Source organism: Rutidosis leptorrhynchoides, chromosome 6 (genome assembly GCF_046630445.1).
Source record: "Rutidosis leptorrhynchoides isolate AG116_Rl617_1_P2 chromosome 6, CSIRO_AGI_Rlap_v1, whole genome shotgun sequence".
Taxonomy (NCBI): Eukaryota; Viridiplantae; Streptophyta; class Magnoliopsida; order Asterales; family Asteraceae; genus Rutidosis; species Rutidosis leptorrhynchoides.
This window is the reverse complement of record NC_092338.1, coordinates 417,839,530-417,911,618: the sequence shown is the minus strand read 5'-3', so window position 1 is coordinate 417,911,618 and position 72,089 is coordinate 417,839,530. Positions and strand designations below refer to the sequence as shown.

Genomic DNA, 72,089 nt, shown 5'->3' with positions numbered 1-72,089 from the left:
CGATCGTTTTTACAGCAAGTGGGGCTATGGTTGGTGAATGTCGGCTATAGTGGAATTATGCAACAGCAGATACTCGTTCGATTAGAATTTGAACAAACCACTCTCATCATCATTCTCGTCATTATTATATTTAATAAGCATCATCACCATCTTCATTATTTAAAGAGCATCATCATTATTCTTCATTCCATATCCCATCTTCATCAACATAATACTATCATCATCATCGAATGAAAGAAAAAAATGTGTTTTGGCTTCGATTAATCGGAAAACAAAAACTGTAATAGAAGCAATCGTAGGTGGTCTTATTTCGATGATTGAAGGTGCGATGGTGAGGATGGTTCATATGATGGTGGTGGTTCAATCGATCATACCATAGTAGCGGTAGTAATATATACGATAGTAATAGTAGTGGGTTAAACAAAATAAAATAAAAAGAATACGATGGTGGAGATGATCGTATATCAAAACAGAAGCAGTAGAAACATGAAAATATATATAAGATTTCATGGTGGTTCGATGGTATAGAAACAGAAAGACAGAAAAACACGCAGCAACAGTATTGGTTAGTGATGGTGGTGTTTAATGGTTACCATGATGTTGTAGTAATAATGAGCCATAGGTGGTGGTGTATTTGGTGATAGTAGTAAAAGTTCGAAAATTAAAACTAGTTTGATGATGGTTGTTTTAAGGTGATGGTGGTTTTTGATGGAAACACAAAGAATAGAGGTGATGGTGTCCGATGGATTTTGTTGGGTGTGGTGGCGTAGGGTGGCAGACAATGGAGTTATGGTGGTTTTAAATCGGAGGTGTTGACGATGAAAGTGGTGTTTGATTATGGCTGCAACTATTAGTCGAGTGAGGATTGAACAAAACAAACAGTGATGGTTTACAAAGGTGTTTGGTGTTTTAGAAAAAATAATCGAACATCAGCTAGCGGTTTCATGGTGTTTAAATAGTTGGTGATGATATTTGGGTTTCGATGAACACATAGAAAATAGATAGAAAGATGAACGGTGGTGTTGTGGTTTTTAACTTACAAGTCTAAAGCATAAATATATATATAATCATAATATTAATAATAATTAATAATATTAATATAATAATAACTTTACAATCAGTGGATTGAAATGAAATAGTGACTGAATAGTGACCAAATAGTATAGCAGCCATAAATCTTGGTTGTTTCTACCGACACTTTTCCCTGGATTGCTAAATCGTACTCCGTTGATAAATCAGTGGCGAATAAAAGTTCTCGGAAAAATCCCATATTTTTAAATTAACTATATTTATTTATTTTGGTCATTATGGTATAAAATTCAGTCATTAATTTAATAAATTAAAATTACATCAACTGTCCCTCTCATTTATGGGTAAAATATAAAAAATGCTAAAATTTAATAACTAGATCCTAAATTAATTTTTAGTAAGCCTAAAATTTATAGAACACGTTTTCGGATCACCGTTTATTTTAAAATCATAAGTTTGAATTTAACTTGCTTAATATCATTCGGAACATCAAACGAGTATTACAATCATTTAATATTTATTTTTAGTATACTTTATTTATATATAGAGATATATTTTAAATAATAATTATTATAATATCCTATGTTTATTTTATTAATCTTTAATAACAACAACATATAATACTTCAAATTATATCTCGAATTATTATTTATATATACATACGCACATATTTATTTACAATTAATTGTTCGTGAATCGTCGAGAGCAGTCGAAGGTCAATTGAATATATGAAACAGTTCCAACTTTTTAAGACTCAACATTACAGACTTTGCTTATCGTGTCGGAAACATATAAAGATTAAGTTTAAATTTGGTCAAAAAATTTTCGGGTCGTCACAATTTCCATTCCGGGATTTCAGGTTGTTGAAGTAGACCTGATGGTTTCTGATGTTCAGCTTTGACCTTAGAACACGTCAAACATTCTCCTACGTATTTAGCAATATCGAATTTCATACCCGGTCACCAAAAGTGTTTCTTCAGGTCTTTGTACATCTTCCCCGCTCCGGGATGTATTGAATATCTGGTTTTATGTGCTTCCTTAAGTACCATTTCTCTCACATCTCCAAACTTTGGTACCCAAATTCTTTCAGCCCTATATCGGGTTCCGTCTTCCCGAATATTAAGATGTTTTTTCGATTCTTTAGGTATTTCATTCTTCAAATTTCCTTCTTTTAAAACCCCTGCTGCGCCTCCTTTATTTGAGTAGTAAGATTAGTATGAATAATTATATTCATAGCTTTTACCCGCATAGGTTCTCTGTCCTTTCTACTCAAAGCGTCGGCTACCACATTCGCCTTCCCCGGGTGGTATCGAATCTCAAAATCGTTCTACAGTTCAATCCATCTACGCTGCCTCATGTTCCGCTGTTTCTGATCAAATATATGTTGGAGACTTTTGTGGTCAGTATATATGATACTTTTGACCCCATATAAGTAGTGTCTCCAAGTCTTTAATGCAAAAACAACCGCCTAATTCCAAATCATGTGTCGTATAATTCTGCTAGTGAATCTTCAATTATCTAGAAGCATATCCAATTACCTTCGTTCGTTGCATTAATACACAATCGAGGCCTTGCTTTGAGGCATCACAATATATCACAAAATCATCATTCCCTTCAGGCAATGACAATATAGGTGCCGTAGTTAACTTTTTCTTCAACAATTGAAACGCTTTCTCCTACTCATCCTTCCATTCAAATTTCTTTCCTTTATGCGTTAATGCAGTCAAAGGTTTTGCTATTTTGGAAAAATCTTGAATGAATCTTCTGTAGTAACCAGCCAATCCTAAAAATTGGCGTATATGCTTCGGAGTTTTCAGGGTTTCCTACTTTTCAACGTTTTCAATCTTTACGGATCCACCTGAATACCTTCTTTGTTCACTATGTGACCGAGGAATTTAACTTCTTCCAACCAAAATGCACACTTTGAAAACTTAGCGTACATTTTTTCTTTCCTCAACAACTCTAGCACTTTTATCAAATGTCCTTCGTGCTCTTAATCATTCTTTGAGTAAATAAGTATGTCATCGATGAAAACAATGACAAACTTATCAAGGTATGGTCCACACACTCAGTTCATGATGTCCATGAATACAGCTGATGCGTTAGTCAACCTAAACGGCATAACCATAAACTCGTAATGACCGTAATGCGTTCTGAAAGCAGTCTTCGGAATATCATCCTCCTTCACCCGCATTTGATGATACCCAGAATTTAAATCTATCTTCGAATAAACTGACGAGCCTTGTAGTTGATCAAATAAGTCATCGATTCTTGGTAGTGGATAACGATTCATGATGGTAAGTTTGTTCAACTCTAGGTAGTCTATACACATCCTGAATGTATCATCTTTCTTCTTGACAAACAAAACAGGAGCTCCCCATGATGATGTGCTTGGTCGAATGAAACCACGCTCTAAAAGTTCTTGTAATTGACTCTAGAGTTCCTTCATTTCGTTGGGTGCGAGTCTGTATGGAGCACGAGCTATTGGTGCAGCTCCCGGTACAAGATCTATTTGAAATTCAACGGATCGGTGTGGAGGTAGTCCCGGTAATTCTTTCGGAAATACATCGAGAAATTCTTTTGTAACGGGAACATCATTGATGTTCTTTTCTTCGGTTTGTACTTTCTCGACATGTGCTAGAACAGCATAGCAACCTTTTCTTATTAGTTTTTGCGCCTTCAAATTACTAATAAGATTTAGCTTCGCGTTGCTCTTTTCTCCGTACACCATTAAGGGTTTTCCTTTTTCTCGCATAATGCGAATCGCATTTTTGTAACAAACGATTTCTGCTTCACCTCTTTCAACCAGTCCATGACAATTATCACATCAAAACTCCCTAACTTTACTGGTATCAAATCAATCTTAAACGTTTTGCTAACCAATTTAATTTCTCGATTCTGACATATATTATATGCTGTAATTAATTTACCGTTTGCTAATTTGAGTAAAAATTTATTATCCAAAGGCGTCAATGGACAATTTAATTTAGCACAAAAATCTTTACTCATATAGCTTCTATCCGCACCCGAATCAAATAAAACATAAGCAGATTTATTGTCAATAAGAAACGTACCCGTAACAAGCTCCGGGTCTTCCTGCGCTTCTGCCGTATTAATATTGAAAACTCTTTTGCGGCCCTGTCCATTAGTATTCCCCTGATTTGGGCATTCGTTTCTGATATGACCCGGCTTCCCACATCCATAACAAATAATGGCGGTATTATTTGTTCCTTTATTCTTGTTAGACATTGGTCCGTAAACTTCACACTTCGTCGTACCATGACCCTTTCTATTACACTTAGTACACGATGTCGTACAAAGCCCAGTCGGATGGTATCCTTCACACCTCTGGCATGGTTTCTGCCTCTGGTTATTATTGTTGGAATTGTTGTTGTTGCGGTTGTTGTTATTGTTGGAATGGGATTGTTATTGTTGTTGCGGTTAAAGTTGCGGTTGTGGTGGTAGTTATTGCGTTTATAATTGCGATTATATCGAAATGTCCCGTTCATATCGATTATAAACGTTTCATATTAATTGATTTCGTTGCGAGGTTTTGACCTCTATATGAGACGTTTATCAAAGACAACATTTGTTTTTAAAACAAATCATAACCTTTATTTTATTGATAAAGGTTTAAAAACCATAACGTAGATTATCAAGTAATGATAATCTAAAAGATAACGTTTTACACACGACCATTACATAATGGTTTACAATAATATTACACATCGATTTAAATCTCCGAATGCAGTTTTTAATCACCTGAGAATAAACATGCTTTAAACGTCAACAAAAATGTTGGTGAGTTATAGGTTTAGCCTATATATTTATCAAATCGTAATAATAAACCACAAGATTTCATTTATTCAATAATCTTACACTCGCAAGTGTATAAAAATCAGTCATATGATGAACACCTGGTAATCGACATTAACTTTAATGCATATAGAATATTCCCCGCATACTCGCAAGTATGTCATAAATTGGAAATCACAATCACCATATAAATCGAAGTACTAAAGCCATTCATAACTTGAATGGGGGTTGTTAGGCCCAATAGATCTATCTTTAGGATTCGTGTCAATTAGGGGCCATTTCCCTAATTCTTAGGCTACCAGACTTGAAGGGGCAATATTCGGTTTAATAATCCAACCATAGAATGTAGTTTCGCGTACTTGTGTCTATTTTGTAAAACATTTATAAAGCTGCATGTATTCTCATCCCAGAAATATTAGATTTTAAAAGTAGGACTATAACTCGCTTTCACAGATTTTTACTTTGCCGGAAATAAGACTTGGCCACAGGTCAATTCATGAACCTATAAAAAATATATACATATATATCAAAGTATGATCGAAATATATTCACAACATATTTTATTTACGTTTTTAACAATTTAAGTTGTTAAGTTAGCAGTCCAACGTTAGTAGTTCACAATTAATTGTCTACAGTTAGTAGTACAGAAATAAATCAATATAATTTCTTGAATAAATCCACTACCCAGTGCATACAAGTCTCAAACTCGATCACAACTCAAAGTATATATATTATTTTGGAATCAACCTCAACCCTGTATAACTAACTCGATCATTTTCGCATATAGAGTGTCTATAGTTGTTCCAAATAATATATATAGATGACGTCGATATGATATGTCAAAACATTGTATACGTATCTATGGTCTATCAAGACATGTATAATATAATATAAGTTAGTTAAGTTATGGTTAGTAGGGATTTGTTATAAAATTTACGTAGCTACAACAAGTAAAATTTTTCCAATTTTGTTTTACCCATAACTTCTTCGTTTTAAATCCGTTTTGAGTGAATCAACTTGCTATGGTTTCATATTAAACTGTACTTTATGAAACTAAACAGAAAATATATAGGTTTATAGTCAGAAATATAAGTTACAAGTCATTTTTGTAATAGGTAGTCATTTCAGTCGAAAGAACGACGTCTTGATGACCATTTTGAAAAAACATACTTTCACTTTGAGTTTAACCTTGATTTTTGGATATAGTTTCATGTTCATAAGAAAAATCATTTTCCCAGAAGAACAACTTTTAAATCAAATTTTATCATAGTTTTTAATTATCTAACCCAAAACAGCCCCCGGTTTCACTACGACGGCGTATGTCCGATTTTACGGTGTTCTTCGTGTTTCCAGGTTTTAAATCATTAATTTAACATATCATATAGATATAGAACATGTGTTTAGTTGATTTTAAAGTTAAGTTAGAAGGATTAACTTTGTTTGCGAACAAGTTTAGAATTAACTAAACTATGTTCTAGTGATTACAAGTTTAAATCTTCGAATAAGATAGTTATATATATATGAATTGAATGATGTTATGAATATCATTACTACCTCAAGTATAGTAGGTAAACCTACTGGAAATAACAAAAAATGATCTAGAGCTTCAAAGGATCTTGGATGGCTTGGAAGTTCTTGAAGTAGAATCATGACACAAAAACAAGTTCAAGTAAGATTTTCTACTCGAATTAAGATAGTTATAGTTATAGAAATTGAATCAAAGTTTGAATATGAGTATTATATTGAATTAGAATGATAGCCTACTGTAAGTAATAAAGGTTTCTTGATCTTAGATGATTACTTGGAATGGATTAGAAAGCTTGGAAGTATACTTGCAAACTTGAAAGTATTCTGGATTTTATGAAACTAGAACTTATAGAATTTATGAAGAACACTTAGAACTTGAAGATAGAACTTGAGAGAGTTCAATTAGATGAAGAAAATTAAAGAATGAAGGTATTTGTATGTGTTTTAGGTCGTGATATATGGATTAAATATAAAGGATATGTAAGTTTGTTTTCTTGTAAATAAGTCATGAATGATTAACAATATTTTTGTAATCTTGCTAAATAATTCATACTAGATTACATAGAATGGTTCCCACATGTTTGATGACTCATTAAGGGATGCTAAGAGCTGATCATTGAAGTGTATATACCAATAGTATGTACATCTAGGAGCTGTGTATTGTACGAGTACGAATACGGGTGCATACGAGTAGAATTGTTGATGAAAATGAATGAGAATGTAATTGTAAGCATTTTTGTTAAGTAGAAGTACTTTGATATGTGTCATGAAGTCTTTCAAAAGTATACTAATACATCTTAATACACTATATGTATATGCATTTTAACTGAGTCGTTAAGTCATCGTTAGTTGTTACATGTAAGTGTTGTTTCGAAACCTTTAAGTTAACGATTTCGTTAAATGTAATTAATCACATTGTTATTATATTTAATGAGATGTTAAATTATTACATTATAATGATAACATGATGTACTAATATATCTTAATATGATATATAAATATTAAGACGTTATTACAATGATAATCGTTACGTATAGATATCGTTTTGAATTTCTTAAGTTAGTAGTCTTGTTTTATGTATAAGGTTCATTGTTAATATACATAATGAGATACTTTAATTATCATTTCATCATGTTAAACATATATATATGTTCATATATATAATATCATGTCATATACAAGTTATAACGTTCGTGAATCATCGAACAAACTGGGTGGTCAAACGTTAACACAAAAAACGTTTCAAATAATCAAGTCTTAACAAGTTTGATTGCTTAACATGTTGGAAACATTTATTCATGTAAGTATTAATTTCATATAATATATAATCATGGAAATGTTCGGGTCACTACAAAAATAACTACAGCAGCCTAGATCGTCTACAGCAGTACATAGCATGGCAATAATAACAATATCATACTGAAGTAACATGAAATCAAAAGCAGATAGTAGCATGCAGTAGCGAGAATAAACAGTAGCATATATCAAGTCCATATAGCAGTAAAAGTAAGCAGTAACATGCAGCAAGTTCCGCAGAAACAAGTAAACAAGCAAGTTGTAGATTAGTCCTATTAGCGAATCCTACTCGGCTCGGTCAAGGCTCACTAATGCAACCTAATTCCCTACAACCATTGCTCTGATAACAAATGTGATGCCCCGTACAAAATCAATGTGTACGGATCATCAACAACAGGTCCATTACAAGGTTACAATACTATATGTTGCTTTAAAACAAGTTTGCATTCATGGATAGATAACGTTTTACAAAAGATAGCGTGTTTCTACGAATAGAAAACATTAACATAAGTACGTGACACGAAGGTCATTACAAACCACAGTTCAAATATAAGATAAGTTTTGAATGCAAGATAAAAGTTTCATGCAGAGACATCTCTAAACAAAACAGCGGGAGTCTACACAGCAAGTCTAACAGCGAGACTAATACAGCGAAAGCAACAATGTCTAAGCACCTGAGAAATAACATGCTTAAAAAGTCAACACGAATGTTGGTGAGCTATAGTTTAATTGTAACAGTAATGTAATGTAGGCTACGAGATTTCGTATTCCAAACAATATGAAAAGTATATGCTTAACCGTGGGTACTTGGTAACTAACTTAACGTATATATATCACCCCCTAAAAGTACACTTGGCAAGTGCGTAAGTTTACGAAGTATAAACACCCGTTAAATGCTAGCGCGACTAGCCCGAGTAGGGATGTCAAACCCTATGGATCCATATCTAAGATTCGATTTCACCGGTTCAAAAACCAATGACTAAACGTTATTGAGATAAGGGGAAAGTTTATGCCATTGTATAACCCACACATATGTAAAGTTTAAGTACTCGTGCCTAGTAAGTAAAACATAAAAAGCGCATGTATTCTCAGTCCCAAAAATACAACACAACAATAATAAAACCCAATACCACATGAGTGGTGTATGGGGGAGGTGAGATGTAGACAATCCTTCCCCTATCCCAAAAATAGTTGAAGTAAAAAGGGATGCTATAACTCACAGTGAATGTGTGGTAAAGGTTGATACGAGGTAAGTAAGCAAGTAAGTCGGTCCGAAAGGTCGTCAACCTAAGTCAAAAGTTAGTAAGTTAGTAAATCATCCCAACGGGTTTAAAGATACGTAATTTAAGTCTTAAGTGTCATCATCATCAACATCATATGTAAAAAGTAAAGTAAGTTTTCTATCAAGAATAGAGATCGAAACAAAGGCTGACTTCGTTCAGCTTCTACGACCTCTATACAAACTGAAATGAAGTGAGACCAGTGGACATGGCTCCGTATATGAGTCCTTTAACCACTGACCAATTTTCAGAACCAAACTCGTCTTCGTTTGACCGTGGCGACGGTTTAAGTGCGAGTAGGTCAGAAATTTCAGCACAATGTTACAAGGGTGTAGTGACTTTCGGAATGCTATAAATCCTAAACCGTATATCGGATTTAGGCTAGGCTTAAACGGAAAATCATCTACTCGAACCGAACTAACTGAAAATCAACTTTACCGTAGCTCAGGAAGTCTGATTAGACTCTAAAAACAGAATCAAGTGCTCCGGTAGGATTCTTGGTGCTTGATGCTCATCATGGTTCTCATCCTTGATGCTTCTAGCTTCAAGTGTACAACTCGTTGATGTGTTTGCATCATTTTGATCAAGGTTTAACCATCAACACACATGAGTCAAGACTAAGAATTAAAACACAACTCATGTGAGAGTTTTAGCAAGGTGATGAACCAAAGTTACATCAATCTTCTTAGTTTCAACACAAATACAAGTCTTATTAAAATATAAACTTTGAATCAAACTAACTAATCAAGACCTTAAGCTAGAGAGTTTAGATCTTAACTAGATATTAAAGATCTTAGACTAAAAAGTCTAGATCTCATGTTCTTGGTGAAACCCTAAGTCAAAACACTTAGACTTTCAACTTTACACAACCATAAGTTATGAAACCAAGATTTTGTAAAGTAAAGTGAACATAAATAGATGAATTCTTGTTTTAACAAGTTAGATGACCATAAGTTATATAACTTAGATCAATCTTACATGTGTGAGAGTTATAAGCTAGCAAGCTTAAGACTTTCTTGTTCTTAAACTTTCAAAGTTAGACTTTGATTACAAGATTCATGAGATCAAAGTTAACAAGTAATCTTTGACCAAGTAACTCAAACAAATCGAATTTCATAAACAATAATAATAGATTTAAAGTTAAAAATAACAAGTTCAAGTAAGGATCCTTTGTATAAAAGATATTAAGTTACAAACTTGAATCTTCATGAAATGAACTTAAAAGTTCCAATACTTGAACATAAAAGTGCATCTTAAAGTAATTGATCCTTAAATTTGTTACAAGTTCATGTAGAACCAAAAGCTACAAAGCTTTGATCCTTGTTCTTACCTCTTTATCATAAAAGTGATCAAAGGTTTCAAGATAACATGAGGATTGAAGTTATAAAAACCAAAATCCAAAAATAAAGAATGATGATGATGCTTACGTTTTTGGAAGAAGAAAAAGAAGAGAAAAAGAGTAAAAACCTTCAAATTTCTTCAAGAAAAGTTGAGAGAAAAGTAGAGAGAAAGTTGAGAGAATAAGAGTGTATGTTTTTGAAATAAAATGAGAGAGTTAAAATGAAATGGTGATGGTGGTGGTGACCCTATAGGTCGACGGTTAGCATGGGGGTGGGGGGACCATTTGCTTGCTATTGGATGGTGGTACATGGTGGTGGTTGTACATGTTGGGTGGCATGGAACAAAAGGCTAAAACATGTAAGGAAATGGTACACTAGCATGCTTAATCTTGTCTTAATGTCTAATGGACTTTGTCTTATGTATCATGGGCTAAATTAGTCCATTAAGTGAGTCCATCAAGTAAGTGGGTTGGGCCTTTAATTAACTAGGTCCATTAAGGTGTTAAGTCCATTAAACTAACTAGTAAGCCTTAGTAAACACTAAACGTAATTAAATAAGCCCTTAAGCCAAGTAATTGTTATAACAAATAACAATTAAGTTTACGCAGTCATAATGTCCCAATTATGATAAAAGTTTAACGTGTACCAAGTACGTAGCTCGTTTAAGGTGATAAGTGACACTAATGGTCATAAAAGCAATCAAGGATCATGTTAAGTAACTAAGTACTTAAAAGCACGTTGTAAGGCATTAACGAAAGTAATTAACTCAGTACGCACAAATACGCAGTTTTGTAAAAGTATTAAATATAATTAAAAGTCGAAAAAGTCGGGTCGTTACATTACCCACCTGTTAAAGAAAATTTCGTCCCAAAATTTAAGCTGGGGTAGGTGGTGGAGTCGGGAAAAGGTGAGGATACTTCTGCATCATTTGATCCTCTCGTTCCCAAGTAAACTCAGGTCCTCGTTTTGCATTCCATCGGACTCGGATGATTGGAATCTTGTTGCGTTTCAAAGTTTTGACCTCACGGTCCATAATTTCAACAGGTTCTTCCACGAAGTGAAATTTGTCATTAATCGTAAGCTCATCGAGAGGGATGACAAGTTCTGGCTCAGCAAGACATTTCTTCAGATTCAACACATGAAAAGTAGGATGAACGAAGCTCAATTGTGTCGGGAGATCTAAACGGTAAGCAACGAGTCCAATACGCTCCAAGATTTCAAAAGGACCAATGTATCGCGAATTTAGCTTTCCATGCTTTCCGAAATGGATTACACCTTTCCAAGGTGTGACTTTCAACATTACGCGGTCACCTACTTGGAATTCGCGATCTTTATGTTTAAAGTCGGCATAACTCTTTTGACGGTCACGGGCAGTCTTGAGTCTCGCTTAAATTTGAACAATCTTCTCAGTTGTTTCATGGACGAGTTCGGGTCCGGTGATTTGCTTTTCACCTACTTCGGCCCAACAGATAGGAGGCCATACAACGCTTCGAAAGGTGCGGCATTTATACTCGAATGATAGCTGTTGTTGTAAGAAAATTCGGCTAGCGGTAAATGCTTCTCCCAAGCCTTTCTAAAATCAATATCACAAGCACGCAGCATGTCCTCTAAAGTTTGAATCATGCGTTCGCTTTATCCGTCAGTCTGCGGGTGATATGCGGTACTCATGCCGAGGCGTGTTCCCAAGGCTTCTTGCAAGGAACGCCAAAATCTAGAAGCAAAACGGGCATCTCGGTCTGAAATAATCGATAAGGGCACACCATGACGGGATACAATTTCCTTTATGTATAGTTGAGCGAGCTTGTCCATAGTATCAGTTTCTTTCATGGCTAGGAAGTGTGCAGATTTGGTAAGACGGTCAATGATAACCCAGATGGAATCGTATCCGCCCACCGTCTTTGGTAGTTTCGTGATGAAGTCCATTGTTATCCTTTCCCACTTCCATTGCGGGATTTCTGGTTGCTGAAGTAACCTAGATGGCCTTTGATGTTCGGCCTTAACCTTTGAACAAGTCAAACACTTTCCAACGTAAGTTGCAACGTCCTTCTTAAGATTAGGCCACCAATACTGTTCCTTGAGGTCGTGGTACATCTTACTAGCTCCGAAATGAATCGAATACCTTGACTTGTGGGCTTCGTCTAGAATGAGGCTTTTCAAATCCCCATAACTAGGCACCCAAATTCTTCCGGCGAAGTATCGGAGTTTAGTCTCCTTAACCTCGAATCGAGAGACGAGAATGTTCAAGTGTTCATGAGAAATATTCTCCTCCTTGAGAGCCTCATCTTGGGAGTAGTAACCAAGATGGTTAACATCGGCAAAAATCGAGATATAGCGTTCGAACTCGGCCTCAATCCTTAACGTTAATTCATCTTTCCCCTCATGAATAGGCTCACTCGTTCCGCATCCATCTTCCATCTGCATTCTAAAGAATGCAATCCATTAAGCAGTGAACGAGTACAATCATACATACAATCCCGACCCATCTTGCTCGGCAATCGTCTTACATCACTTGTCAAATACGATTTGCGCCCGTGAAAATGGTAGCTAGTCATTATTACGCGTACACGCCGTATCCACTTGTTAGTACAACGATCGCTTTGCTCGATGATATAAACCAACACAAAATATATTAATAATAACCGCACATTAATATAAACATTAGTCCACCGATAACTAGGACACTAACCAAATTCTCATTCCGACCTGTAATCCTACAAGTCTCGCAATAATTTAGCACGCACAAAAGTCTAAGTCTAGGCACCTATCTCAAGTCACCTAAATCCCTTAGACCATGATCTGATACCACTTGTAACGACCCAACCCGTTAACCAACCGAAAATGCTGCAAGGTTTTTTTTATATATATACAGTTAGGGTGCGCGGCGTGCACGAGGCCAAAACAGTTCTGTCCAAATTTTCCATTTTTGCCTTAAAGATCTACCACTTCCCTACACTTTTAGACTAAACGTTTTTCACATCATTTTATTTTAGGTAAAACTAACACGTTCCAATAATAAAACAAGTTTTACGACACCGGGCCCACATGTGCCCAAAATACCCTTAAGTACAAAAATACAATTCCGACGATGTGATTTAAATACAAAATAAAGATCGAGCATGGTGATTGGGGATACGCTACCCAATCCTAATCAAGTCTAAAGCAAGTCTTCTAAAGCGAACTACGCAAGTCCACTAGTCCCCCATGCTTACCCGAGCCACTGCCTCCACGCAAATCTATAAAAAAGTAAACAACGAGAGGGTAAGCTAAAGCTTAGTGAGTGCAATAGCTACACACATACATATATAATTTACCTACTTGCACTCCTTACCCAAACCACGAGATAAACCTACATGTCAAAGTATAAGTAACAAGCATCATCAATCTTACCACAATAATCTCGTATATCAAGCGTAAAAGCTAGCAACATCAAACGCACCATAATTACCTCGTGTATCATTTCGCACAAACTAGTAACATCAATCGTACAACTAGCATAAACCTTACATATTTTCGCATATCATCTCGTAACAAAAGCTAGTATCATCAAAATCGTCAAACTAGCAACATCAATAGCATAAATAATCATAATAATAATTAAATGCAAAACATCAACGCGTATAAACCATGGTTAACCAATAATCGCAAGGGAATTGAAGCGACCCGTCTTAATCCATCTGGACGAAGTCTTCAACATTTGGTCCCATTGCGAGGTACTGTCCTAAATATGCCATGGACGACTCCAAGTAATATATTTAACATGAGCAAATGTACAGCGAAAGATTTCTTTCATACCTGAGAATAAACATGCTTTAAAGTGTCAATAAACAGGTTGGTGAGTTCATAGGTTTATCGTAATCAATCATTTCCATAATTTTAATAGACCACAAGATTCTCATTTTTCATAAATAACATTACACTCGCAAGTGTAATAAAAATCATTCGTATGATGAACACTCGGTAATCGATATTAACATAATGCATATAGAATATCCCCCGCATACTCGCAAGTATGCTATATAACGGCAATCGCAATCACCTTTTTAAATCGAAGTATTAAAGCATTCCAAATTCCAGAATGGGGTTTTTTAGGCCATAGATCTATCTTTAGGATTCACGTCAATTAGGGGCCATTTCCCTAATTCTTAGGTTACCAGACTTGAAGGGGCGATATTCGGTTTAATAATCCAACTATAGAATGTAGTTTCAAGTACTTGTGTTTATTTCGTCAAACATTTATAAAAGCAGCGCATGTATTCTCAGTCCCAAAAATATATATTGCAAAAGCATTTAAAAGGGGAGCAAATGAAACTCACGATACTATATTTTGTAGAAAAAATACATATGACGGCATTGAACAAGTGTAGGGTTGACCTCGGATTCACGAACCTATATTATTCATATATGTATTAAAACATATTCTTGTAATCGAATAAATTTATATATATTATTATTAATTGTTATTTTAGTAAATTATATGTTTCATTAATAATTTAATTAACTATTTTTTATTTTATATATACTTTAGATAAATAATGTTAAAAATAATGATTTTAATGTTAAAAATAATAATGATGATAATCATAATAATAATAATTATAATATTCATAAAATTAATAATAATTATAATTTTCATAGAAATAATATTAATACTCATAAAAATGATAATTGATAATATTCACCATTGATAGTTATAATATAGATGTAAATATATCCCACATATTACCATGTCATCTCCAAAATATTGATGTAAACCGTTCCATTATTTTCACCATTCCTATACTTTCTTCCTCCATTCATACTTCCAAAATATTGTGGAAATGCTCCATTCAGTTCTGATTATTGATATTTTCCTAACTATCGCATCTGTCATTCTTCTTTTCCATTTACCGCCGGAGGAATCTATTCACTTCTACTATTACCTTGGGGCTATAGTATTTTTCATTCTCCCGTATCTTTATATTGCTATACATATTGATATACACGGTTTGTAATTCCTGTGTTGTTGTTGGGCTTTATATTTTCCCTTACATTTTGAAGCTTCATGCTTTTGTTTTCTTTTCTTGACTTTGAGTAAAGCAAGTAATGATCCAGAATTCGTAGGTATAAAGTTTCGAATGATCATAATGTTCTAAGCAGGAAGGAACGTAATAGCATGATTTGATTTGTTAAATTACCAGAATCACTGAGGATAGAACTATCAAGAATATATTTTCTTGATATGTTCGGTGGTTAAGTAGAATGAAAGAGCTATGTAACATGGCACTTGGTGACGGTATGATCTGTGAACCATCATCATGTTCCATTAAAAATTCAGCATGACTTACTGTAATATAATCACATTGGCTGGACGTCATTATATTATACTAACTCATGCTTCAATTCCCAACACTACTCCAGAAACATTCATAATTTAAACTCAAATTTTATAGAAGGATAGAAACTAAAACAGTTTCTTTTATGGTGTAACATAGATAGCACGAAGAGATAGATAATTTTGGATAAAGATATTTATGAAAATATCCTCAGAAATATCGAAGATATTTATGATGATATTCTGGAATTTCCAAGTTCGAAGGTTGATGAAGAAAAATTTCCCTCAAGATTTTAACATGACTCCGGAGCAGGATATTCTCTAAAGATTTCATCGGATCTAGAATTACCTGGATTCTTTGAATATAGGGTTTGGTCCTTGTATTTATCCTCGGTCTCCTTCATGGTTTGCTCAATCCGTTTTTCAGTTCAAAATTTTCTATCGAGCGTTCCCAACATTCCATTCTTTATTATCAAACTTTTGGCCATTTAGACCATCTATAATTTTGCTGTTTCCTTTGCATTTAATGCTACCATAACTGAGTCATCGGTTATCAATCCGAGGTGGTTTCAAGAGAATTATGTTTTTAGATGATTAAATGCTAGTTGTAATCGTCAAGATACAAAGGATGTTTAAGATGAAATCAAGTGGCAAACTTGAAGAAATGTTTAGTTTCATATGTTATAATCAATATTTTAATTCATTTTAATTGTCCAATGTTGGTAGTCCACAGTTAGTAGTCCACAGTTAGTATTTCAATAATTCATATATAGTTTAATATATAATATTCAAATTAATTAATACGTATCGTGACCCATTGTATACATGTCTCAGACTCGATCACAACTCAAAGTATATATATTATTGTAGAATCAACCTCAACCCTGTATAGCTAACTCGAGCATTACTGCATATAGAGTGTCTATGGTTATTCTAAATAATATATATAGATGCGTCGATATGATACGTCAAAACCTTGTATACGTGTCCCGATATTTAAAGTGCGTAAAATAAATAACAGAAATTAAATGACGATAAATAAAATTGCGAGAATTAAAATTGCGATAAATAAATTGTAATAAATAAATGTAATAAGGAATTAACAGTTAGCTAGGAACAGTTAGCTAGGATTTTGTAAGCGTGGATTCTTAACAGAATTTCTCATAGTTAATTCATTTGTTTCTAACAAATTTTATTTTTTCCAATGTTTTCTTCATTATGCCACTTGTTGGATTCTGATAGATCAAAATCCAAATATGAAATTGAATGAAAATGGTTATTTTGCAGTGAACGGATACGTATATCGGTGGTTGTAAATAGGATAGTAAATGACTGTTGAATTAGATTTGAAAGAATGTACAGTATACTTATTAATGTGAAATCTAAATATTCCTCGGGTATTACCTACCCGTTAAAATATTTTCACCATTAACAGTTTGTATGAAAGAATTTTTAATTACAATCTTTATGAAAATATATATACATATATATTTTCTTCAAATGTAATCATGGATTTAATGAGTCAATATGATATTAGACTCATTTGATTTACTGTTAGAAGAAGGATATATAATCTCTAAAACATTAGAGATTACATAATTGCCATGTCGAACGAAGATAATTGATGTAGAACGATACGTAGTATGATGATTATAATCGAGGTACAGAATGAGATGTTGAGGCATGTGTTGTTGAATGGTACGGGTGCTGTTACTGATGGTACTGTTGGTGCCGGTGATGTTGCTGAAGCTGGTATGTTTTGCACCATATTTTCCAAGGCTACAACTCGGGCGCAAAGCTCGTTGACTTCTTCCATTATTCCGGGATGATTGTCGGTCGGAACGAGCGGATGAATAGGGTTTAGAATTGTAGATAGAATATAATCGTGTAGAGTTACTCTGGAAATGAGGCTGAAAATGGTGTTTCGGATAGGTTCGCCGGTAAGTGCTTCAGGTGCCAAGAGGGCAATATGGTGAATGGAAGGGATCACCTTCTTCTTGTCTCCAATAATTAAGTAGGCTACGAACCCATCTCCAATTCATCCAGAATAGATGATGGTTAATCAGATGGTTCATTCTGGTCACACTGTTTTCGGAGCTCGAGTGAAATTCTATATCGGAATCAGAGGGACTTGAACTAGTGGCGAATTCCATTTCGTACGATTGAATAAAGAATTTTTTGATACGAAATGATTTTCGAATATTGGATGATATTCTAACTACATAGAATATCTATATATATAGTACTAAAGATTTCGTAGACTACGGAGGAATTTACGACATATGTCAGGCAAGTCTACAGTAACATATGCGCTAAGATATGAATTATCAGATACGCTAAGATATGAATTTTGTCTATACACTATTCATGCAGTCAATGCAGTAGAACGTGTCTAGACTAAGAATGATAAGCAGGTAATTTCCTAAGGATGATAAGCATGTAATTTTCGACACGAAATGATAAGCAAAACTTTTGACATGCAGACACGGTCGAAGTTCAGACCCACTAATGCATCTAAACAACTATCAGTTAAACACACTAATGCAAGACCAGGTTCGCTAAGACCACCGCTCTGATACCACATGAAGCGACCCATCCTAATCTACCTAGACGAAGTCTTCAACATTTGTTCCCATTGCGAGGTATTGTCCTAAATATGCCATGGACGAATCCAAGTAATATCTTTAATATGAGTAAATGCACAGCGGAAGATTTCTTTCATACCTGAGAATAAACATACTTTAAAGTGTCAACCAAAAGGTTGGTGAGTTCATCGGTTTATCGTAATCAATCATTTTCATAATTTTAATAGACCACAAGATTCTCATTTTTCATAAATAACATTACACTTGCAAGTGTAATAAAAATCATTCGTATGATGAACACCTGGTAACCGACATTAACATAATGCATATAGAATATCCCCCGCATACTCGCAAGTATGCTAGATAACGGCAATCACAATCACCTTTTTAAATCGAAGTACTAAAGCATTCCAAATTCTAGAATGGGGTTTGTTAGGCCCATAGATCTATCTTTAGGATTCGCGTCAATTAGGGGCCATTTCCCTAATTCTTAGGTTACCAGACTTGAAGGGGCGATATTCGGTTTAATAATCCAACCATAGAATGTATTTTCAAGTACTTGTGTCTATTTCGTCAAACATTTATAAAAGCAGCGCACGTATTCTCAGTCCTAAAAATATATATTGCAAAAGCATTTAAAAAGGGAGCAAATGAAACTCACGATACTGTATTTTGTAATAAAAATAAATATGACGGCATTAAACAAGTGTAGGGTTGACCTCGGATTCACGAACTTATATTATTCATATATGTATTAAAACATATTCTTGTAATCGAATAAATTTATATATTATTATTATTAATTGTTATTTTAGTAAATTATATGTTTCATTAATAATTTAATTAACTATTTTTATTTTATATATACTTTAGATAAATAATATTTAAAAATAATGATTTTAATGTTAAAAATAATAATGATGATAATCATAATAATAATAATTATAATATTCATAAAATTAATAATAATAGTAATTTTCATAGAAATAATATTAATACTGATAAAAATGATAATAATGATAATAATAATAATAATAATGATAATAAAATAGTTTTTAATAAAGGTGAAAAATTTAATAATAATGATAATGAAAATAATAATTTTGATAATAGTACTTAATACTTAATACTAATAATAATAATAATAATAATAATAATAATAATAATAATAATAATAATAATAATAATAATAATAACAATAATAATAATAATAATAATAATAATAATAACAATCTTATTACTAATGATAATATTAATAATAATACTGCTTAATGATATTACTAGTAATGATAATAATATTAGTAATAACTATAATAATATTGATATTCATAATTGTAATGATAATAATAATAAATGATATTTAATATTTATATTAGTAATAATTAATAATAATTATAATACAAATAATAATAGCAATAATAATAATAATAATAATAATAATAATAATAATAATAATAATAATAATAATAATAATAATAATAATAATAATAATAATTTTAGAATACAACCTTTGAAGAAAACAAGCTCCTAAAAATAAAATGTCATTGCCTAGGCTCGAACCCGAGACCTCTCGCTTAAGACACCCACACCCTTAACCATCTTCTATGTCTTGTTTTTCTGAAATATAATCATACTTAATTCTATTTATCTTCCTTTCGGTTTTCATCTTATTCTTCATCATCATCTAATATCGATCACATTTATTTTCTCCTGACATCATTATTATTCATCACTCACTCATGAATCATCTAGCTTATCATGATTTCCACGTTGTTTAACAGAAACAGAAACATTGCTCAAACTTCGGTTTAACAGAAAATAATTATCGAGTATCACAACAACAAAAATCACTATTCATCGTCTTCATAACACGTCCATCATCATCTTAACCCTTCTATCGTATTTATCATCATCTTATACGTATACTATCATATATCTTAATCATCTTCGTACGTCTCTCTTTTATTATTATTTTTTTTAAACAGCATCGTAAGTAGCAGAAGTAGGGAAACAACTAACCCAAGTGGGTTTTTGGCCCGATTAATTTAATTGGCCCAAGAAACAATGTACGAAGCCCAACATATAACAATCCATTAAATAGATTAAGCCCAATTAGAGAGAAACAATCTAGCTCATTCAACTATTTTTAATAAGGACTTGTCGGTGGTTATTTTCGTTAGCAGGCACAAACACAAATAAGTTGCAGTAGCCTATATTAACTACTACAGCAACAGTAGTTTTCTTGTGTTTTAATGGTGGTGTTGCAACAGTTTAAAACAGAAATCGAAGTCAGAAGTTGCAATTGGTTTTCGATGTGAACAGGCGGTTAGAATAACATCATAACAACAACAAAGATTGAAGGGATAGTGGGTTTGTTTGGGTCAGGTTGTAACAGAGAAATGTAACAGCAAACTCTATTGAAAATCTGTGATAGAAAACGGAAATTAAGAAGCAGGAATAAGTGGTGGTGTCGACTTTTGTAGATTGATTGTTGATGGTCTTGTTGGCGGCTGAGACAGAAACAGTTAATCAGAAGTTTAGGGGGTCGATTGTGTTGGGTTTCGAGTTGTACCATCAACAGAAGAAGAAAGTGGCAGTTGGGGTTTAATGGTGGTCGTATTACATGGGTTTCATTGGTCTAGTAAATGTGGTTTTCGAGTGTTTACAACTAACCAGGAGGTAGGAAAAATAAGAGGTGGTGATCTCGTTCATGGTGGTGTGTTTTTGGTGGTGATGTAGGTGGTAATGGAGGTGTGGTGGTTTGTGATCGTAGGTTATACCTTCGAATGAAGGAAAGAAAGACGTGATGATTATGGGTGTTTGGGTTTCATTGTGTAGTAGTTAACAATGGGTGTTGGTGTCGTCTTGAACCGAAATAGAAACGTTTGAGTAGGAGCAAGTTCGAGCAAATTGGGTAATCGATGGTTGTTTGTGTGATGGTTATCAGTTTGATCATGCAAACCGAAGAGGAACAGATTGTGGTGTCTTGTGATCGAATAAAAAAAAATAGAAACCGTAAGTTTGGTGATGGGTTTTTCTAATGACCCGTCCTAATCCATCGGGACGAATACATTACATTTGGGCACATCGCGAGGTACTTGACCTCTATATGATATAATTTTACAAACATTGCATTCATTTTTAAAAGACAAACTTTCATTACATCGAAAGTTGACGGCATGCATACCATTTCATAATATATCCAACTATAATTGACTTAATAATAATCTTGATGAACTCAACGACTCGAATGCAACGTCTTTTGAAATATATCATGAATGACTCCAAGTAATATCTCTAATATGAGCAAATGCACAGCGGAATATTTCTTTAATACCTGAGAATAAACATGCTTTCAAGTGTTAACCAAAAAGGTTGGTGAGTTCATTAGTTTATCATAAATAATCATTTCATAATTTTAATAGACCACAAGATTTCATATTTCCAATTCTCATAAACATACGTCCCATGCATAGAGACAAAAATCATTCATATGGATTGAACACCTGGTAACCGTCATTAACAAGATGCATATAAGAATATCCCCTATCATTCCGGGACATCCATCGGATATGATAAAACAACATCGAAGTACTAAAGCATCCGCAACCATGGATGGGGTTTGTTAGGCCCAATAGATCTATCTTTAGGATTCGCGTCAACTAGTAGATCGGTTTACTAATTCTTAGGCTACCAAGCAAAAGGGGCATATTCAGCTTCGATCATTCAACCATATAATGTAGTTTCGATTACTTGTGTCTATTCCGTAAAACATTTATAAAAGCGCATGTATTCTCAGCCCAAAAATATAAAGGGTAAAATGGCAAATGAAACTCACAATACTATATTTTGTAGTAAAAATACATATGACGTCATTGAACAAGTGTAGGGTTGGCCTCGGATTCACGAACCTATATCATTTATATATATATCTATATTAACACATATAATTGAAATCGAATAAATTTGTGAATCATTCTTAGTGACATAGTTATTATATTTAATAATTTATAGGTTTCCTTAATAATTTAGTTAGATGTATTTACTTTATTTATTTTAGATAGATAATTTTTATTTATTATAAAATATAAATATAGTTATGTTATATGTATTACATATATTTTTATATATCTAATATTTATTTTTTATAATATTAATAATAGAAATAATATTAATAATAATGATACTTATAATAATAATGATAATTCTAATAATAATGTTAGTATTGATAATAAAAATAAAATATATAAAAATTTTAATAACGATAGTAATAAAAAAAATGAAATGAAAAGGTTGTATTATTTTTACAATAAAAAAAATACAAATTTTGATAAAATTCTTAATGTTATTAATACTTAATAATAATACTCGTTAATGAATATATTAATGTTAATAATAGTAGTAATAATAATAATAACTACATTATCTATAATAATACTTTTTATTAATAATAATGATAATAATAATAATGATATTAATAATAATAATACTTATATTATTTATCTTTAATCATATTCGCAAAAACATATTTTTCATAGTCATAACATAAGTGATAAAGTTCGTAACTTTTACTAAACTCATATCCATGTCAAACCATATTTATAGTCTTTATAAGTATTAAAGTTTATAACTTTTATCAACATATATTAATGTTCATAATAATAATTGAATCATATCTTAAATCATAAATTTACTCATATCTTCACATTTTAATCATAATCTTAACATTTTACTAACTTTTAATCATAATAATGATATTAAAAATAATAATAATACTACTAATAATTATATTTATGATAATGAAATAATAAATATAAAAAAAAATATACCGCTGGTAAAAAAAATGCAGTCCGCACAGTAGACCGTAACCCACTTCAGCCTTTAACTTAGCCCACTTCAAAATTTTAGTCCAAGTATAAAAGCCCAAGCCCAAACAGATCCTATAACTAACCTAATTTATTTCACAATCAGTGTTCTTATTCGCTTGGGAGAAAATTGCAGAAGTTCAAATGATTGCTCCGGTTCTTAAGATGATTCGATCAAGCGGTTTACAGCAGTATTTCAAACGGTTCGTGAGGTTCGAGGTAATGATTTATGGTAGTTATCAGTTCGAATTAGTTAATCTGTTTGAGGTGTTGTGGTTAATCAATCAACAGATTGTTCGGTTTGGGTTTATATCAAGTAACAGATGATGATTATATGGGGAAGAATTCCATGGAGCATCGCCTAATTGTTTTGCTGAAGTGGAGTTGATTGAATAGAAATCAAAGAGTTTAATCGACAAAAAATAGAAGCAGGTAGTTCTTCCTGGGCTTTTAAAAAAAATCGGAAAATTGATGTGTTACATATGTTGGAATCAACATAAACTCTTCTGTATTTCATGTATCAAATACTCGTACAGCAGTTTCATCAATTGAAAATTTGTAACTAGATCCAGTTTGATCGATTCAATTTCTGTTGACTTTTTCTTCCTATGCTTTGACTTTAATATTCGTAATCCAATTAAGAAATTAGAAGCTGATATATTGAAGATAGTCTAAGCAGGTAATTCCTAACTCGTTTGCATTTTTAAATTTTGATTATTGATTTGATATTGAGCTATTGACTAAGGTTTGTGTGAGCAGAGGAACACGAGTTGTTTTCTCTCAATTTTGTTTTTCTACATCGATTAATTAATGGCAGCTATTTGTAAAGTGTTATATCGATGCTAATAGCAATCGAATAACTGTTTCAGTAACATGTTGTGATAAATTTTTGTTTGTTTTTGATAATGAGGTCGACTTTTAGAGGATATACAGACAGGTAGGACAATGAAGAAAATAAAATAAACAATTTGATGTTGATGGAAAACCAATTTCAATTACATCTGATTTATATATAACAACTTTTTATACAGAATCGGATAAAGCTCGATAATGATCTTAAACAGATTTGTTTTTATAGCTGATAGGAATCGGTATTGAACAAATGAAGTACAAATCATGAGCAGGAATATAAAATAAATTGATTATGATAGATAAAGGAAAAAAATTACACATTTTATCAGTATTATACATATATGTATCTGTATTTTATATATATATATATATATATATATATATATATATATATATATATATATATATATATATATATAAGCTGTATTTATTTATTTATCTATTATATATATCCGTATATATTTATATATTCATATGTATATATCAAATTAAATTTTGTAATATTACTTAATAATATAAATCCATTAATAAATTTGAGGATGTTATTAATTTTTAATAAGAATACTAATAATAATAATAATAATAATAATAATAATAATAATAATAATAATAATAATAATAATAATAATAATAATATTAATCAAAATCATACTAATAAAAATAAGAGTAACTATAAAATGATAATAGTATTATTAATGATACTAACAACAACATTAGTTATAATAATATTAATATTATTAATGATAATAATAATATTAATAATAATAATACGACAACTTATACATATCAAAGTATATAATTTTATATCTCATATTAGAATCAATAATATTAATAGCACAAATATTAATATTAATATTAACATTAATAATAATAATGAAAGTAATGATAATAATATATCATTTATATTTTAACTTATAATTAGATATGTAATATTTGATAATTATATAACACACACACACACACACACACACACACACACACACACACACATATATATATATATATATATATATATATATATATATATATATATATATATATATATATATATATATTGAATATTTACTATTCATACTTTACAATATAATAATTATTTATAGAATTCATATATATATATATATATAGATTCACAATAATATATATTTTTAATTATTCTATTTATTATTTTTCATTTTAATTCCAATTGATTTATTTAAATTGTTATATATACACTTATATTTATATATATATATATATATATATATATATATATATATATATATATACATATACATATTATTAACATACAATTGTTCGTGAATCGTCGGTCATGGTCGAAGGGTAATTGAATTCATGAAATAGTTTCAAAATTTTTGAGACTCAACATTATAGACTTTGCTTATCGTGTCGGAATAATAAGAAGATAAAGTTTAAATTTGGTCGGAAATTTCTGGGTTGTCACAGTACCTACCCGTTAAAGAAATTTCGTCCCCGAAATCTGATCGAGGTCGTCATGGGTAATAATAAGAATGTTTTCATGACGAATATGAGTTGATAAATAGAGTTTTATTACCATAGAGTAATGTGGATAAAAAAATTCATTTATGTGAAAAGTACGAGTGAAGCTATTACAAAAGAGTGAAATGATTAAATGCAGGTTCGTCATAATCGATGACGTAGTCACTGTGGATTTCCAGAAATCAGGGAATTTTAGAGGAAATCTTTGTAATAAGGTTTGGTTCTTCGATAATTAAGGAAATTAGAATCTTCTTTGATTAATGTGATGATCTATCTCGATTGTTCTGTCTGATAATTTACTATAGATCCTCCCCCTTTGTTTCTTTTATATTTTGGAGTTCCATCTTTTTTTTTCCCCTTTCCTACTTTAAGTCAAGCGAATAATGGTCCAGAATTCGTAGGTATGAAGTTTCGAATGAACATGACAAATGTTCTAAGAGAGAAATTATAATAGCATGATCTTGATTGGTTAAATTACCAGAAGTTACGAGAAAAGATAGAATATCAAGAAAATATGCTCTTGATTTATTTAGAGATTAGGTAGAATGTAAGAGTCATGTAACATTGCACATGATGACGTTATAATCTGTGAATCATCACGTTCCATTAGAAACTCAGCATGACTTACTGTAATATAATCATGTTGATCAAGTGTCATTATATTATACTAACTCATGCATCAATTTCCAGCACTACTTCAAAACATTCATAATTTAAACTCGAAGATTTACAGAATATAGAAACTAAACAGTTTTCTTTATGATGTAATATAGATATCGCGAAGAGATAAATAATATCGGACAAGAATATTTATGAGGATATCTTCAGAAATATTTAGGATATTAATAATGAAAGATACAATAATATCTTAGAATCTTAGAATCAAATTGTGATGAAGAAATTCATTCACGATGATTTAGAGCGATTAAGGAGCAAGGTATTCGCTAAAGATTTCATCAGAAACAGAATCATCTGAATCCTTTATGTATAAGTTTAGTACTTGTAATTTGTTCAGAGTCTCCTTCATGATTTGCTCAATTCATTTTTCAGTATCAAAATCTTTGAGCTTTTTCAACATTCCGAGTATTGTCTCGTAGACTGGTTGCTTTTCAGAATTTCAGAATGAAAGATCATAATTCTAAGAGGTAAATGGTATATGTATACATATAACTGTTGATGTAGAAACGCTGCGAGATTCGAAATACTGATTACTGATTCTCAGTAATTGGTATGGCAAATTCTCATTACCAGATGCGGATGAGAATATGATGAGACTTCAATAGATAAATATAGTGATTTATCGGAGGGATTTAAGCCAAAGAGCAACGAGGTTGCTGGTACGTCTGCTGGTAATAAGATGGAATATAAAAGGTTCCCCGGTAGCAATAAAAGAGTACGCATATATATATATATATATATATATATATATATATATATATATATATATATATATATATATATATATATATATATATATATATATATATATATATATATCAAGGTTATAATATTGTTGTTTCAAATGAAAAGTCGAACTTGACTTGCTGAAGCTGTGACAAAATTGGCTACTTTGGAAAGGGATTGCAAAGTTATTTTCGATAATAACAATGCCAAAGGAGCTAGCACAGATACGTGTTAAACGTTTACTCAGGTTCCGAGTGTTTTCAGGTGCATAACTATATGCATCAATCTTTTCTTCCGTAGATGGAGTGCGGTTGGTTCATCCTCTCGATTGAGGTGTTTTCAAGAATCATAAAGGGTTTGAACGCAGATTGTAATCGTCAAAATACAAACGAGGTTTAAAATGAAATCAAGTGGCAAACTTGAAGAATTGTTTAGTTTCATATGTTATAATCAATATTTTAATTCATTTTAATTGTCCAATCTTGGTAGTCCCCAGTTAGCAGTCCACAGTTACTAACTCAATAATTCATATATAGTTTATAATATTCGAATTAATTAATACGTATCGTGACCCGTGTACATGCCTCAGACTCGATCACAACTCAAAGTATATATATTATTATAGAATCAACCTCAACCCTGTATAGAGAACTCGATCATTACTGCATATAGAGTGTCTATGGTTATTCCAAATAATATATATAGATGACGTTGATATGATATGTCAAAACATTGTATACGTGTCCCGATATTTAATGTGCGTAAAATAAATAACAGAAATTAAATGACGATAAATAAAATTGGGAGAATTAAAATTCCGATAATTAAATTGCGATAAATAAAATGTAATACGGAATTAACAGTTAGCTAGGAACATTTAGCTAGGATTTCGTTAGCGTGGTTTCTTAACAAATTTTCTCATAGTTAATTTGTTTGTTTCTAACAAATTTTATTTTGTCAAATGTTTTCTTCATTATGCCACTCGTTGGATTCTGATAGGTCAAAATCCAAATATGAAAATGAAGGAAAACGGTTATTCTGCGATAAACGGATACGTATATCTGTGGATGTAAGTAGGATAGTAAATGACTGTTGAATCAGATTCGGAGAATGTACAGTATAACATATTAATATGAAAGTTAAATATTTCCTCGTGTATTACCTACCCGTTAAAATATTTTCACCATTAACAGTTTGTACAAAAGAATTTTTAATTACAATCTTTATGAAAACATATATACATATATATTTTCTTCAGATGTAATCATGGATTTAATGAGTTAATATGATATTAAACTCATTTGCTTTTTCGGTTTGAGCTAGAATAAGTAATCTCTAAACCTATTAGGAACTACAAATTCTTCGCAGAATATTAATGAAGTTATGGATCAATACTTCATCGTTCATTGTTATTGGTACTCCTTGGTATCTATGGTGCGTACGACATTGATGCTCGAGGTACAAATTGTGATGTCGAGGTGTGAGATGCGGATGTTGCTGTTGGTGGTACTACCGATGCTGGTGATGTTGCTGAAGCTGGTAAATTTTGCACCATATTCTCCCAATTGTTTACTTGAGCGCGAAGTTTGCTAACTTCTTTTATTATTCCTGGATGATTGTCGGTCGGAACGAGCAGATGAATAAGGTTTAGAATTATGGATAGAATATAATCGTGTCGAACTACTCTGGAAATGAGGCTGAAAATGGTGTTTCGGATAGATTCGCAGGTAAGTGCTCCAGGTTGTTCGCCAAGAGGGCAATTTGGTTGTTGGAAAGGATCGCCTTCTTCACTTCTCCATTGATTAAATCGACTACGAACCCATCAGATGAATTGGGGATGACTGATTGATTGATTCATTCTGGTGACACCGCTTTCGGAGCTTAGGTGAATATCCATGTCGGAATAGCTGTCGGAATAACTATCGGAATAGCTATCGAAATCTGAGGGACTCGAACTGGTTGAGGGATTCATCTTGTACGATCAGATGAAGGATTTTCGATAAGAATTAGATTATAGGATATAGATTAGTACCCTGCAATACATAATTTACATATGCATATATAATACTAAAATCCCATAAGTTACGGAGGAATCTACGGAATATGTCAAGCAAAGTTTACAGTAACATATACGCTAAGGTATGAATTAGCAAATACACTAGGATATGAATTTTGTCTATACACTATTCATGTAATCAATGCAGTAAGATGTGTCTAGACTAAGAATGATAAGTAGGTAATTTTCTAAGGATGATAAGCAGATGATTTTCGACTAGAAATGACAAACAAAACTTTTGACATGCAGACACGGTCGAAGTCCAGACTCACTAATGCATCTAAACAACTATCAGTTAGACACACTAATGCAAGACCTGGTTCGCTAAGACCACCGCTCTGATACCAACTCTAACGACCTGTCCTAATCCATCAGGATGAATACATTACATTTGGTTACATCGCGAGGTACTTGACCTCTATATGATATAATTTTAAAAACATTGCATTCATTTTTAAAAGACAAACTTTCATTATATCGAAAGTTGACGGCATGCATACCATTTCATAATATATCCAACTATAATTGACTTAATAATAATCTTGATGAAATCAACGACTCGAATGCAACGTCTTTTGAAATATGTCATGAATGACTCCAAGTAATATCTCTATCTCTAATATGAGCAAATGCACAGCGAAAGATTTCTTTAATACCTGAGAATAAACATGCTTTCAAGTGTCAAACAAAAAGGTTGGTGAGTTCATTAGTTTATCATAAATAATCATTTCATAATTTTAATAGACCACAAGATTTCATATTTCCAATTCTCATAAACATACGTCCCATGCATAGAGACAAAAATCATTCATATGGATTGAATACCTGGTAACCGTCATTAACAAGATGCATATAAGAATATCCCCTATCATTCCGGGACATCCATCGAACATGATAAAACAACATCGAAGTACTAAAGCATCCGCAACCATGGATGGAGTTTGTTAGGCCCAATAAATCTATCTTTAGGATTCGCGTGAATTAGTAGATCGATTTACTAATTCTTAGGCTACCAAGCAAAAGGGGCATATTTAGCTTCGATCATTCAACCATATAATGTAGTTTCGATTACTTGTGTCTATTTCGTAAAACATTTATAAAAGCGCATGTATTCTCAGCCCAAAAATATAAAGGGTAAAAAGGCAAATGAAACTCTCAATACTATATTTTGTAGTAAAAATACATATGACATCATTGAACAAGTGTAGGGTTGGCCTCGGATTCACGAACCTACATCATTTATATATATATATATATATATATATATATATATATATATATATATATATATATATATATATATATATATATATATATATATATATATTAACACATATAATTGAAATCGAACAAATTTGTGTATCATTCTTAGTGACATAGTTATTATATTTAATAATTTATAGGTTTCCTTAATAATTTAGTTAGATATATTTACTTTATTTATTTTAGATAGATAATTTTTATTTATTATAAAATACTAATATAGTTATGTTATATGTATTACATATATTTTTATATATCTAATATTTATTTTTTATAATATTAACAATAGAAATAATATTAATAATATTGATACTTATAATAATAATAATGATAATTCTAATAATAATGTTAGTATTGATAATAAAAATAAAATATATAAAAATTTTAATAACGATAGTAATAAAAAAATGAAATAAAAAGGTTGTATTATTTTTACAATTAAAAAATACAAATTTTGATAAAATTCTTAATGCTATTAATACTTAATAATAATACTCGTTAATGAATATATTAATGTTAATAATAGTAATAATAATAATAATAACTATATTATCTATAATAATAATACTTTTTATTAATAATAATGATAATAATAATGATATTAATAATAATAATAATAATACTTATATTATTTATCTTTAATCATATTCGCAAAAACATATTTTTCATAGTCATAACATAAGTGATAAAGTTCGTATCTTTTACTAAACTCATATCCATGTCAAAACATATTTATAGTCTTTATAAGTATTAAAGTTTATAACTTTTATCAACATATATTAATGTTCATAATACTAATTGAATCATATCTTAAATCATAAATTTATTCCTATCTTCACATTTTAATCATAATCTTAACATTTTACTAACTTTTAATCATAATAATGATATTAAAAATAATAATAATACTAATAATAATTATATTTATGATAATGAAATAATAAATATAAAATATATATATATATACCGCTGGTAAAAAAAGAATGCAGTCCGTACAGTAGACCGTAACCCACTTCAGCCTTTAACTTATCCCAATTCAAAATTTTAGTCCAAGTATAAAAGCCCAAGCCCAAACAGATCCTATAACTAACCTAATTTATTTCACAATCAGTGTTATTATTCGCTCGGGAGAAAATTGCAGAAGTTCAAATGGTTGCTCCGGTTCTTAAGATGATTCGACCAAGCGGTTTACAGCAGTATTTCAAACGGTTCGTGAGGTTCGAGGTAATGATTTATGGTAGTTATCAGTTCGAATTAGTTAATCTGTTTGAGGTGTTGTGGTTAATCAATCAACAGATTGTTCGGTTTGGGTTTATATCAAGTAACAGATGATGATTATATGGGGAAGAATTCCATGGAGCATCGCCTAATTGTTTTGCTGAAGTGGAGTTGATTGAATAGAAATCAAAGAGTTTAATCGACAAAAAATAGAAGCAGGTAGTTCTTCCTGGGCTTTTTAAAAAAAAATTTAAATTCGAAAAATGGATGTGTTGCATATGTTGGAATCAACATAAACTCTTCTGTATTTCATGTATCAAATACTCGTACAGCAGTTTGATCAATTGAAAATTTGTAACTAGATCCAATTTGATCGATTCAATTTCTGTTGACTTTTTCTTCCTATGCTTTGACTTTAATATTCGTAATCCAATTGAGAAATTAGAAGCTGATATATTGAAGATAGTCTAAGCAGGTAATTCCTAACTCGTTTGCATTTTTAGATTTTGATTATTGATTTGATATTGAGCTATTGACTAAGGTTTGCTGTGAGCAGAGGAACACGAGTTATTTTCTCTCAATTTTGTTTTTCTACATCGATTAATTAATGGCAGCTATTTGTAAAGTGTTATATCGATGCTAATAGCAATCGAATAATTGTTGCAGTAACATGATGTGATAAATTTTTGTTTGTTTTTGATAATGAGGTCGACTTTTACAGGATATACAGACCGGAAGGACAATGAAGAAAATAAAATAAACAATTTGATGTTGATGGAAAACTAATTTCAATTACGTCTGATTTATATATAACAACTTTTTAGACAGAATCAGATAAAGCTCGATAATGATCTTAAACAGATTTGTTTTTATAGCTGATACGAATCGGTATTGAACAAATGAAGTACAAATCATGAGCAGGAATATAAAATAAATTGATTGTGATAGATAAAGAAAAAAAATTACGCATTTTATCAGTATTATACATATCTGTATCTGTATTTTATATATATATATATATATATATATATATATATATATATATATATATATATATATATATATATATATATATATATATATATATATATATATATATATATATATATATATATATATATATATATATAAGCTGTATTTATTTATTTATCTATTATATATATATATCCGTATATATTTATATATTCATATGTGTATATCAAATTAAATTTTGTAATATTACTTAATAATATAAATCCATTAATAAATTTGAGGATGTTATTAATTTTTAATAAGAATACTAATACTAATAATAATAATAATAATAATAATAATAATAATAATAATAATAATAATAATAATAATAATAATAATCATATTAATAATAATATTAATAATAATAAAATATTAATATTAATATTAATCAAAATCATACTAATAAAAATAAGAGTAATTATAAAATGATAATAGTATTATTAATGATACTAACAACAACATTAGTTATAATAATATTAATATTATTAATGATAATAATAATACTAATAATAATAATACGACAACTTATACTGTGATGACCCGTCCAAATCTATTTGGACGAATACATCATTCATTGATTTCATAGTGAGGTTTTGACCTCTATATGATACGTTTTGTAAACATTGCATTCTTTTAAAAAGGCACACCATAAATGAATATATAAATCCAAGGTTTTCGACATCTGATGATTTCTACGTATAGACAATCATCGTATATAATAGTTTTTAATAATACATCCGTTGACAATACAGTCAAATAAGATACATGGTGATGATTTTGTGAATGCAAAGTTTTCTCGAATAAATCATGTATGACTCCATGCACATAACTTGTATAACGTATAAGCAAACAGCGGAAGACTTCTAGGAACCTGAGAATAAACACGCTTAAAAGTGTCAACATAAAGGTTGGTGAGTTCATAGTTTTAATGTTGCGCATAATCTGTATATAAAGGTGGATCACAAGATTTCAGTTGTTTCATCCAGAAACATTTATCAAAATATTCTACAAAATTGAGCACCCTGGTAACTAAACTTAACGTATATATAATAAGTACCCCTGTTTTAACATACATGCAACCAACATGTACAATACACGCAAACCAACGTGTACTAAACTCAAATAGCATACGTCCGCTTTATAGTTCAGGCTAGGGTCTCTATACCTGAAATGGACGGGGATGTCAAGCCCTATGGATCCATATATAACTACTCGCGCCCACTAGTTCTTATAATCGGCAGTTACTACTTACCAAAGCTAAGGGATTTTCGGTTCAAACTCGGTGTAGAATTTAGTATGTACTTGTATCCTTTGCGTTTAAAATAAAGTGCATGTATTCTCAGCTCAAAAATATAGATTGCAAAAGCAATTAAAAAGGGAGCAAATGAAACTCACCTTAGCAGCACATAAGGTCATTCACCGAAATGTGACCGAAACTCGAAATGCAAAATAACCGTAGATCTCAACCTAGAGAACATATGTTGGTCAATACATGTCTAACAAACTAGGCCGGGTCATAGTGTATCACAATCCTAATGCTCGAGACCGACATGTAAAAGTTAACAAAAGTCATCTCAAAAGTCAACCTGACCTAATATGATCTTTAAATCTATACATGTTTATTATCATAGTATAAGTCTTGATAATTGAACGAATTTATAGTTTATCAAATTCAAAATATTATTTATTTCAGGAGCTATATTATATTTGAATTATCATGGCAATCGAAAATATTTTATTATTTCACATAGTTTTTCCAATACTTGTAAAATTGAATTATAGTGTTTATAAAGCTTTAAAACCTGATAAGACATTCAATTTTGATAATTGTTTACCAAAACGAGACATGCCTTATATAGAAATTCATTTACTCGATTAGTAATATCTAAAAATCCAATTTATCAATCTCATAGACAAGTTGTTTAAATATTAATTTACAATTTCAAACACAATTTCAATTAACGTCAAACATAATTCAGTTGACCATATCTTTTAATCCGTTCAAAGAAATCGCGCAATTTCTAAATGAAAAGTTAATAATTTTTCGCCAGCTTTCTAAAAATATGCATATCATATACTTTATATCAGTAGCATATGTATCAAATTCGTGATTCATCATAAACCAGCTAACTACAAAATTAAAGTATACAAGCATGCATAAATATATATACTCGAGCACTAGACATGGATACACTATTAATATTTTAAAAGACAAGATATATATGCTCACGTATCAATATTGTGATTCAATATTGCAGAAAAGTATGTAGACGCAACGGAGATGATAAACGCTAGGTTGACCTTTGACTCATGATCATAACCCCCAAGCAATACTCATAATTTCCTTAGTTTAAAATGGTTTGAAACCCGAATTAAAAACACCCGTACATAACTTATTGTAGTATATAACTTCTAATATTTTGAAATTGATAAAAACTGATACGGAGTAATATTTATGTGTCAAGAGTCGTTCATATATATATGTACATATATGTAATATAATAATAAATATAATAACATAAATATAATAATATAATAATTATGATAAGATAATATAATAATATAAAAATAATAAACGTGTTAAATTAAAAGCCGCCATTACTTTTTATATCGACAAACATTACGCGTCTCGCGTAGATAGGTACGCGATCCGCTTATGGTGTCTTCATGAAAGTTGTAGAGTTTTGAGTTACGGACGTCTGGACACCAGAATCACCCTTTTTCGAGTCAGTATGATTTAGTTATGATTTTTTTCGTGCAAGTGCGCAGGTTTAGTGATTTCCATTATTTTAACTTGAAATCTTGATATGAAATGTTGTAGTCTTTTGGTGTTAATTAGAAATCTTTAATTTATCTTTATTTTTATTTTCATATCATTGAAAATCCATAAAAACATTTTATAATCAAATTCTATTACATCGAAAAACGTGTTCGTACTAAATCGAATAAATATAATTTAGTTTTCCAGAATTACTTATATTCAAAATCATTTTATTAAAAGATTTTATAAAAAGTGTTAAAATTTAACAATTAACTCCTAAATATATTTTTAATAAGCCTATAATTTATATAACTCATTTTCGGATCACTGTTTATTTTAAAATCATATAAGTTTAAATTTAACTTGCTTAATATCAATCGGAACATCAAACGAGTATTACAATCATTTATTATATATATATATATATATATATATATATATATATATATATATATATATATATATATATATACACACACACACATAGCTATTTACAATTAATTGTTCGTGAATCGTTGAGAATAGTCGAAGGGTAATTGAAACAGTTCAAAAATTTTGAGACTCAACCTAACAGACTTTACTTATCATGTCAGAATTATGAAACCGTATTGTGAGTTTGGTTTAAAATTAGTCGAAATTTTCCGGGTCATGACAGGAATGACCTTGCGAACAAGTCATCGGTGTTCATAACAACCGTTAGCTCCCAAAAACGTCTATGGTATGCTAACCCCCGAGGTGTTCCAAAAACGGCTATGGCATCACCCCCAAGTGTTCCCAAAACGGGTATGGCATTACTTGATCATCGTATGAGTAAGAACCGGCTATTCGATTAGCGCCCAAAACGGATATGGTATGCTAACCCCGAGGTATCCCAAAAACGGCTATGGTATTCCCCCAAAGTGTTCCAAAAACGGCTATGGCATCACTTAATAGCGACTATCACTCACACCATGTACACAAAACGGCTATGTGCACAATTAACAAATAATAATATGTATATATATATATATATATATATATATATATATATATATATATATATATATATATATATATATATATATATATATATATATATATATATATATATATATCGGGTTACACAAACCTCAAGTCGCATGTTATCGCACAAAATCCGGCTATTGTGACACTATTCCCAAAGGTATCCAAACGGCTGTCGTCACATCGATGTATACCAAAACCTGGCTATTGTGCACATCGCGCACAAGCAAATAAATTATATACATACATGTATAACTATTCCACTCACCTTGAAGTCTTGATGAAAGCAAGCCAAATCCGTTGCTCTGCCAATGAAACGTACCTAATCCATTATCATAATACAAGTAACACACTTAGAGTGCATTTACAAACCAACTCAATTCGACACTTAGTGTAATTTCGACCAATTGCACTTCCAAGCACAAACAACGCCCAAACTAACCAATAATCACTAATCACAAGTGAAAATGGCCTTATAACGCCAATTTAACCATAACATAAGTATTTATACTTGTCTTCCCCAATTTGACTCATAAACCCTAATTTTGACTCATTTCAAAATTAGTCAACCAAATACACCCAAATCGGTTCCAACACTTCCATAACCACTAAACCTAGTGATTAAACCCCAATTACAAGTCTTAAATCATGGTCAAGTCAGTTTCCAACCCAAAACCCACCAACAATAGCAATAAACCCGATTACTAGCATCTATGAACTCACTTCAAGAGTTTAAATGGGTTTCTCTACAAACCAAGTTCAAACCCTAACTTTGAATATCAAATCAAACAACGAAATTCGGAGTTAGAACTTACCACAACAACCAAAATGTAGCTAGGAACGAGGTGAACAACTTTAACACTCGAGCTTTTGATCAATTTGAGCTTCTTCTTCTCCAAAACCCCAATTCTCTCTCTAGAACTCTCTCTCTCTAGATAGTTGAGAGTGTTTGTGGGTGTGAAATATGATCCAAAATTGGATCCAAACCAGCTGATAAGCTCTCAGATCCGTCCTCAAGTGAAAAGACCAAAAAGCCCCTCATTAAACTCTAATTAAAACGAAACAGGAATCTGTCTCCAGATAGAGTGCGCGGCGCGCACCCTTTACCATGCGCGGCGTGCACAAGGGTCCGAACAGCCTGCCAGTTTACAAATTGCTCCACGCTTCACACACTTAATGTACACCATAATCATTCTAAGTACAATAATTATTTGGGTCTTACAATTCCAGAGGTGAGCAAAGTTGTCCGATACTAGGAATCAATCTAACTTGCTAAATTTCATCCCATTTTCACAAATCCGCGTAAATTTCTTGCCTACTAATGGAATTTCCAGCAAGCTATTTCTCTCAATGAAGTCGTTAAACAATGACGCTCTTCTTTCTATATATACACAATTATGCCTTTCATCAACGTGTCTTACCTCATTAAAGTCTCCGAAAATACCCACGCCACGTTATCAAGCCTTAGCAACCTATCTAGACTATCCCAAAACTTCTTTTTATCACCTTTATGTGGACTGTACACGTTAACAACAACAATATCTGAATCATAACCAGTCAGTCAACCCTTAATTGCAATGAACAAATCGTCCTCTACAGCTTGTTCTACTACGAACATACTCGAGTCCCATAACAGTAATAGACCCCCCGACCTACATGTAGCATGTTTTTCCACATAACCAACATTATCAGAACCCCACAAGTTTTCAATCCACCTACCGTTAACCCCATGGCATTTTGTTTCTTGTATAACCGCGATAATAGTATTTGATTTGGAAACTAATTCTCTAAACCAGCCCACCTTGCCCTCAACTTTGAACCCACGAATATTGATATAGAGTATCTTCATAAAAATAAAATTCTTACCGAATAAATACAGGAGATTAGAATGATTAGAGCTCCTTTTCGCCCTGGAACCCCAGAAGCTGAGCATAATCACTCAAGTTGACACTCTCATCAGATTCACCCCTAAAATAGCATCCTTTCACAAAGTTCACCTGGATTTGCTGCTAGTGAGGTCCACCAACGAAGGAACTAGAGACCTCTTTGACCCTTTCGAGCAAGCAGAATTAAAGAACGATTTTCTTCTGGCCATCTTCTTAGCATTAATAATACGAAAAGAGTACCTCCAATTGCGAATCTTTTCCCAGGTGTTCATAGATTTGGAGCAATTGGAAGAGTTTTTACCTTTAGCCAGAACCCTAGGTCTTCTTTTGACTTCTAACAGTAGCGAGTTTTTAAAAGTGGAAACAGCTTCGTCAATATGCTTGATACCCAAAAGTCCTCCAATAATGCAAGTGTGTTGATCAAGTCCAATAACTTTAGTAGCCTCTTCTATAATGGATTCAACAGTAGCTGTATCGTCTAGATTGGCTTTCTGGCCCATCTCACCTAAATGAACATCAGGCCCAATCATCCCATTAAGATTGTTCTCCTGACCCAACTCTCTTTGCAGCCCAATACCTTCATTCTCTATCCCCAAGTCTAAATTATACCGAAGCCCATTAGTGTCATTTTCCCCAATCACTTCGCCATTTTTATCAATACCATCTACAAGCCCATCAGGCCCATAACATCCATCAGTAATCCCATTGGACACGTTACAATCCCTCATAACCCTAGGAATAACATCAGATGCCTCTTCTTGTACACAAGCACGATTATAATCATTATTTCTCGAAACCCTACCTTCATCATTAATGATGTTGTCAGATTTTTTGGAACTAGCATCTCCCTTAGGCATGTGAGAGAAAGACGCTTCGGTTTCAATCTTTTTGGAACTCTGTCTGCTTCCCGAAGTTTCCATTGGTGCCGAAAACTGCACATCTTCTTCATCGGAGGAGCTGCCAGAGTCACTAGAATTTTCATCTTCATCGAGTTGGTCTTCAACATAATTCTATTCAGCATCATCATCCTCTAGATCAATTTGAACTATGTATTTAACATCTTCAAATATTTTGACATAGAATCCACTATTGTTATATTTGATCATCACCATCTCGTTAATGGGTTCAATTGCTAACACTTTTACTTGCACTCGAGCATAGATAAGATTTTGATCTCCTTCTAACTTGCAATTTTCCATGTCAAGCACGTTACCCCACCAGCTTCCAATTTTTTTGAAGGTTTTTTCGTTCCAACACTTAACCGGCATCCCAAGAATATTTAACCAGGTAATTCGACCTGAGGTCACATGCGTGTTGTCCCATTTCTTCAAGTTTTTTAACCAGCGTTTGATGCCATGATGCTCGTTTTCTATTATGTTTTGAGTAGTTTGAGCATTCTTTGGGATGATTAGCACGTCAAGACCACCTATGTATTTCAGGTCAACATCGCATAACCCTTCTGCTTCACATAGTTTCTTGAGTTGATCCAATAAGTCGATGTTAACCACCTCTCCAATGATAGCATTTTCCAGTGACTTTCGTTCCCATTATCATTGTCAATATGAACTATTATAGCCTTCTGAGGAGAACCATGTTCTTTTTCCACTTGTTTAACCACATCCAAAAAATTCTTGTCATCCTTACTTGCATCCTTTGAAATGTTCATCCTCCACACCACCTCAGTATTACTCGCCTTCTCTCCACTGGAATTCCCCACATTCATCTTAAATTCATTGATTTCATGTTGTCCTTCCTTTCATATGCTTTGAAGGCTTTTAAACCCCAACCAAGGAATTGAACTCTGTTAAGCTGTGCAAGAAGCTCATCTACATTCTTGATACCTTCAAATCTCACAAAACCAAATCGATGGCAGTTTTTAGCCTTTTCCTGGCCAAATACACACCCCTCACCACCCAAAACTTCTTGAACGCCATCCAAAGATCAGTCACACCCTAAGTTTTCGGAAAATTAAAAACCTGATAGATGTAAATCGGTTCTTGTTAATCCCCCAAAATCGGTCCTTATAGTTGTTTCTGCCATATTCCCGACGCTGCTCAGACCACTCCCTCCTAGTGCCACCGTAGCTTCCTTTTGAAAAGGCAGCCGCAGTAGATTTTCCTCTCACCTCTCTCTCTCTCCTCTCATGTTTGGTGATTAGTCGTGAACTCACTCTTTCATATTAAGCGCGTGAGCTGCACTCTTTTTTATATATTGATACAAAATATCATTTCTCCTATTATTGTGTTTGTCTTTTACTTTCGCATTCACTTAGATTTTATGGTGGTTTATATAATATAGTTAGTGATTGAAATATTGTACATATGCTTTAGCTAAGTCAAAACTGGCACCATGTAGAGAAGCAAAGAAAGATAATTTGCAAGAAGGTAATGTAACATCAGGTGCTATTTGATTGTTTTGTTGTTTGTGCTATTTGATTGTTTTGTTGTTTGTAAAAAAAAAATCGGTATTTAAAATCTGTTTTCCTGTACCGAATCGAGACCGATTCCGATCCCAATTGTACCGAAACCGAATTTACCCAAAATCAAGATCCGAAACGGAATCACGTACCGGTTCGGTTTCCCTACAGGGAATACACGCCTATTTGTGGCGAGTTTGACCAGATCTCAAATAGAAAGAAATAATATACGTTAGTTTTTTGTAAGGACATACTCAAAAAGTATCGCCATAATTGGTTGGTGGACTCAGTGCTGGTTAAAAAGGTGAAAATTTTGTCATGTAGCATGTATTTTTGCAGTGAGATTTCATCGTCGCAAATGTGTTCGTCGCTCATCCTCTTTTTTCTTTTTTCTTGTAGTGTTATATTTGGATATAAGAGTATGATTGTTGTTTTACCTCATCAAACCTCTCACTCGGCGGAATTTAATTGTTTTAGTTGTTTTATCATCGTTGTCAATAACCTATTAATATGGAGATAATCCTTATAAAAGTTAATTTTCCAAGGTCGAAACTTACCTAATTTATTCACTCCGTTTCGCTACGATTGGACACACACAATGTTATAAATCTCACCATGTACAATACAAGTTGAGTTTTATTCGTGCCTACATAAGTTTTTTATGATATAATCACAATATCGGAATAGTATTATATATTATATAAACAATTATGGTAACAGGAATATTAGGCCATTCTCAACGAGCATATCACTCTCGTCGCCCAATAACCCGCCCTCAAGGGATTTGATGGCATTGCTATTAACCTGGTCGCCCTCACGAAATTACTGCTTCATTTCGTCTTGTTTAAACAAAATTGAGGGTGAGTTTTTAGAATGTAATTTGAAAAAAAAAAAAAGCCAACGAATACTTCATTAATTTTAATTTTTCATATACTACATATATATTTAACCACATTTCATACTAAACACACAAACTCAGTTCATTTTAACTCCGATTTTCTCCTTTCCAACAAACAAAATGGTACAAAAAACAAACAAAAATCAAAACTAATCGACAACCCGACTTCTCAAGCTACGTATATGTTCCCCATTTGCTCGAAACAGACAATTATTCGCCGCTAACCGGGTCATCTTCCTACCCACTCACACCTCTCGATTTTGCGGCGTATCAAACTCCTTATATTCCAACCCATTCACAACAACAACTTTCATTCATCCCGAATCGCAACTATCAAACTCCTTATATTCCAACTCTAACCAAAGACAAAGACGATGACAATGATGATGTTGAAGCAGTTAATGAAAATATTTTTAGCTTAAATAATTTTGTTATTATTTGTTTTATAAAAATTAAATAAAAATAATTAAAAGGGGTGAGGAAGTATGTAATGGTTGAGATTGTTTAGTTCTGGCTCTGAGTTAGTTATGGTGAGAAATTGCTGATGTGGCGCTAATGTGATAATTAGTCCCGGTGAGGAGGTATATTATGGTTAGGGTTGACAATGGATTGGATATGAATCGGGTACCCCTATATCCATATCCATATCAATTTAATTTTTAAAATTCATATCCATATCCATTTAAATATAATTCATCCATCCATATCCATATCCATTTTGAATTAAGGGGTTATCGAGTATCCGTTAGATGTTAAGTTTTTCTAAAAATATTCATATTATGAAATGAAATCAATAAAATATTTTTAACAAAGATGTGTAATATATGTAAAATATATGAATTTAATAGTATTTACATAGTTGTATCTTCACTATCTATATTTTTGACAACATTTTAATAGTTTATAGTGTAAACACATAAAGATATTTAATTATATATGTATATATATTTAAGTAAATATGTATATATTTATATGTATGGGGTCATGTTCAAACGAGAACCACAAAAAGAGCGAAAACTGTGAGAACCTTTTAATTTATAGTTTTTATGCATTTAAATGTAACAAATTACATGCAATGTTAATTAATGCTCATATTATTAACAAACATATGTTTATTATCACAAATTACATGTTAAATCGTTAATTATGTGAAATGTTCACATGTTACATAGAGAAATATGCACTTGTGAACGGAAAACTATATACTTGATTACATAGCTAACATTTAAGTTTTTTCAAACTATTTTGTGATCATTCTTACTCTCCGTCAACAATGATGGGTGATTCAATCTACTCACATGTGAAAATCTTTGTAAATTAATAGTTCTCGCAGTTCTCGTCTTTTTTGTGGTTCTCGTTTGAACTTTTGATTATATATATATATATATATATATATATATATATATATATATATATATATATATATATATATATATATATATATATATATATATATATATATATATATTGCGTGGTAAATTAATATATCAATGGATGATAAATTATTATCCATACTCGATCCACTCATTTTTCACATTATCCATATTCATATTCATTTATCAACCGTTTAAATTATTCATATGCGTTTAAATGGATCGAAACGAATGAATATCCAATGAATTGGACATCCATTGTCATCACTAAATTCATGTTGGAAGTGGCTTTAAGTAAATTTTAAAAATTGAATCATATAGGTGATAAATGACTTCTTGTAAAAATACATTAAGAATAAGAATATATAAAAATAAATAATAAATAATGGAAAGGGAAAGAATGAGTAAGTGATGTTTGAGAAGAAGAAAAGAAACAAAAGATTGGATCTAAAAATAGACAAGATTTAGTAAAAGACTAGCGGCCAATCAGATGAAACCTTTGGTTACCATCAATGGGTGATGTGTCTTTTAAGATCATCATCTCTTCAACTCAGAATTACCCGCAGTATACAACCATGCATGTTATACGTTATATACATATACATATAGGAGTACATACATATCAACAACCTTAGAGCACCTAAAGCCCAAATTTTATAAAGCTGCATACGTTGTTCCCTATTACAGTAATATAATCAATTAATACACCCGACTATGAATATATAGCAATATATCAATACCAAGATATAAATTTTTGACATGTAAAAGCTAATCTTTCACCTTTTTGACTAATAGTGCTTATCTTTTAGTGATCATAATTCATAATTAAAATTAATTATTTGAAATTAGTTTAGTTTTAACTTTTAAGCAAGTCTAAGGCATGTATGATGTACCTGAAATGCTCATTTTTCAAACAATTACAAAGATATCTAACTTAATTTTTAGATTTGTACTTGGATCAATTTTTGTGAAGTCAATGGCTCAAACCCAACTCACCTGTCAGTCACAATCGGCCAATCTCATTTTACACGTGTCAAACCTTGATTGATAGTAACATGACTCACAACTTTATTATTTACGGAGTATTTTTTTATTTTATTATACCAAGTATATAAAATTAAAATATGTAAAATAATAATTATATTTAATTAAACCCAGGGTAAATGATAATGATATCTAGTAAAATGATAATTATATTTAATTTGAACCATCACAAAATAGTCCAGTGATCTTGGTCCTGAGTTCCTTGCAAAAACGAATATTTTGTGGTGGTTAGAGAAAGGTTAGAAATAATCCTACTAGACAGGGAAAACTTTGTACCTTTTCAGGGTAAAATACTATTGTACCCGCTCTTGTGGCCTAGTGGTACACACAACGCCTTGTGTGCTGGATGAGGTGAGAGGTCTCAAGTTCGAGTCTCCTCCCTTAAAACATTCCATGGAACTTACCAGATTTATAGAGTGACTACGGGGAGGTTTTACTAACCCGTATTCCATAATTTTGGCCTGTTCTGTCTGCCTCTCGGAATGGTTTAGAGATCGAATCCCAGTAATGTGATTCGTGTTTACGCCCAAAAACGCGTATGTGCGTGGTAAATGATCGAGTAGTGGGTTATTTCCCCGTTAGTGATTTAAAATACTTGCTTTTAAAAAAATAAGAAAATACTAATATTAATCACTTACGTTTAGTTGTTGACTTTTTAGCGGCGGTAGTTGAATTTACAATACTTTAATGCATGTTAACGATAGCCCTAAAGACTGCTATTCTATTCGTAAATTCCTAAAAATTAATTAATATTCTAAAATTAATTAATAAATATTCCTTACAAATTAACACGTTTTTTTTTAATAAAAAGAGACTATTTGCATATATATATCAAAATATATGGGCTACAATGTTTAAATAAGTCACGGTAGTTGTACCTTCTGCCAAACTAATCAAAATACAGGCCTTTATCAAGGCCCAAAATAAATGGGCACTATATGAAATCGGTATCTTTGTATTTTAAATATTAATATAGGTGATGTTTGGTTTTTAAAAGATTTTTATCTCATGATCTATAAATCACATTTGTAGAGAAGATGTCGTTTGAAATAAGCTGGACATTAAAGATGTTTTTTTTTCTGCATCAGCGAGAAACATATTTTTAAAAGTGTTTTTGGTAAAACTTAATGATTTAACGCTGAATGGTTCAAAATTTGAATGATTCAAAAACAATTTTTTTGAATAAACTTGATTCTGAATGACAATAAATTATTTGATAATCATTTTCAATTGACGATATTAATTAGTAAAATTACTCTATTAACATGTAACATGAATGAAAAATTCAATATACTCGTTTGTTAAGTGTTCTTGATATGTTTTGAGGAGGATATTAAAAAAAAAAAAAAATGAAGTGCTTAGTGGTTAAAAAGTGTTTTTTCTCTGAATGGTTCAACACTGAATGCTGAAATCCATATAGCAAGATATATCATTCAGATGTCAAAAAGAAACACACCGAATGCTGAATGGTTCAACATTCAGCTCGAACCATTCAGTTAAGAGCAAGGTTGTAAAAGTCGCGAGTCGGGGACGCATCGGTCGAGACCTAAAAAGGACGCGTCGGCCGAGTCGGGGACGCATCGGGGACGCATCGGTCGTTGACCAACGTTGACTTTATTAATAATTTCTTAAATATATATTTATATATGTATAAAATAGTTGATTATGTACCATAAATTTCTTAAATAAGAACTTGAATTTAAATACAATCAAACTTCAAACTCAATTAATGTTACCGAGTACATAATCAGTAAGAACACGGAGAAAATAGCGGCCCAAAAAATAAAAACAAACACTAATTTTAAAACATATCACATCTTGACGAAAATTTGACAGATTTTGACCGTTTTTTGACCAACTTTGACCGTTTTTGACAGACTTTGACCGAACTTTTAGCTTTGACCGTCTTTTGAGTCGTTTTCAGAAAAACGGGACGGAGAACTCAAAAAAACGACGCATCGGCCGACGCGTCGGCCAAGTCGGCCGACTTTTACAACACTGGTTAAGAGGTAAACAAATGCACCCTAAGTCTACATATGCACAGACAAAAGAAGACAATATTTTATTCATGTATTCAGAAAAACAAACACTATACAGTAAAAACATTTGCGAACGTGCAACCAAAAACCCCAATAATGTCTGCAAAATGAAAAACAAACAACGCCATTATCTTCCAAAAAAGAGACAATCATACTCGTACTGAGCCAGGATCAAAATATTCTTATTCTTTTGCCTATGATTTGGCCCGTGGCGACGCTTTTCTTCTTAAGTTGATCAGTGGTTGTTGATATTTTATATTTAATTAGTTTAAAACCATCGTGTACAAATACAAACATGGTACTAGTTTTATAAGATTTGAACTATCTATCTTGTATTACAATGCATACAATTGGCAGGTATTTAATAAAATTTTCAAAGTAAAAGAAACAATTGTGACAATGTGAATGAACACAATATTATGTTCATCCCCGGCATTTACAAAATCAGGAGAAGTATGCCGCTCTCAGTTACATATTGTGCTGTCAAGTTCCTGTATCTACTTAACTACTTTTTAACCATGAGGAACCTGAAAACAAAAAAATAATAGCAGTTCATTATCAAGTTTATCGATCTATTAGAACGATTTCGAAGTGAACCTATGCATTATTATCTTTTTGAATTCTTTTCAGGTTTATACAATTTCCTGGGATTTGAATGTGGTGCCACATGAGAATACAGGACAAAATAATCGGATAAAGGCTGAATAATAGGTGGGGTTCAGATGTGTTGCACATTTAATAGAAGTAAATCCGTACCTGAACAAGTAGTATATGATGCCGAAAGACAGGACAAAATATGCCACAAGCTTACATGTTCTCCGACTATATTTCTTCTCAAATACCTAAATGATCGAAATTCACTTTCAGTAGGTGTAGAAGTAGCATATACAGAAACGAAAGATGGCCTAAATATAGTGTAAAATACATACCAACATGCTATGACAATTGAAAAGCAAGAGAAACATGTAAAGGGAATATGGCCTTTATATAATTTCATTCATTCTATTCTCTATAATTACTGTTTATGTGCTCTAGGTATTTTGAACAAATGGCCGAAAGGCAATTTTTTGAGTTAACACGAGAAACTGGCCAACACTCGTTATCTATTCTATGGTGATGGTGATTATTTAAACTGTTGACTGTTATATAATATTAGAAGACATTAACGAATATTTTGACCCTACAGAAAAATTACTGGAAAGGATCTAAACTTTACCATCTTGAACCGATCCATAGTTCCTGACATAATCCCCCTTGTGGAATCCATCCCGTTGCCCTGTTACATAATGACCGTAAGAGTACAATCAAATGCACAAAACTGGTATATAACGTAAACAACAGTTTATATAGAAATGAAATATGTATGGTAGCTTACCATTTTGTCCAGCATTCGATTATGACTCTGCACCTCCTCATGTATGTCACCAGTCAACTGTCAATGTCAATTATCAATTAATTTTCCTTAAATTATCAGAGTAGATTGGCATCCAACATTTGTTTGTGTTTTACATTCCTGTTGTATTATTGGTCTTACATGTTTAATCCTGTATCCATAAGTTCAGTGTTTCTCTACATGAGGATCGATAGACAACCAGAAGAAATTGTTGCAAACATAATATACTAGACCTAACTGATTACATTGTAACTGGGTAAATTTACTTTTTATCACTTAAAATCATGGTACTAAGTAACTAAGCTACTGATACAGATTCACTTACTTGCAGAACTAGCAAGTCACCTTTTCCCTAGAAAATAATAATTAAATTGAAAAACTTACTCTCTTTAGAAAAACAACTCTGTCTTGCAAGCTATTTATAGATTTTTCATTTTCGAGCTCATCAATATCACGAGAATATGAAGAAGAAGCCCTGAGACCACCCTCCTCAATGCCATCAAGGTTATCAAATAGAGAGTTTCTTGATGCACGATTGTCCCTGGATTATACATACATATATACATTAAACCATGAAGAAGAGCTAAAAATGGCGTGAAGTAACTTAAACCTTCAGTCAACATATAACTTAAATCACCACTACTGCACACTCATCAGAAATAGTAAAAGAAGCTTAATATCACCCATGAACCGAAGGCTCACAGTTATTACATAATCATCAATTCGTCTTCGTTTTTTTTTTTTTTTTTTTGTAAAGCAGTTCAGCACCACACTCATAGCCTTCTCCAATAATATCAGTTACTCGGTTGTTTTCCTTAAAATTAGGCAACATAAATGATCTTAAAGGTGCAATTAACATTCAACAACCAAGTTCTCCGATTCCATTACTCAAACAACACACAAAAAAACGCAAATACATAACTTTTGCGAAGCGATTACGTATATCGATTTAACAACTTCGTTTTATTACAACTACATCAGCATTGTTGAAGTCATTTATTTCAAAATTAATTCTCCACAAACAAAAAATCAAATTCAGATAAAAGTTACATACATTGCAAATAACTAACAGACTACGATTAATTGATAAGCGAATTACGAATTATAGAGATTAAATTAGAGTTAGGACCTTCGATAGCTCATTTGTATCTGATTCACCGAGAACTTTGCATAAAATGTACGGAGTAATAATAATAAATGAAATCCTGTGACTGAATGTTAGAGTTTATTTGATTAGATCCAGCAACTTTCAGTTTGACGTGTGAACATCAAACGGAATAGTTACAGGAAAATTTTGAGGGTTTTTGCTCCCCTTCACGTTCAGGTTATTTAATTTAATTTATTTTATTTTATAGTTCTAAAAAAAAATACATTAATTGATTAATCATAAATAAATATAAATAATAAATAAATTATATTTATATACGGAGTAAAAAAACTTACAATAAAATAAATAAAAAATTACGCCCTTGGTCACTCATTTTGTCAAATATTTCACATTAGCCACTAATTTTTATTTTGAACGCGGTTGATCACTCAACTATGTCTATGATTTCGTGGTTGGTCACTTGGTCCGATAAATGTTAAACTATTTCTTTAAAGTTGATCACGTGCATTGCACATGAGGGTATTATGATCATTTCAGTATTCTTTTTCAATTTAACTAATCTTCTTCTCACTATTCTTTACAAATTTGTATGAGGTTGTATATATACTATACATCCAACATTTACAAATACATATGTTAATTTGGTTCTTCACCAAACCCAAATTTAAAAGAAAAAACGCCTAATAAATTCTTTAACAAACCCATATCTCATAATTAAGTCATTTTGTGTTTAGAGAGGGACTCGCTATTTAAACCCACGGCCAAAACGCACGGATCTGCAAACGCCTTTGATCTCGCCGGATATAAGTGGATTGACGAACGGGTTTCTTAGATCTGGTAGAGAAAATGAACGAGTTTTACAAACGGAAAGTGTTTGTGTTTGGATTGACGAACGGTTTAGCACATAAAGGCAATGTTGCAAAAAACCCGATTACTCGCCGATTAATCTCCGATTAATCATTTTTAAGAGCAATCTGTTTCGATTTTCAAAAATCCGTTTAATTAAAAGGTCAACGTCAATTAATGGGTCAAAATCGAATTTTGTAATCAAAGTTGGTCAAAGTAAAAAATGATTAACATTTTAACATGAATTTACACTTGAACTTTATAGTTTTTGAGGAAAATGAATAATTTTAGACAATTATGTTGAAGTTTATTTTTATATTAATGCTTTTTTCTATATTTACACATATAATTTTTGAAATTTAATATTTAAATGTATACGGTATAATCCGATTAATCCCAGTTTAATCCCCGAATTACCGATTAATCCTTCTAAAGTCCCGACCGATTAATCCCCGAATAGCGAATTTTGCAACCTTGCATAAAGGGTTTGCTTCCTGTTAAAGAAAAATAAAATGGTGTGGGATACAACGGCTACGGAGGCGGTGGTTTGCAATTAGGTTTTATCTTTAGCTTTGTTAAAATTTTTTACATAGATGTTTCAAATCGTGAGTTTGTATATGTGTTTAGATCTATATGTATTATGTGACGATCCGGGAATTTCCGACTAAATTTAAACTTGATCTTTATACGTTTTCCGACACGATAAGCAAAGTCTATAATGTTGAGTCTCGAAAACTTTGAAACTATGTTCATGTGTTCAATTACCTTTTGACTATCCCCGACGATTCACGAACAACTGTTTATAATTAAATGTGTGTGTGTGTGTATATATATATAAATATTAAATATTCAGTCAATTATATGATTGATGGATATGAGATAATAAAGGGTAATATATTATATGTAACTACAAATTAAAGTAAAAATTTCAATGTTAATATGATTACCATTATTTCAGTATTATTATTAATATTAGTATCATTATTGTTATTATAAAGTATATATAGATATACATACGAAATTTGATAAATATAAATTAATATACTATTATTATTATTATTAACATTATTATTATCAATGATATTAATACTATTATAACTAAAAATAGTATTAGTATCACTAATAAATTTACTATTACCATTTATATTATTATTATCATTATTAGTAAATAAAATCATTATTATTGTTAGTATTAATAACATCATATTGTTATTCTTCATTCATCATCACTAGTCTTTATTAGTAATATTATTAGTAATATTATTATTAGTATTATTAATATTAGTAATATTAATATATTAGTTAATAATTAAAAGCAAGAATTATATATATATATATATATATATATATATATATATATATAATTGGTAAATATAAATACAGTTTTAACTAAGTACATAAACATTCACTGAATATAGATAATCTATATAAATAAATACAAATATAGATACAAAGATATACAAATTACAGATATAGTTATATTAAAGACATATATATGGTACAGATACATAAATATGTACGCATATATAAATACAGATATTATATATGATTCTGTTTTCAGTCCTTTTCAAGGCTGCAGAGGATTGGTACTCTTTGTCTTCAAAAAGTTTCCTATCATTAACTATAGTACAAATCAGTTACACATCAATTTGTCTTTTATTTTCTTTCCTGACTTTTGAGCCTGCTTGTCGACACCATTGCCATAAATCCAACAAATTATTCTATGCTATGAAGAACTTATTCCATTCCTCATTATCATATTTAAATATCGATCACACCTGCTGCTAAACTGTCTGCCTGGTTCGAGAAAAATAAAACAACCACATCGAACTGTACCTGCTGCTATTCTCTTGAGTCAAAGCAAGAACCAAATAATATAAATAAACACCATCCTACAACCACATCGAACTGCACCTGCTGCTTCTATTCGTTATTGAGATTCGACAACACTGCAGATTGGTTCTTGACTGTTAAGAATACAAAACCAAAATCAAACCACAATCACCATCATATTTAACTGCTGCTAAAACTCAAAGTCTACTACTGTAAGTACTACCGATTTACAGCTACAACTAAATTTGTTTATCATATTCCTGACAAGAGAACTCATTTTCACATTCGTTTTATAATCACAACCACAATTTTACTACCTCTATTGAACACAACTATATGTATTATTATTTTCTAATTTATTCGATCAAAACACACAAATAGATTACATCATAATAAATCTGAATGAACTGATTTAAAAACTCTCGATGAACGCTGATAACAAATATATATATATATATATATATATATATATATATATATATATATATATATATATATATATATATATATATATATATATATATATATATATATATATATATATAAAAATAAAACAAATTACTATTTCGGTTCTCTGCTATTACTCAATAAATGATGCAATACCTGTAATTAACCGCTACTGTGGTTAATGAAGTCTTCTTATTTGAACCAACACCAGCTATTGCTTCGATTTTCGGTTTCTGATCTCTATAATGGATCGATGATGATAATCACCGACAACAATTAAATCGATAACGATGATGAAGACTGATAGAGATATTGAATGATAATGATGATGATGAATTGGTAGCCTGTTATACCTGATGATTATGGTTGATCGATTGGAAGAACCAAAACTCCATAAACGTTCCTGTATTTTAACCCTAGCACTCTCGATATATTTTTTTTTTTTTTGAACCGACAACAGATACGGAGTACCATTTAACCTATTAACTCGAAGTTGGGTACTGGACTTTTGATTAATGGGTCAGTTGGGCCGATTAATTGCAGTTGGGCCGGGATAATAAGAAACACGGGTTAAAAGTATTTTGGGGCTGTATAAAAACCGAAAGAAGGTGTAGCTTGGATGGTTGGGGGTTAGTGTCGGGGAGCGGGAGGTCTCGGGTTTGAGTCCCGGCAGGGACAATCTTTTTGCTGTTTTCTTAAAGGTAGTCTTTTTATTTGCTTTTATTATTATTATTATTATTATTATTATTATTATTATTATTATTATTATTATTATTATTATTATTATTATTATTATTATTAGTAAATCATTATTATCAAAACTATCACTTTGTTACACATAGTTATTTTGTACCAAAAATATACTTTATACATATATTATAGTTATATTAATAGTTGATATACCTACATATTAAACATAATAACAATATTTATATAAGTGTTTTTACGTAACAAACTAATGATATTTTTTTAATACTAACCATATATATACAGATATGTTAATATAACTAAAAATATAAATATTAAACATTTTGAATATATATACACAAACTAAATAAGCATAATATATAATTCAAAATAATATATATATATATATATATATATATATATATATATATATATATATATATATATATATATATATATATATATATATATATATATATATATATATATATATATATGTTCGATTACAATTACGTGTGTTAATATATATACAAATGATATAGGTTCGTGAATCCGAGGCCAACCTTGCATTGTTTAGTTGTTCAATGTCGTTATATGTATTTTTACTACAGAATACAATACGGTGAGTTTCATTAATCCCTTTTTAAATGCTTTTGCAATATATATTTCTGGGACTGAGAATACATGCGCTGTTTTTATAACTGTTTTACGCAATAGACACAAGTAATTGAAACTACATTATATGGCTGAATGATCGAAATCGAATATGCCCCTTTTTATTAAGTCTGGTAATCTAAGAATTAGGGAACAGACACCCTAATTGACGCGAACTCTAAAGATAGATCTATCGGGCCCAACAAGCCCCATCCAAAGTACCGGATGCTTTAGTACTTCGAAATTTATATCATGTCCAAAGGAGGATCCCGGAATGATGGGGATATTCTTATATGTATATTGTGAATGTCGGTTACCAGGTGTTCAATTCATATGAATGATATTTTTATCTCTATGTATGGGACGCATGTTTATGAGAATTGGAAATATGAAGTCTTGTGGTCTATTAAAATTATGAAATGATTATTTATGCTAAACTAATGAACTCACCAACTTTTTTGGTTGACACTTGAAAGCATGTTTATTCTCAGGTACGAAAGAAATCTTCCGCTGTGCATTTGATCATTTTAAAGTTATTACTTGGAGTCATTCATGACATATTTCAAAAGACGTTGCATTCGAGTCATTGAGTTGATCAAGATCATTATTAAGTCAATTATAGTTGTATATATTATGAAATGGTATGCATGTCTGTCAACTTCAGATGTAATGAAAGATTGTCTTTTCAAAATGAATGCAATGTTTGTAAAATGTATCATATAGAGGTCAAGTACCTCGCGATGTAATCAACTGTTGTGAATCGTTTATAATCGATATGGATTTCATCCAGATGGATTAGGACAGGTCCTTTCAGGTGGTATCAGAGAGGTGGTCTTAGCGAACCAGGTCTGCATTAGTGTGTCTAACTGATAAGTCGTTAGGATGCATTAGTGAGTCTGGACTCCGACCGTGTCTGCATGTCAAAAGTGTTGCTTATCATTTTGTGTCAAAAATTACCTGCTTATCATTCTTAGAGAATCACTTACTTATCATTCTTAGTCTAGACACGTTTTACTGCATTGACTGCATGAATAGTGTATAGACAAAATTCATATCTTAGCGTATCTGCTACTTCATATCTTAGTGTATCTATTACTGTAACTTTGCCTGACAACTTCCGTAGATTCCTCCGTAACTTATGGGATTTTAGAATTATATATGCATATGTAAATTATGTATTGCAGAGTACTAATCTACATCCCATAATCTATTTCTTATCGAAAATCCTTCATCTGATCGTACAAGATAAATCCCTCAACCAGTTCGAGTCCCTCAGATTCCAATAACTATTTCGATAGTTATTCCGACAGCTATTCCGACATAGATGTTCACCTAAGCTCCGAAAACAGCGTCATCGGCATGAATCAACCAATCAGCCATTATCAATTCATCTGATGGTTTCGTAGTTGACTTAATTAATGGAAACGCACAGAAGGCAATCCCTTCCACCAACCGAATTCACCTCTTGATAATGAACCTGAAGCGTTTACCGGCGAACCTGTTCGAGACACCATTTTCAGTCTCATTTCCAGGGTAACTCGACAAGATTATATTCTATCCACAATTCTGAACCTTATTCATCCGCTCGTTCCGACTGACTATCATCCTGAAGTAATAAGTCAACGAACTTCGCGCTCGAAAAATCTATTCGGAAAATGTGGTGCAAAATGTACCAGCTTCAGCAACATCACCGGCACCAACAGTACAATCAATAAGCACCAGTACCATCAACAATCCATGCTTCAATATCATCATATGTACTTTGAATATGATCTTCGTTCTACGTATCGTTCTACCTCATTTATCTTCGTTCGACATGGCGAATATGTAATCTCTAAAGTTTTAGAGATTATTTATTCTAGTTCCAACCGAAAACTAAATGAGTTTAATATTAAGTTAACTCATTAAATCCATGATTACATCTGAAGAAAATTTATATGTATATATGTTTTCATAAAGATTGTAATTAAAAATTCTTTTGTACAAACTGTTAATGGTGAAAATATTTTAACGGGTAGGTAATACCCGAGGAATATTTAAATTTCACATTAATAAGTTACATTGTACGTTCTTCGAATCTGTTTCAACAGTCATATACTATCCTACTTACATCCACCGATATACGTATCCGTTCACCAAAGAATAACTATTTTCATTCAAATTCAAATTTCATATTAGGATTTTGACATATCAGAATCCAATAAGTGGCATAATGAAGAAGAAAAAAATGGACACAATAAAAATTGATTAGAAACACACTAATTAACAATATGAAATTTTGTTAAGAATCCACGCTAACAAAATCATAGCTAACTGTTCCTAGCTAACTGTTAATTCCGTATTACATTTTATTTATCGCAATTTATTTTATCGCAATTTAATTCTCGCAATTTTATTTATCGTTATTTAATTTATGTTATTTATTTTACGCACTTTAAATATCGGGACACGTATTTAAGGTTTTGACATATCATATCGACGCATCTATATATATTATTTGGAATCACCATAGACACTCTATATGCAGTAATGATCGAGTTCTCTATACAGGGTTGAGGTTGATTCTACAATAATATATATAGTTTGAGTTGTGATCGAGTCTGAGACGTATACGGGTCACGACACGTATTAATTAATTCGAATATTATATATTAAACTATATATATGAATTATTGGATTGTCAACTATGGACTATCGACTGTGGACTAATAACATTAAACAATTAAAATAAATTAAAATATTGATTATAACATATGAAACTAAACAAGTCTTCACGTTTGCCACTTGATTTCATCTTAAACCTCATTTGTATCTTAACAATTATAATCTACATTCAAACCTTTCATGATTCTTAAAAACACCTCAATCGAGAAGATAAACCAACCGCACTTCATCTACGGGAAGAAAATATTGATGCATATAATTATGCACATGAAAACTCTCGGAGACTGAGTAAACGTTTAACACATAGCTGTGCTAATTCCTTTAGTGTTATTATTACCCAAAATAACTTTGCAGTTCTTTTTCAAAATAGCCAATTTTGTCACAGCTCCAGCAAGACAGCTTCGACTTTTCACTCAAAACAACCTTATTATAACCTTGATATATATACGTGCTCTTTTATTGTTACCGGGGAACCTTTCATATTCCACCATATTACCATCAGCGTTTAATCATCTAAAAACACAATTCTCCTGAAATCACCTCAGATTGATAACCGATGATTCAAATATCGTAGCATTAAATGCAGAGGAAACGGGAAAATGGTAGATGGTCTAAACGGCCAAAAGTTTGATGATACAGAAAGAAGTGTTAGGAACGCTCGATAGAAAATTTGGTATTGAAAAACAGATTGAGCGAACTATGAAGGAGACCAAGGACAAATACAAGGACCAAACCCTACATTCAAAGAATCCGGGTAATTCTGGATCCAATGAAATCTTTAGAGAATATCTTGCTCCGAAGTCATGTTAAAATCTTGCGGAAAAATCTTTCTCCATCAACCATCGAACTTAGAAATTCCAAAATATCATCATCAATATCTTCGATATTTCTGAGGATATTTTCATAAATATTCTCGTCCGAAATTATATACCTCTTCGTGTTTCCTGTGTATCATTATATCGGAAACATTCAATAGAAAATTTAGTATCGAAAAGCAGATTATGCGAAACTATGAAGAAAGCCGTGGACAAATCACAAAGAATAAGTTTGACTTCAAAGAATCCAAATGATTCAATGCCTGCTGAAGTCTTTAGCAAATATCTTGCTCCTTACCCTAAACCCTTACGGACAATAGTCTCCATCATCCTCTGATATTAAATATTCAAAGATATTATCGTATATTTCATTATAAATATCCTCCATATTTCTGAAGATATTTTTATAACTATTCTTATCTGAAATCATTAATCTCTTCGTGCTATCAGTGTTACATCATATAGAAATTGTTAGTTTCTATATTCTGTAAACTTTTGAGATTAAAATATGAATGTTATTGAAGTAATGTTGGGAACTGATGCATGAGTTAGTATAATATAATGACACTTGATCAACGTGATTATATTACAGTAATTCATGCTGAGTTTCTAATGGAACGTGATGATTCACAGAACATACCGTCATCATGTGCCATTTACACGACTCTTGCATTCTACTCAATCTCCAAACCTATTAAGAATATGTATTCTTGATAGTTCTATCTTTCCGGATATTCTAGTAATTTACCAAATCAAGATCGTGCCATTACGATTTCTTTCTTAGAACATTAACTATGAATTCCGGACCATTATTCGCTTGACTAAAAGTCGGGAAGAGGAAACAAAAGTATGGAACTCTTGAATATAAAAGAAAATATAAAGTTCGACAACAACACACAAATTACAAACCGTGCATATCAATACGTATTGCCACGTAAAGGCATGGGAAAATTAATAACACTATAACCCCAAGATAATAGTAGAAGTAAATAAAATCCTCCGGTGGTAGATGAAATAGAAGAATGACGGATATGAAGGTTAGAAGTATATCAAGGATTAGAATTGGATTAAGCATTTTCACAATCTTTTGGATGTATGAACTACGAAAGAAAGTATAAGAATGGTGAAAATAATAGAACGGATAAAGTTTAATTTATAATGGAAATATCAGACAAAGTAATCGAGGCAGATCACCGTATTTAATTATGGAGATCATAATTTTCTTATTCACCGAAGAATCAAATCTTTTAGAATTCGAAGATCTTCTTTAAATCCCTTGAATTCCGAAATTCAAACAAGACAACGTCAAAAGTTAAAACAAAACTTCATTTATTCATTTCACTCTTTTATGATAACTTCATTCGTGCTCTTCGATTAATCGAATCATTTTATCCATATTACTCAATGATGATAAAACTCTAGTTATCGACTCATATTCATCATGAAAACATTTTTATTGTTAACCATGACCACCACACTCAAATTTCGGGACGAAATTTCTTTAACGGGTAGGTACTGTGACGATCCGGGAATTTCCGACTAAATTTAAACTTGATCTTTATACGTTTTCCGACACGATAAGCAAAGTCTATAATGTTGAGTCTCGAAAACTTTGAAACTATGTTCATGTGTTCAATTACCCTTTGACTATCCCCGACGATTCACGAACAACTGTTTATAATTAAATGTGTGTGTGTGTATATATATATATATAAATATTAAATATTCAGTAAATTATATGATTGATGGATATGAGATAATAAAGGGTAATATATTATATGTAACTACAAATTAAAGTAAAAATTTCAATGTTAATATGATTACCATTATTTCAGTATTATTATTAATATTAGTATCATTATTGTTATTATAAAGTATATATAGATATACATACGAAATTTGATAAATATAAATTGATATACTATTATTATTATTATTAACATTATTATTATCAATGATATTAATACTATTATAACTAAAAATAGTATTAGTATCACTAATAAATTTACTATTACCATTTATATTATTATTATCATTATTAGTAAATAAAATCATTATTATTGTTAGTATTAATAACATCATATTGTTATTCTTCATTCATCATCACTAGTCTTTATTAGTAATATTATTAGTAATATTATTATTAGTATTATTAATATTAGTAATATTAATATTAATATATTAGTTAATAATTAAAAGCAAGAATTATATATATATATATATATATATATATATATATATATATATATATATATATATATATATATATATATATATATAAATATAATTGGTAAATATAAATACAGTTTTAACTAAGTACATAAACATTCACTGAATATAGATAATCTATATAAATAAATACAAATATAGATACAAAGATATACAAATTACAGATATAGTTATATTAAAGACATATATATGGTACAGATACATAAATATGTACGCATATATAAATACAGATATTATATATGATTCTGTTTTCAGTCCTTTTCAAGGCTGTAGAGGATTGGTACTCTTTGTCTTCAAAAAGTTTCCTATCATTAACTATAGTACAAATCAGTTACACATCAATTTGTCTTTTATTTTCTTTCCTGACTTTTGAGCCTGCTTGTCGACACCATTGCCATAAATCCAACAAATTATTCTATGCTATGAAGAACTTATTCCATTCCTCATTATCATATTTAAATATCGATCACACCTGCTGCTAAACTGTCTGCCTGGTTCGAGAAAAATAAAACAACCACATCGAACTGTACCTGCTGCTATTCTCTTGAGTCAAAGCAAGAACCAAATAATATAAATAAACACCATCCTACAACCACATCGAACTGCACCTGCTGCTTCTATTCGTTATTGAGATTCGACAACACTGCAGATTGGTTGTTGACTGTTAAGAATACAAAACTAAAATCAAACCACAATCACCATCATATTTAACTGCTGCTAAAACTCAAAGTCTACTACTGTAAGTACTACCGATTTACAGCTACAACTAAATTTGTTTATCATATTCCTGACAAGAGAACTCATTTTCACATTCGTTTTATAATCACAATCACAAATTTACTACCTCTATTGAACACAACTATATGTATTATTATTTTCTAATTTATTCGATCAAAACACACAAATAGATTACATCATAATAAATCTGAATGAACTGATTTAAAAACTCTCGATGAACGCTGATAACAAATAAATATATATATATATATATATATATATATATATATATATATATATATATATATATATATATATATATATATATATATATATTATATATATATATATATATATATATATATATATATATATATATATATAAATAAAACAAATTACTATTTCGGTTCTCTGCTATTACTCAATAAATGTATCAATCGACGATAAATGATGCAATACCTGTAATTAACCGCTACTGTGGTTAATGAAGTCTTCTTAATTGAACCAACACCAGCTATTGCTTCGATTTTCGGTTTCTGATCTCTGTAATGGATCGATGATGATAATCACCGACAACAATTAGATCGATAACGATGATGAAGACTGATAGAGATATTGAATGATAATGATGATGATGAATTGGTAGCCTGTTATACCTGATGATTATGGTTGATCGATTGGAAGAACCAAAACTCCATAAACGTTCCTGTATTTTAACCCTAGCACTCTCGATATTTTTTTTTTTTTTGAACCGACAACAGATACGGAGTACCATTTAACCTATTAACTCGAAGTTGGGTACTGGACTTTTGATTAATGGGTCGGTTGGGCCGATTAATTGCAGTTGGGCCGGGATAATAAGAAACACGGGTTAAAAGTATTTTGGGGCTGTATAAAAACCGAAAGAAGGTGTAGCTTGGATGGTTGGGGGTTAGTGTCGGGGAGCGGGAGGTCTCGGGTTTGAGTCCCGGCAGGGACAATCTTTTTGCTGTTTTCTTAAAGGTAGTCTTTTTATTTGCTTTTATTATTGTTATTATTATTATTATTATTATTATTATTATTATTATTATTATTATTATTATTATTATTATTAGTAAATCATTATTATCAAAACTATCACTTTGTTACACATAGCTATTTTGTACCAAAAATATACTTTATACATATATTATAGTTATATTAATAGTTGATATACCTACATATTAAGCATAATAACAATATTTATATAAGTGTTTTTACGTAACAAACTAATGATATTTTTTTAATACTAACCATATATATACACATATGTTAATATAACTAAAAATATAAATATTAAACATTTTGAATATATATACACAAACTAAATAAGCATAATATATAATTCAAAATAATATATATATATATATATATATATATATATATATATATATATATATATATATATATATATATATATATATATATATATATATATATATATATATATATATATATATATATATATATATGTTCGATTACAATTACGTGTGTTAATATATATACAAATGATATAGGTTCGTGAATCCGAGGCCAACCTTGCATTGTTTAGTTGTTCAATGTCGTTATATGTATTTTTACTACAGAATACAATACGGTGAGTTTCATTAATCCCTTTTTAAATGCTTTTGCAATATATATTTCTGGGACTGAGAATACATGCGCTGTTTTTATAACTGTTTTACGCAATAGACACAAGTAATTGAAACTACATTATATGGTTGAATGATCGAAATCGAATATGCCCCTTTTTATTAAGTCTGGTGATCTAAGAATTAGGGAACAGACACCCTAATTGACGCGAACTCTAAAGATAGATCTATCGGGCCCAACAAGCCCCATCCAAAGTACCGGATGCTTTAGTACTTCGAAATTTATATCATGTCCGAAGGAGGATCCCGGAATGATGGGGATATTCTTATATGTATATTGTGAATGTCGGTTACCAGGTGTTCTGATATTGCTCAATTACATCATATATATCTATCGCAATATCACTTAAAACGCTCTATAATCGAAGATAATGAAGGTGATCTACAAGTAATAAGACAAGATGCGCGAATTTGTATCGGAAGAATGATTTGCAAAGAATTTAGATGATTTATGACATTGGTTGATCCCGATACGAGTTAGGGTCAAGATAGCACTCTAAAATGATATAACAATGCTTCCGATATGTTAGGCTTCGTCCAAATGAGCTAATATTAAAAAGAAAACGAAACAGTGCCTTAAATCCAACCAGGACGCCGTCCTGGCCTTTTAACTGGGACGCCGTCTTGCAGATTTGGGACGCCGTCTTGCTCTGTAAAGTGGGACGCCGTCCTGCCTTTTAGGACGACGTCCCAAAGTAGGTGTACCCGACTTTTCTGCTTTTTACCTAATTTCTCCACCTTAAAACCTCATTTTTGGGACTGTTTCAAAGGGGGAGTTACGCACCAGAGAGTTTTAGAGGCGATTTTCAGGAGCTATTTGGAGAATTCCAACCTCTTTGAAGAGGCTCAACATCAAGGCATCATCCATCAACATCTTCTTCATCCAAGAACTCTTGTTCTTGTAGGTTATTCACTTGTTTTCAGAAATGATTTCAGTTTATAATTTGATTGTATTGTTGTCTGTTACCATGATTGTTGGCTAGTTTCTATAATGTTTGTCTAGATTAATAACCAAGGTATTGGATGTAATCTTATTGATTGAATGTATTATGCGTGATAGATTGAAGCTTGAATTGAGAACCATGCTTATTGTTGTTAAAACCATTTGTATCTAGTTAATTGATATGTTGTTGATAAAGAGAACTCTTGTTGATGTATCATATTGATTTACAATCAACTTGTCTTAGATTGATTGTATGCTAAACCGGACCAAGGGGGTAAACTAGATTAAAACGGTTAAACAAAATAGGAATGAATTGTGTAGAGCGAACGCAAAGACAATTGTTATTCAAGTCTTTGATCTTGTTGATCAACTAGTCACAAACGAAAAGGTCTAAGTTATAGGGAACCCTCGCTTAGTAATTCTAGTTTGAGTACTTGCTAAAGAGAACTCTTGGCGAGTCGGTTTAGGTGATTAGCATGCTTATAGTTATTTGATTACAAATACAAGAACCATAGTGAAAAGGGAACCCTTTATCTTGTTATTGTATTTGCGTGTTTATCCGAGAGAACTCTTAGTGAACCTATTAGATAACTACACACATAATTATTCAATCAGGGCTTAATATCTAATTTACATCCAATACCGAGGGTAAAATATCTAGATAAACATTTCATCTCTTTGATTTAATTCAAAACTATCTTACTTGCTTTATTTGCATTTATTTGTATCTTATAAACCAAAAGACTAAAAATATTGTTTTTACATTTAACCTTCTTTGATTTGGCTAAATCGTTAAAACAGCCACAAAACATAAAACTTGTACTTTTACTTTAATTCACTTAGTTAATCATAATATAGTTTCTAATTCTAGTTTGACTGATATAACTGTCCTTGGAACGATACACGGAACTAAACCAGTTTCTATACTACTACACGATCGGGTACACTGCCCGTTAGTGTGTAGCAATCTTAAATCGGTATTTTTCCATATTATTTACAAGACAATTTTATACGACACTTTTCACACATCAAGTTTTTGGCGCCGCTGCCGGGGACAGTTTTGTGTCAAAATAGGATTATTAACTAATTTGTGATTAAGTAGTTTCTTAATTATTTTAAATTATTAATAGTCTTTGATTTTTAATTTTGTAGAATCAGTATGTGTGATAGTTTTTGTTAGTTGTGTGATTGGCAGATTATAGGTTGCATATGCCACATACCCGAAGTTCAGAATCTCCATTATTTACACCATTGACAGAACCGGATAGAAAGCTTGGTAGAATTCCAAAAGAAGTGCTTGATATTTTTGAATCTTCATCAAAGCAGGAAACTTTTGATTCAGAATCAAGTACCACCAAGCCTAGATATTCAGACTTTGGTAAACCAGTTCAACCACCAAATTTTAAAATGGAAGGAGAAAGACCGTTGGTACCAAGACAATCAATGGCAGAAAGGATGAAAGCGACTCGAACCGGACAAGGTAGTGCTATTACTCCGCTCACGGGCGAGGTAAATTTTGAAATTAAAGGACCTATTCTTCAAATGATTAATAATAGGTGTCAATTTAGTGGCGGTCCTAATGAAGACGCAAACGAACATATTCGTCTCTTTGAAGAGATATGTCTTCTTTTCAAATTAAAACCAGAAACTGACCAGGCTATATTTCTAAGACTTTTCCCGTGGACACTCCACGGGGAAGCAAGAAGTTGGTTAGATTCATTAGCCGAGGCTACGATAAGAACGTGGGATAGTATGATGGAAAAATTTCTTAAGAAATATTTTCCAGCATCTAAATCCGCGAGACTCCAACAGGAGATTACCCAGTTCTGTCAAAAGCCTATGGAAACCTTGTACGAAGCATGGAATAGATTTTCCAAAATGCTTAGAGGTTGTCCAAACCATGGTTTGGATACCTTTCAACAGGTTCAAATCTTCTATAAGGGTTGCGAAGTTGCAACCCGAATTTCCATTGATCAAGCATCCGGAGGTTCAATTATGGACAAAACCGAGCAAGAGGCTTATGAGATAATCGAGAAATTAGCCGATTATTCTCATGAGTGGCATCAAGAACGCCCAATTACTCGAAATGCTCAAGTCCAAAGCGCCGGTGCTTATGATGACTTCAGCTCCCTAGGTGTAAAAATAGACGGTGTTGTCCGAAACATGGACAAAATCACAAAAGAAATCCATAGTATGAAAGTAGGTTGTGAATACTGTGGTGGTCTACACTTAGGTAAAGATTGTGATGCCGGGTTAACCATGGCTCAAAAAGAAGAAGTGGCTTTTATAAGCCAAAGAAATAATAACCAGTTTCAGGGTAGAGCCCAATTTAACCGTAACTTTAACAACCCCTACAACCCTCAAGGTCAAAATTCTAATTTTCAACAAGGGTCAAGTAGTGGGTTCCAACAACAAACTCCGGGTTATTATCAAAAACCCCAACAGGAGGAGAAAAAGTCAAATTTAGAGAATATGTTGGAAAAGTTAATTGCATCACAAACTCAGCTTGTCACAAACATAAATCAAACCAACGAGAAAAACGAACATCAGTTTCGTAACCAACAAGCATCAATCCAAAATTTGGAAAAACAAATGAGTGGTTTAGCTAATTTACTGAGTGAGAGAAAACCCGGTAGTTTACCGGGAGATACCAACAAGAACCCCAGAAATGAGCACGCAAATGTTATTACCACACGGAGTGGTTTAGCATACGATGCTCCACAAATGCCCGAAAATTCTGATTTCAGAGTTCCATTGAACCAAAACGATGAACCGGTTAAGGAGCCGGAAAAAGTGGTTGAAAAGGAAGAACGGGAAAAACCCGTAGTGAAACCATATCAACCACCGCTCCCATTCCCAAGAAAACAACAACAAGAAAGGCTGGAAGCCGAAAGGCTAAAATTTCTAGATATGTTTAAACAGATAAACATAAACATGCCTTTTATTGATGTTATCTCAGGAATGCCAAAGTATGCTAAGTTCCTAAAAGACTTACTTACTAACCGAAAGAAGATGGAAAGCGTTTCATCAGTCACTTTAAATGCTAGATGTTCCGCGCTGGTGTCTAACACACTTCCTGAAAAGCTTCAAGATCCGGGTAGTTTTACTATTCCATGTCTAATGGGTGACCTTGATTGCATGAGGGCATTAGCCGATTTGGGGGCTAGTATCAATTTAATGCCCTATTCAATTTACCTTAAATTAGCCCCTGGGGAACTCAAAACCACACGAATGGCTATTCAACTAGCTGATCGCTCTATAAAATTCCCTCGAGGAATAATAGAGAATTTGTTAGTTAAGACAGGGAATCTGATTTTTCCGGCTGACTTTGTGGTTTTAGACATGGAAGTCGATGAAAGAATACCAATTATTTTGGGTAGGCCATTTTTAAATACTGCTCGATGTGTCATTGATGTTTATGACCAGCAGTTGACCCTTAGAATTGGTGAAGCTAGTGCGACTTTTGCAATTGACAAGTCATTGAAATATCCCGAATCTTCGGATGATACTTGTTATTTTATGCAAAGCATAGATTCGCATTACGAGTTCTTGCAAGAATATCCCGAATCGGATGAAACAGGTGTTTACGATTTGGCAAATGGAGATGATGAATTCACTGAAGAAGAAATGGATGTGATGGCCACATTTTTGATGGCCAATGAGTGTGAACCAACTGAAGAGGAAATAGAAACCCTGAGTAAAGATAGCGAGTACCGGAGTCGATCCTCAATTGAGGAACCTCCCATTTTGGAGCTTAAACCGCTCCCTGATCATCTTGAGTACGCTTTCCTTCAGGAAGATTCAAAGCTTCCGGTAATTATTTCCTCACTTCTCTCTGAGCATGAGAAAGAACGTCTTGTTTCCTTGTTACAGGCCCACAAACCGGCCATTGCATGGAAAATCCATGATATAAAAGGAATTAGTCCTTCTTATTGCACGCACAAGATCTTAATGGAAGAAAATTCCAAACCAGTGGTGCAACGTCAAAGGAGACTAAATCCTCATATGCAAGACGTTGTCAAAAAGGAAATCATTAAATTGCTAGATGCAGGTCTAATCTACCCGATTTCAGACAGTCCGTGGATAAGCCCGATTCATTGTGTTCCTAAAAAGGGTGGTATAACTGTTACCACCAATGATAAGGACGAACTTATCACGACACGAACTGTTACGGGGTGGCGGGTTTGTATAGATTATCGAAAGTTAAACGAAGCCACAAGAAAAGACCATTTTCCTCTACCATTTATTGATCAAATGTTAGAGAGACTTGCAGGAAATAGCTTTTATTGTTTCCTAGATGGTTTTTCGGGGTACTTTCAAATTCCCATCTCCCCCGAAGATCAAGAAAAGACTACCTTCACGTGTCCCTATGGCACCTTCTCATATCGCCGAATGCCCTTTGGTCTATGTAATGCTCCTGCGACATTCCAAAGGTGTATGATGGCCATTTTCCACGATATGATTGAGGATTGCATGGAAGTGTTCATGGACGACTTTTCAGTCTTCGGTGACACTTTTGATTCATGCCTTCTAAATTTGGAGAAAATGCTAATCAGGTGTGAGAAGTCGAACTTGGTGCTGAATTGGGAGAAATGCCACTTTATGGTTAAAGAGGGCATCGTCTTAGGGCACAAAATCTCAAGTGTTGGTATTCAGGTGGATCCAGCAAAGGTTGACGTCATTGCCAACCTTCCACCTCCTTCAAACGTAAAGGGTGTGAGAAGTTTTCTTGGGCATGCCGGGTTCTACCGGCGATTTGTTAAGGATTTTTTAAAAATTGCAACGCCATTAAATAAACTTCTTGAAAAAGATGCACCCTTTGTTTTCACAAGCGAATGCACTAAGGCATTCAAAATTTTAAAAGAAAAACTTGTCAACGCACCAATAATCATAGCTCCAAATTGGTCATTACCATTCGAGCTAATGTGCGATGCATCGGATTTTGCGGTTGGTTCAGTTTTGGGCCAACGGGTTGAGAAACATTTTCAACCCATTTATTATGCGAGCAAGACTTTACAAGGAGCCCAATTAAATTACACAACAACAGAAAAAGAGCTCCTTGCGATCGTCTTTTCCTTTGACAAATTCCGATCTTATCTTGTCCTATCAAAGACAGTTGTCTTCACTGATCATTCAGCATTAAAATACCTTTTCTCTAAGCCGGATGCAAAACCTCGATTGCTAAGGTGGGTCTTGCTTTTGCAAGAATTTGATATCGAGATTAAGGACAAGAAAGGTGCAGAAAATCTCGCAGCGGACCATCTTTCTAGACTCGAAAATCCCAATCTTGAAATACTCCATGATTCGAGTATTAAAGATGATTTTCCCGGTGAATACCTAATGAGAGTAGAAAAGGTGGAAGATCCGTGGTATGTTGATTTCGCCAATTACATTGTTGGGGGGTATCTAGAAACAGGTTGGTCACATCAGAAAAGGAAGAAATTCTTTAGTGATTTAAAATACTATTTTTGGGAAGACCCTTATTTATTCAGGCGATGTGCGGATGGAATTATTCGCAGGTGTGTTGCGGGGAAGGAATGCACCGAAATTCTGCTTGACTGTCACCGTGGTCCAACAGGTGGGCACTTTGGTCCCCAAATCACGGGGAAGAAAGTTTATGAGGCCGGTTTCTATTGGCCTACAATATTCAAAGATGCCTACGCTGTTTGCAAGGCTTGTGACGCGTGCCAACGGGCCGGTCAAATAACTAAACGAGATGAAATGCCTCAACAAAGCATCCAAGTATGCGAGGTGTTCGGTGTTTGGGGAATTGACTTTATGGGCCCCTTTCCAAAATCTCACTCTTACCTCTACATACTTGTCGCCATAGATTATGTGTCTAAATGGGCGGAGGCAAAGCCTCTACCAACAAATGATGGCCGAGTAGTGGTAAACTTTTTAATGGAGCTTTTCTCTAGATTTGGCACGCCTAAAGCTCTTATAAGTGACCGGGGCACCCACTTTTGCAATAAGCAAATGGAAAAGGTGTTGAAAAGATATGGAGTAATCCATAAAATTTCGACATCCTATCATCCCCAGACGAGTGGGCAAGTAGAAAATACCAACCGGTCATTAAAACGCATACTAGAAAAGACCGTTGGTGCTAATCTAAAAGAGTGGTCAAACAAGTTATATGATGCATTGTGGGCATTTCGCACGGCCTACAAAACACCAATAGGAACTACTCCTTTCCGTATGGTATACGGAAAAGCATGCCATCTCCCGTTGGAGATTGAACATAAAGCACACTGGGCGTTAAGGGCATGCAATTTGGATTACCAAGAAGCGGGTCGGTTACGTTTGACCCAAATAAACGAATTAGACGAGTTGAGGCTTGAAGCCTATGACAACTCTCTAATTTACAAGGAAAAAACTAAACAATGGCATGACAAGAGATTGAAACATCCAAAAGAATTCATGGAAGGAGATCGTGTCCTTGTTTATAACTCTCGTTTCAAGTTATCGACAGGAAAGCTAAAGTCCCGATGGACGGGACCATTTGTGGTTAGAAGGGTGTACCCTTATGGTACAATTGAAATGGTAAACTGGAAAGGCGATACTTTTAAAGTGAATGGCCACCGGGTCAAACACTACGTTGATGGTCCCCTGGAAATTGAGGATGAGGTTAGCCTCAACTTCAAGAAAAACGCCTAAATCCAAACGGGGACGAGTTTGGTGAACGACTCGTAAAAAATGGTTCACATTTGTAATTAGGTTTGTATTGTGTGTGCTATAAATTTTTGTTTGGTACAAAATGATTACCGTATGACCCCGAAACGCAAACGACTCAAAATTTCAGATCAGTGGGTTTTAGTGTTACGGGACGCCGTCCCAACGTTCCTAGACGCCGTCCTACATTTCAGATCAAGACGCCGTCCCAAAAGGGAAGACGCCGTCCCACATTAAAGATCGAGACGCCGTCCTGTATTTTGGGACGACGTCCCGAACCCCTGATACAGAAAAAAATTACGCGTTTTAAACCCTTACCCTCTCATTTCTTATCCACAAAACACACTCTTCTCTATTTTTCTCTCCCAAAAACCGAACCACTCTCAAAAACCCTAACTTCTACTTCAAATTCGCGATTTAATCTTCAAATTCAAGCTTCCAATCATGAACTTTTGGGTATGGATTCTACATTTCTTCACTTTTCTTTATCAATTACTTGAATTATATGTCTATATCTATAAATTGGTTAAAGATTAGTGTGGGGTGTTTGATTTGCATGATTATTGTTAAGATTAACATACCTTAGATGTTTAAATTGCCCTAATGTGTTTATTTTGCAAAGATTACATGTTCTTTAGGGTTTGTTCATGATGCTAGGGTTTGTAGAGTGTAAATCCGAATTTTGAGTGCTTAATTTATGATGTTGGGTTTATGTTTGATGTTTATGATTCTTGTGAAGTATTTGATTGTGTTGGTGATGTTGATGTCAACTTGGCCGGGTCGTTTTTGAAAGTTAGTGAATTTCTAAGCATATTGTGAATTGTAATGAATTTATGAAATGTGTATGCTTGTTTTTCATTTGTTAGGTCATGTTGAATCAAATAAGGGAATGGAATGCCATAATGTATGATGTTATAAGGTCATTTGAGCTAAAAGTTGTGAAAATTGTATTATGATTTGTGATGAATATGATTAGAATGCAAAGTTAAATGTTATGACCTATGACACAACATACTTGAATCCTTTAAGTCCTAAGTTTGTGCTACTTTGTGATGTTATGATTTTCATTTTTTGAAAGTGTGTTAATGAATTCAAGTTGACTTTGGTTGACTCTGGTATAAACTTGTGAACATGCACTTTGGTGTAAATGAATCATAATACTTTTGAACTAGGAATTGAATGATTAAGTTCTCCTGCTACTCGGTTATGTTTTAGCTAACATTAACACAACGGTTTCTATGTTCTTTTGGTTTTGTGTATAATGTTTTGCAGGGACAACCAAGCAGAGGAGGACCGGCTAAAAGAGGAAGGCCATCAGGTTTGGCTCCACCAAGACAACCACCACCACCACAACATCATTCATCGTCTTCTTCCGGAGAAGAAGAGGAGGAGGATCTAAATGATCCTCGGGTTTGGTTAACACAGGTACAGAATGACGAAGACTACACCGAAACTTTTGAGAGAATAAACCGCAGGCCCATTAATGCTACTTGGTATTTTATTTGGGGGCCATTGGAGGAGGCGGGCATGCGCCGACATGTTACTAATTTACTCGCCATTCCTTACGGTAGAGTAGTAGCCCACACCTGGGAACATGTTTTTAGCATCAATGAACCAATCTACCCGGTGCTTCTTAAAGAATTCTACTCTACTATGCGGTTTAGCAATGTAAGTGATTATTTGTCAACTGAGTTTCTACGGTTTCGTCTAGGAGGCCAAGACAGGGGTTTGAGCAGTTTTCAGCTTTGTCGAATTCTGGGTATTTTTGAGGAACTCACCGACACACAGTTAGGTGAATACTTGAGGGCTTCTGATTATGTTGGCCGACATCAGTTTGATGACACTTCTTATTGGCGCAGAATTTGTAAGCCAAATAATGCGCCTGCACATTTTCGATCAAGCAAACACCGGTACAACGAAATCGCAGCCCGGGATGATAGGCTGCTTCATCGACTCATCGCATGCACGTTTAATGCGAGGATTGAGGGTAATGAGAAGGTGAAAACATTAGATTTGTGGATTATGGATCAAATCAAGCGGGGTGCCTATACCGACATTCCTGGGTTGATCGGTAACTATTTTCTTTCCATTGCTACAGAGACACGGCTACAGAAGCCACTTCTGGGGGGGCACTACATAACCCGATTTGCCCGACACTTTAACATTGATTTCGACAAATTACAGGAATTTACGAGTGTGATGAAACCATTGAAAAAGGTTTTTTATATTAATGCCGAAATCATTATGAAAGACAGAAATGGGCATTTGGTACCCTTTGTGGCAGCAGGTGCAGGTGGCGCGAGTAGCAGTGGTGTTCAACAGGAACAGCAGCAGGAAGAGGAGGCAGAAATGGAGGCACAGACCAATGTTGGTGAACAGGTTCCGTGGCATCCGTCCCAATCAAGTTGGGACAGTTTGGTTGGTAGTGTTAATAACATGAGGTTGAGCCCGAACGAACAAAGGATGCACAACGATCGAATGTGGGATAGTCAGCAGCGAATGGAGCAACGACAGATTGCTCAAGTGCACGATCAGGGATGGATGAGTTATGGTATTGATTGGAATAACCATAACTCAGAGTTGTTTTATTCCAACCCCGAGCAGTACTATGGGACGACACGTCTGACACCCCAATATTACACGGATCCTCAAAACCCACCTCCGCCTCACCCGATTTATGATAATACCGCTGCGTTGCAGGATGCTCGGAACAGATTTGAGCAGCAATATCCACAGGGACGCCCGTACAGAGATGGTTCGGGTAATTATTTTTGGCCGTTTGATAACTAGGCCTGCGTGCCTATTTGATCATTTTGTACTTTGGTTTGAGACTATTTTATTTGTGTGATGTATTTTGATACAATTTCGGTTTGTAATAATATACTAATGTGTGGTTTGATAAACGGATGTGGTTGTAAAAACACCGTTATTTTTATATGCTTTGTGTGGTTTGTTTATTTGTGCAGCATGATTGAACTTCAAAGACTGGCATTAAGTTTAGCGACATTTGATATTATGATGTGTGTATGATGATAATCGCGGACTAGACGATGCTCTTATGCTGGCAGTAAGTTCAGCGGCATCCGTCTACATGTTCCACGAATTACAGGTTCAAAATTGGAAATTTCTACAATCACCCTATCACTTTGCCCTCTAAATTTAATCCTTTTTCTGATTTCATGCAATGAGGGCCTTGCATGATCTCAAGTGTGGGGTGGGGAGTAGAAATTTATCGGGAACTCGTTTTACTAAAATTAAGGCGTTCAAAGCAACATAACTTGTAAAAGGTTAAATTTTATAAAATTGATTTTAAAATTTATCGACGGATTAAGATCAGGTTTAACAACCGAATTTCCGTTATAAATATAAATTTTTAAAATATATTTTATAAACTTAATTGATTATAAGCTTATTTAAAAAATTTTAAAATTTTCAAGTAGCCTTAAAAACGATTAAAAGCCCAAAAACCACGTTATACACATTATGGTCTTAAAATCTAGAAAATAAATGTTGGTTTACATTTTAAATTATTAATAGTCTTTGAAGTTGCTCCATCATTCAATTATTTGAGTGAAAATCCTACTAGTTTAGTAAGCTAACTTGTAGGTCACTTGTACCAAAAACGAGTGTAAACCGTGAGAG

At 32.4% G+C, this 72,089-nt stretch overlaps 1 protein-coding gene across 1 annotated transcript; it reads right to left on the bottom strand.

Annotated features, from left to right (window-relative positions):
* Positions 1-45,809: 45,809 nt before the first annotated feature.
* On the bottom strand, positions 45,810-48,473 carry LOC139853335 (bet1-like SNARE 1-2). Its single transcript, XM_071842711.1, has 6 exons — positions 48,295-48,473; positions 47,550-47,706; positions 47,148-47,204; positions 46,989-47,048; positions 46,529-46,614; positions 45,810-46,299 (listed from the first exon to the last, which is right to left on the bottom strand). The coding sequence occupies exons 1-6, from the start codon at positions 48,306-48,308 to the stop codon at positions 46,278-46,280; spliced, it is 396 nt and encodes a 131-aa protein (XP_071698812.1). The 5' UTR covers positions 48,309-48,473; the 3' UTR covers positions 45,810-46,277.
* Between the last annotated feature and the right edge of the window lie 23,616 nt (positions 48,474-72,089).

Excerpts from the sequence above, each read along its gene's own strand:
- LOC139853335 (XM_071842711.1), bottom strand. Across the intron at positions 46,615-46,988 it reads CTATGGATCGGTTCAAGATG|GTATTTGAGAAGAAATATAG; the intron begins GTAAAGTTTAGA and ends TCGATCATTTAG. Across the intron at positions 46,300-46,528 it reads ATCATATACTACTTGTTCAG|GTTCCTCATGGTTAAAAAGT; the intron begins GTACGGATTTAC and ends TTTTGTTTTCAG.